Here is a 72089-nt window from a genome sequence, read left to right as displayed (position 1 = left end):
CAATGCAAGGACTAGAATTTTGTCAACAGAATTAGCTTGAGGAATTTTAGCATGTTATGGTAACACATAATTTCACCGTGAAAAAATCCCAAATGCTGTTTGTTGGTCTTCCAGGTTGTTAGAATGCAGTAACAACCAGTATGTAATGCACGCTGCAATATTACCCACATGGGGGTTGGATGTTTCACAGAAACCTGCCATTATTGATCATTATGATAATTATAATCGATAATTTTTAAAAAATGCTCTCATTTTGCTAAGTTGCAATTTCTTACCTAATTGGATTATATCCTCTCTTTCTTTCTCAATACACTGCAAATGATTTGTAATTATCGCAAATCATAATTTTAAAATTCTATGGGAGACTGTATTTTCAAAAGCCTGCTGCAAGAATATCTGCCATCCAACATACTCTTTTGTAATGTGACTTGCCAGTAACCCTGGAAAGATGCAGTCTGCCTCTGCACTACCTCGCATCTGTGTGGAGTCTGTGACTGCAATGATGCAGCAGACGTGCTCTCGTGTGACTTCTGAGGATACATCTTAAGGAGTCAAATCCTCGTATCTTCTCTCTGGACTGCTCACCCTGGGGAAACTCTGCTTGGAACATGGTGCCTTTGCCACGAGAGGCCCAACCCACATGGAGAAGTCATCTGTAGGTACTCTAGTCCACGCCCCCAGGAGAGTTCTGCAATGTCAGCCAGTGCCAACTACCCGTGGTGTGAGCGCACCTGCTTGGACTGAGGCAGGCTTTGGATAACTAAGTCTTGGCCGACCTCCATCTGCACCTTCATTTGAAACCTCAAATGAGAACTGCAGCCAACCCAGATAACTATGAGAGATGATAATAAATTGTTCAAGTTAAACAAAAGTCGGGATGGTTTGTTAGCCACAACAGATAGCTGAAACAGATGCTTACCATGGCTTCGAAGTCAGTCCGGGAGCATGCATAGTTGACTCACCCTTTCCAGTGTCACCTTCTCCCTCTCCCCAGTCCCACTCCCTGAACATGGCGTTGCCCCTGAAGAAGTGGATTGAACAATTTCAGGTAATTTCTTGTGTATCAACTTTTTTTCATTTCACGTCCTCTGTCAGTATTATTGGAATGAATGATTTTATTTCTAACTTGAGAATACATAGGGGTCAAGTGTATAAGCACTCCATTGTTTCCTGACTCCCCGTTCTCCACCATAGCAGTAACACCCAGAGGAAGGCAGGCTTGGTCTTCCTAGGAACAGGATCATGCTGCTCTACTTAGCTGTGTTTCTAGCTTGGATTAGGAAAAATAAACACACATAAAACACCTGGGGGTCAGTGGGCGATCCAGAGAATACTTTTCTGACATTGCTCTCCCTGTCTTGAAACTAGAAGACATACAAATTAACTTTTTCTTCTGTAGATTCTCCAAAGAACGTTTGGCAGCCATTTTGCTGTGGGAAGAGTAAATGTGGAAAATCTTTTCATTGCACACAAGCTTTAGAGCTTATTGGAAAGTTGCTACCTTAATAGCCTGTCCTTTTCTACTAGAAGTTCTTTCAATGTAGCATGATTGTAAATTAGAAAAGTGAAGTGGAATAATTCATATATCCATTTTATCACAATATAGGAAAGCTGAACATATACAATATCCTCAAGCAAAATGATAAATAAAAATATATGCTTATCTGAATTATTTATTTGTTAAAATTGAAAGCTTTTAAATATGTTTTGTTTTCATGAATAGTCAATAGTAGCTTGTGTATACTGCTCAGTAATAATATGGGCAAGATTCATGGAATGATCTTAAGAAGGAATCCAGGATTCGACAGCAATAACAAACCGACTGGTGACTTTGGGAGTATGTGGATTCTTCGTGGATATTGAATGAGTAACTGACATTTTGAAAGACTAGTGTTAAATTAAAATATATTTAATACATTTAATTCTGATTTAATAAAACCACGGGATGCTTTGTAATAATTTACACTCACTTTTGAATAGAGAAAAATCCTTTTCAGACTCTCACATGTTTTCTTTCATCTTTTTTTTTTTTTAGACAGAGAATCGCTCTGTCACGCAGGCTGGAGGGCAGTGGTGTGATCTTGGTCACTGCAACCTCCACCTCCTGGGTTCAAGCGGTTCTCCTGCCTCAGCCCCCCGAGTAACTGGGACTACAGGCCCACCACCATGCCCAGCTAAAATTTTTGTATTTTCAGTGGAGACTGGGTTTCACCATGTTGGCCAAGCTAGTCTTGAATTCCTGACTTCAAATGATCCACCCACCTTGACCTCCCAAAGTGCTGGGATTGCAGGTGTGGGCCACTGTGCCTGGCCAGACTCTCACTTTTGACAGTGTTGATGATCTCATCTGCACAATTACTGCTGACAAATGCTGGATTCCTTTTTCCCTTGAGGGAAACATCTTTTTTCTTTTTTTCTTTTTCTTTGGTTTTAGACAGAGTCTCCTTGTGATGCCTAGGCTGGAGTGCAGTGGCACAATCTCGGTTCACTGCAACCTCTGCCACCTGGGATCAAGCGATTCTCATGCCTCAGCCTCCCAAGTAGCTGGGATTATAGGCATGCACCACTACGCCCGGGTAATTTTTTGTACTTTTAGTAGAAACAGGGTTTTGCTATGTTAGCCAGGCTGGTCTTGAAGGCCTGGGATTACACGTGTAAACCACCACACCCAGCCGGAAGCAAACATCTTAAGAAACCACTTAAAACTATTTCCTGGGATCTAGAAAGCACTGTGAAATATTATCCCCATTTTCACAACAACAAAGGGAACAATAAACACAATGAGCTGAGTATCATCACTATTATCAGTGAAAAAAAAAAATAAGACCAAATCCATCACAAGGGAATAAAAATATTTGTCAATGTGAGAGGATCCTAAGGGTTTTCTTTTTTCTGCCTCAAGTGTTCAAATTATTTTATTTTGCTATATAAAATAATTCAAAGGTTTCATGGTCATTTGATTGACATACATAAAAGATTATTCCATCAGGCAATCTAATTATTCTTAGGAGAATGTGCTCTTAGAAATCTATTCTCCTATACTGCACTGTAAAAGACAAACTGGATTGACAATAAGATTATGTGCATGTCAAATTTGGTTCATTACCTGACAGAAACATGTTGGCTGACAAAAGTATCAAAAGTCTTACTCAAAATCCCATTTTAAAAAATTGTGAAGACCAAAGTCGAAGGATATGTCTCATATTAATTTAAATTTTCCCTTTTGTAAAGATTTTGTAATAAAATATAAAATTAAGCTGAATTGACATACCCTTCTTCAGAAGACATTTGGCATCAATGGAAATAATTATTGTTCTCTTTTCTAGAATGTCTGGATAAGCTGTGAGTTGAGCATAGTTTATCAGAACGTTATTTTCCTTCAAGAAACGAAACAAGGAAACACTGCACTGCACTCACCTTCCATGATGCTATTTGCTTCAGACACTTTCCCACACTATGAGCTCCTACAGGAAAATCACTATCTTTCTTATCAGGAAACAATGAGGCAAGTCACCGTATCATTACCTATATTTCAAAAAGGTAAATGATTAAAAATGTCTGCCCTGGGAGATCACCGTATTGGCATGTCTGTGCTTTCACAAGCACTATTACCCTAAGCTATATTTCATTTTGAAATGCCAAAATGAGGTAGAGTAATGTTTACCAGATTTAACCTTGTTCACTTTAGTGGTTGAAATGAGTCCTTGCATATGGGTAAAAGAGACGAAAGCAGAAAAGTAACAAAATTAGCAGACCCCATCTAGAGATTTGTGTGTACATTCGATTGTGCTTACTAGCATAACTTTGAGAGGCTAAAATGTTATGCTTATTTATAAGAAGCACTGGATGCACAAACAATAGCCGCAGTATATGTATAATGATGACAAATTAGCACAAGGTACATTTGAATTTGAGAGTTAATTCATATTGATGTAGTGGAGTTTGGAGGAAAGCACAGTGAGTTCCAACAGTGTTGTGGCACTGACCTGAGATAACTTACCAGCACATGGGCAATCTTACTGCCTCAGCCTCCCAAAGCACTGGGGTTATAGGCATGAGCTACTGTACTGGGCACATCTCTCAGTTTAAATCAAAAGCCAGAAATAACAAAGCTCAGTGAGGAATGCATGTGGAAAGCGGAGATAGGCTGAAAGCTAGTCTTCTTTCACCAAGCAGCTCAGTTGTGAATTTTGAAAGGAAAAGTTTTGGGCTTGGTGTGGTGGCTCATGCCTGAAATCCCAGTACGCTGGGAGGCTCAGGCAGGTGAATCACTTGAGGTCAGGAGTTGGAGACCAGCCTGGCCACCATGTTGAAACCCTGTCTCTACCAAAAATACAAAAATTAGTTGAGCATGGTGGTGCATGCCTGTAATCCCAGCTACTCAGGAGGCTGAGGCAGGAGACTTGCTTGTACCTAGGAGGTGGGGGTTGCAGTGAGCTTAGATTGCACCACTGCACTCCAGCCTGGGTGACAGAGTAAGTACGACTCTGTCTCAAAAAAAAAAAAAAAAAAGAAAGTTCTGGAAGGAATTAAAAGTGAGACTCTAATGAGCACACCAATGATAAGAAAACCAAACAGCCTGATATGGAGAAAGTTTTAGTGTCTGGATAGAAGATCAAATCTGCCAGAATATGCCTTTAAACTGAAGATTAATCTGGAGCAAGGTCTTAATTCTTTTCAGTTCCCTGAAGGCTGAGAGAGGTGAGGAAACTGCAAAAGAAAAGCTGCAAGCTAGCAGAAGTTAGTTGCTAAGGCTTAAAGAAAGAAGCAGTCTTCATTCATTAAAAAAAGTGGAAAATGAAGCAGTAATTGCTGATATATAAGCTGTAACAAGTTATCCAGAACATCTAGCTAAGACTATTGATGAAGGTCACTACCTGAAACAACTGATTTTCAGTGTAGATGAAACAGCCTTCTATTGGAAAAACATACCATCTAGGGCTTTCATAGCTAGAGAGGAGAAGTCAATGCTTGGTTTCAAACTTCAGAGGACGGGTTGACTCTCCCACTAAGGGATAATGCAGCTGGTGACTGTAAGTTGAAGACAATGCTTATTTACCACTCCAAAAATCCTAGGTCCCTTAAGGATTATGCTAAATCTCTGCCCATGCTCATGCTCTATAAATGGAAGAACAAAGCCTACATGACAACACATTACAGCATGCTTTACTCAATATTTTAAGCCCACTGTTGAGATCTACTGCTCAATAAAAAGATTCATTTCAAAATATTACTGCTTCCTGACAATACCAAGAGCTCTAATGGAGAAGTACAAGGAAATTAATTTTGTTTTCATGCCAGCTAACACATGGTCATTTCATGGCCCATGGATAAAGAAGTAATTTCAAATTTCAAGTCTTGTTATTTAAGCAATACATTTCATATGGCTATCACTTTCATAGGTAATGATTCCTCTGAGGCATCTAGGCAAGGTAAATTGAAAAACTTTTGCAAAAGATTTACCATTACAGATGCCATTAAATACATTTGTATTTCATGAGAGGTGTTCAAAATATCAATGTTAACAGGAGTTTGGAAGAAGCTGATTTTAACCTTCATGGATTACTTTGAAGGATTCAAGTAATCCATGAAGAGCACCTCCTTCTTGTGCTTCTTGAGCACCTCCCTCAAGAAGAGGAGCCAGATACTTGAAACTGACTGCACTGTCCCTTTCTAACATTCACAGTACATTTACACATTCTGAACAGGGGTTCTTCAGTGGAAGAAGTTATTGCAGATGTGGTAGAAACAGCAAGGGAGCTGAAATTAGAGATGAAGCCTGAAGATGTGACTGAATTGCTACAATCACATGATAGAACTTGAATGGATGATGACTTGCTTCTTATGGATGAACAATAAAAGCAGTATCTTATGATGGAATCTACTCCTATGAATATGCTGTGAACACTGTTGAAATGGCAACAAAGGATTTATAATATTCTATAACTTAGTTGAAAAAGTAGTGGCAGGGTTTGAGAGGATTGATTTCAATTTTGAAAGAAGGCCTACCATGCTACCTTGGGCAGAATGTAATCAAACAGAATTGGATGTTACAGTGAAATCTTGTGAAATGGACAATCAATGGATGTGGTAAACTTCATTGTTGTCTTATTTTAAGAAATTGGCACAGGAACTCCAGCCTTCAGCAACTACCGTCTTGATCAGTTGCAGCCATCTACACTGAAACTAATTCCTCCACCAGCAAAAAGACTATGACTCCCTGAAGTCTCAGGTGATCATTACCACTTTTTAACGATAAAGTAATTTTTAATTTATGTACATTTTTAAGACATAATGCTCTTGCAAACTTAATAGAATATACTGTAGTGTAAACATAACTTTTGTATGCACTGGGAAATTCAAAAATTTGTGTGACTCACTTGATGGTAAGATTCACTTTATTTTGGTGGCCTAAAACCAAGCCTGCAGTGTCTCTGAGGTATGAGTATGGCTGTACTTATCATCTCAGCCTGGGAGCATGAATGCTGTGCTTTACTACCCGGATCTCTATTTTGGGATGGAGGTATGTTTCCTCCCAGCAATTCAGGTTTTCCAGCAACTGATCTCAGTGGCTGCTCTTTTCCTGGAATTTCCATCATCTGAAGATAGTTGCCTTGCCCAAGAACACATTCTTCCCCAAAGATAGGCCACCACAGAGGCAGGAACCAAAATGTCTGCTAGGACCCTTTGGGTTTTGAGATGGATGTATTTTGTAACTGGGAATAGTGATCCAGTCACATAGCAGGTGATATAAATGCTGTCATCATTAGGTGGAGCCTAGAGCAGGGAAGGTCCAGGTTAAGATGTAAGTGTCCCTGTATCTTGGGTTATACGACCTTTTTATTCTGTCCATCAGCAGTGGGAAAAGATGCTCTGTGATGTTTCTGATAAGGCCCAATGAGAGAATCACAAGGCAGACCCCTAGGCTTCTGGAGCAAGGTCATGCCTTCTTCAGGAGAGTATTCTAAACCGACTGAAAAAGGAAGTAGCTGAAGCCTAGTTCAGGTGTGTTGGCTCAGTGTAGCTCTGCTTGTGAGTGTCTTGAAAGAGAATGAGGAGAGTAAACTCTGTAGTTCAGCAGAATTTTGGGTGCTATATCAGTTACTTTGTGTAGAAAAAGTAGTGTCCTTTGGTTAGGATAGGCACTGACACATGTGTACTGGTGGGAGGTCAGGATATTCAACTGGAGGCAGGATGGATGGCTAGGGAATGCGCAGTTGATGGACTTACGGAAGTGGGCACTGACTGACGGCAGGATGGATGGCTAGGGAATGCTCAGTTGATGGACTTACGGAAGTGGGCACTGACTGACGGCAGGATGGATGGCTAGGGAATGCTCAGTTGATGGACTTACGGAAGTGGGCACTGACTGACGGCAGGATGGATGGCTAGGGAATGCTCAGTTGATGGACTTACGGAAGTGGGCACTGACTGACGGCAGGATGGATGGCTAGGGAATGCTCAGTTGATGGACTTACGGAAGTGGGCACTGACTGACGGCAGGATGGATGGCTAGGGAATGCTCAGTTGATGGACTTACGGAAGTGGGCACTGACTGACGGCAGGATGGATGGCTAGGGAATGCTCAGTTGATGGACTTACGGAAGTGGGCACTGACTGACGGCAGGATGGATGGCTAGGGAATGCTCAGTTGATGGACTTACGGAAGTGGGCACTGACTGACGGCAGGATGGATGGCTAGGGAATGCTCAGTTGATGGACTTACGGAAGTGGGCACTGACTGACGGCAGGATGGATGGCTAGGGAATGCTCAGTTGATGGACTTACGGAAGTGGGCACTGACTGACGGCAGGATGGATGGCTAGGGAATGCTCAGTTGATGGACTTACGGAAGTGGGCACTGACTGACGGCAGGATGGATGGCTAGGGAATGCTCAGTTGATGGACTTACGGAAGTGGGCACTGACTGACGGCAGGATGGATGGCTAGGGAATGCTCAGTTGATGGACTTACGGAAGTGGGCACTGACTGACGGCAGGATGGATGGCTAGGGAATGCTCAGTTGATGGACTTACGGAAGTGGGCACTGACTGACGGCAGGATGGATGGCTAGGGAATGCTCAGTTGATGGACTTACGGAAGTGGGCACTGACTGACGGCAGGATGGATGGCTAGGGAATGCTCAGTTGATGGACTTACGGAAGTGGGCACTGACTGACGGCAGGATGGATGGCTAGGGAATGCTCAGTTGATGGACTTACGGAAGTGGGCACTGACTGACGGCAGGATGGATGGCTAGGGAATGCTCAGTTGATGGACTTACGGAAGTGGGCACTGACTGACGGCAGGATGGATGGCTAGGGAATGCTCAGTTGATGGACTTACGGAAGTGGGCACTGACTGACGGCAGGATGGATGGCTAGGGAATGCTCAGTTGATGGACTTACGGAAGTGGGCACTGACTGACGGCAGGATGGATGGCTAGGGAATGCTCAGTTGATGGACTTACGGAAGTGGGCACTGACTGACGGCAGGATGGATGGCTAGGGAATGCTCAGTTGATGGACTTACGGAAGTGGGCACTGACTGACGGCAGGATGGATGGCTAGGGAATGCTCAGTTGATGGACTTACGGAAGTGGGCACTGACTGACGGCAGGATGGATGGCTAGGGAATGCTCAGTTGATGGACTTACGGAAGTGGGCACTGACTGACGGCAGGATGGATGGCTAGGGAATGCTCAGTTGATGGACTTACGGAAGTGGGCACTGACTGACGGCAGGATGGATGGCTAGGGAATGCTCAGTTGATGGACTTACGGAAGTGGGCACTGACTGACGGCAGGATGGATGGCTAGGGAATGCTCAGTTGATGGACTTACGGAAGTGGGCACTGACTGACGGCAGGATGGATGGCTAGGGAATGCTCAGTTGATGGACTTACGGAAGTGGGCACTGACTGACGGCAGGATGGATGGCTAGGGAATGCTCAGTTGATGGACTTACGGAAGTGGGCACTGACTGACGGCAGGATGGATGGCTAGGGAATGCTCAGTTGATGGACTTACGGAAGTGGGCACTGACTGACGGCAGGATGGATGGCTAGGGAATGCTCAGTTGATGGACTTACGGAAGTGGGCACTGACTGACGGCAGGATGGATGGCTAGGGAATGCTCAGTTGATGGACTTACGGAAGTGGGCACTGACTGACGGCAGGATGGATGGCTAGGGAATGCTCAGTTGATGGACTTACGGAAGTGGGCACTGACTGACGGCAGGATGGATGGCTAGGGAATGCTCAGTTGATGGACTTACGGAAGTGGGCACTGACTGACGGCAGGATGGATGGCTAGGGAATGGTCAGTTGATGGACTTACGGAAGTAGGCACTGACTGACTGCTATTGTCCTTTCATGGATTTCCCAACAGAAAGGAGCATCACTAAACAACCTAGACAGAGTTTCAAGGACAGTTGATGTATGCCAGCTTTGTCATTCCCCACTCCAGTGCCAACGTAGGGCACAAGTATGGAGTTGGTGGGGAGCAGCAATGGAGGCTGTGTGTGGGCCTGCAGGAGAGGCTCCTTCTCATTAAGCCTGATCTATCTACTGCTGCTGATGAATGTCCCCTGTGTCAGCAGGAAGTTAACCCTGAGCTTCCAAAAGAGCACCTCCCTCAAGAAGAGGAGCCAGATACTTGAAACTGACTACACTGTCCCTTTCTAACATTCACAGTAATTTACACATTCTGAACAGGGGTTCTTCTTCCTTCACACCTGGGCTTCAGTCAACACTATTACTTAAGGCGTTCAATAGTTTCTGATTCAAAAATAATGAATCTACATGACATCAATCCAAAGAACCCACTTTGTAACAAAGGAAATACAGCAATGGTTAAAGGATGGGATGTATGGGACCTAACATGGACTGCACCATCCAGAAACTGCTGACCTAATAGAGTGATAGAAGAGCTACTGAAAGTTCAGCAAATGCATAAGGGAGCACTGTCCTTGAGGTAAATATACTTGATATGGTTTGGTTGTGTCCCCACCCAAATCTCATCTTCAATAACCATGTGTTGTGGAGGGACCCGGTGGGAGGTAATTGAATCATGGAAGTAGGTCTTTCCTGTGCTGTTCCTGTGATAGTGAGTAAGTCTCACGAGATCTGATCATTATTATAATGGGGAGTTTTCCTGCACAAGCTCTCTCTTTGCCTGCTGCCATCCACGTAAGACCTGACTTGCTCCTAATCACCTTCCACCGTGACTGTGAGGCCTCCCCAGCCATGTGGAACTGTAAGTCCTATTAAACCTCGTTCTTTTGTAAGTTGCCCAGTCTCAGATATGTCTTTATCAGCAGCATGAAAATGCACTAATACAGTAAATTGATACCAGTAGAGTGAGGTGTTGCTGAAAAGATAACAAAAAATGTGGAAGTGACTTTGGAACTGGGTAACAGGCAGACGTTGTAACAGTTTGGAGAGCTCAGAAGAAGACAGGAAAATGTGAGAAAGTTTGGAACTTCCTAGAGACTCGTTGAATGGTTTTGACAAAAAGCCTGATAGCGATATGGACAATAAAGTCCAGGCTGAGGTGGTCTCAGATGGAGAGGAGGAACCTGTTGGAAACTGCAGCAAAGGTGACTTTTGTTATGTTTTAGCAAAGAGACTGGCAGCATTTGCCCCTGCCCTAGAGATTTGTGGAACTTTTAACTTGGGAGAGATGATTGAGGGTATCTGGTGGAAGAAATTTCTAAGCAGCAAAGCATTCAAGATGTGACTTGGGTGCTGTTAAAGGCATTTGGTTTTATAAGGGAAGCAGAGCATAAAAATTTGGAAAATTTGCAGCCTGACAATGTGATAGAAAAGAAAAACCCACTTTCTGAGGAGAAATTGAGGCTGGCTGCAGAAATTTGCATAAGTAATGAGGACCTGAATGTTAATCCCCAAGACAATGGGGAAAATGTCTCCAGAGCATGTCAGAGGTCTTAACGGCAGTCCCTACCGTCATAGGCCTGNGCATTCAGTTTTATAAGGGAAGCAGAGCATAAAATTTGGAAAATTTGCAGCCTGACAATGTGATAGAAAAGAAAACCCACTTTCTGAGGAGAAATTGAGGCTGGCTGCAGAAATTTGCATAAGTAATGAGGACCTGAATGTTAATCCCCAAGACAATGGGGAAAATGTCTCCAGAGCATGTCAGAGGTCTTAACGGCAGTCCCTACCGTCATAGGCCTGAAGGCCTAGAAGAAAATGGTTTTGTGGGCCAGGCCCAGGGTCCCTGTGCTTTGTGCAGTTTAGAAGCTTGGTGCCTAGCCACTCCAGATGTGACTAAAAGGGGCCAAGGTGCAGCTCAGGCTGTTGCTTCAGAGGGTGCAAGCCCCAAGCCTTGGCAGCTTCCATGTGGTGTTGAGCCTGTGGGTTCACAGAAGTCAAGAATTAAGGTTTGGGAACTTCCACCTAGATTTCAGAAAACGTATGGAAATGCCTGGATGCCCAGGCAAAAGTTTGCTGCAGGGGTGGGGCCCTCATGGAGAACCTCTGCTAGGGCAGTGCAGAAGGGAAATGTGAGATCAGAGCCCCCACATAGATTCCCTACTAGGGCACCAGCTAGTGGAGCTGTGAAAAGAGGGCCACTGTCCTCCAGACCCCAGAATGGTAGATCCACTGACAGCTTGCACTATGCACTGGGAAAAGCCACAGACACTCAACACCAGACCATGAAAGCAGCCAGGAGGGAGGCTGTACCCTGCAAAGCCACAGGGGCAAATCTGGCCAAGACCACAGGAACCCATCTCTTGCATCAGTGTGACTTGGATGTGAGACATGGTGTCAAAAGACATTATTTTGAAGCTTTAAGATTTGACTGCCCCACTGGATTTCAGACTTGCACGGGGCCTGTAACGCCTTTGTTTGGGCCAATGTCTCTCATTTGGAATGGCTGTATTTATCCAATGCCTGTACTGCCAATGTATGTAGGAAGTAACTAACTTGCTTTTGATTTTACAGGCTCATAGGTGGAAGGGACTTGCCATTCTTGGATGAGATTTTGGACTGTGGATTTTTGAGTTAATACTGAAATGAGTTAAGACTTTGGAGGACTGTTGGGAAGGCATGATTGAGTTTGAAATGTGAGGACATGAGATTTGGGAGGGGCCAGAGTTGGAATTATATGGTTTGGCTGTGTCCCCACCCAAATCTCATCTTGAATTCCCACGTGTCATGGGAGAGACCCGCTGGGAGGTAAATGAGTCATGGGGGCAGGTCTTTCCCATGCTGTTCTCATGATAGTGAGTAAGTCTCATGAGATTTGATGGTTTTTATAACGGGGAGTTTCCCTGCACACGCTCTCGCTTTGCCTGCTGCCATCCATGAAAGACATGACTTGCGCCTCTTTGCCTTCCACCATGATTGTGAAGCTTCCTCAACCATGTGGAGCTGTAAGTCCAATTAAACCTCTTGCTTTTGTAAATTGCCAGTAAATTGGGTGTATCTTTATCAGCAGAGTGAAAATGACTAATACAATACTCATTAAACACAAATCAAAACATGAACTGGGTTTTTGTTGGAATTGAGGTGTTGATATTTGAAACCATAAAAGTTATGGTAATTCGTTCTGGTTTATTATCAGAATGATTTCTTTAAAAATAGATGTGTCCAAGACATTCAATGCCAAACTTTTTACTTAAAAGTAGAAACACAAAAACAAAGTGCAGTTTGTGGCACATTTTAAATTCCCTATATGCAATTTCGATTGCACCTTCTCTGTGAACGTAATCTGGTCCATTCGGAAATAAATCCTCCACGAAATTTCCTATGTATTTATGAAGGTCAATGATCTAACAGTCAGGATTTGGGGTTTTCAGTCTAAACATTTCTAACCCTACTTTCTATAATCTACTCAAATCATGATTAGGCCAGTAGGTGATTTGTAAAAATAACAAGAGATACTCAATTTTCTCTTCGATAGGTGAAATTTAAGAATATACCAAATTGAGCAAATAAAACAGTCTATCAAGAAAGGACCAGACTAATTAATTTAAATAACTCAAGAAATATTTGTCAGAAATTTAAAACCAACGGAAACAGCAGTTCATGATGAATAGCTCCAGGAAAAAAAAGTGAAAAATAAAAATAACAAAATGGAAACAAATATAGAATATTAATGATAGAAGGTTTGGTTTTGAACAACTGTCTGCACTATACCATGCTAACTTTGCTCTTTGTAACTTCATCAGTCCTCTATTTATTCAAACCTAAAATGGTGCTAATGGGTCCACAAACTAACTAGATTTGGCCCTGAGCGAGTTTTGAATTTTCTCATGTGTAAAATAGAAATATTGAATAAATGATTTTAGTCCAGTGTCGTAGAAATCCAACATTTGTCTTTCCTAACTTACAGTCTTGGTTTAAAATTACATGAATAATAGATATAAAATTATTTAGAAATAGTAAATACTACACAAAGTAAGTTATTGAAATATGTGTAAACTGTTCTTTTAATCTACAAATAAATGATTGGATAAAATAAGGCAATAAAAGCATGATAATCCAGTCCTATAAAAAATAACTGTTAAGTAAAAATCTATTACCATTCTTAAAAAAACACTCCATGACAACATAAAACATAACTACCACACGAGAAACAAAAATAGAAATTAAATAAACAGGACCTACTAACTGTACCTTTCTTGTAATAACACAGAGAACAATTGTTCACATGAAGTTGACTTCAGGCTGGGAAGCAGATAACACAGGTAAGATATTTTTTAAAGGCCTGGGCCTGGTGCAGTGGCTCACACCTGTAATCCTAGCACTTTGGGGGGCCAAGGTGGGTGGATCACCAGAGGTCAGGAGTTGGAGACCAGCTTGACCAACATGGTGAAACCCCGTCTCTACTGAAAAAAAAAAAGTTAGCCAGGCGTGGTGGTGTCTGCCTGCAGTCCCAGCTATGTGGGAGGCTAAGGCAGAAGAATCGCTTGAACCCGGGAGGCAGAGGTTGCAGTGAGCCTAGACTGAGCCATTGCACTCCAGCCTGGGCAACAAGAGCGAAACTCTGTCTCAAAAAAAAAAAAAAAAAAAATCGAATCCACAGAGACTTATCCCCAATAATTTATATGGAGAGAGTGAAGAACTCACTAGGAAATTCTGCTTTACATTCTTTCTTCAGCTTTTTTCACCTTATTCACTACTATCTACATAAATTATTTTTAAAAATCTACTTTATGTTGGCAGGGCACGGTGACTCAAGCCTGTAATCCCAGCACTTTGGGAGGCCGAGGCGGGCGGATCATGAGGTCAGGAGATCGAGACCATCCTGGCTAACACGGTGAAACCCCGTCTCTACTAAAAATACAAAAAATTAGCTGGGTGTGGTGGTGGCGCCTGTGGTCCCAGCTACTCGGGAGAAAGAGGCAGGAGAATGGCGGGAACCCGGGAGGCAGAGCTTGCAGTGAGCCGAGATCACGCCACTCACTCCAGCCTGGGCCACAGAGTGAGACTCCGTCTAAAAAAAAAAAAAAAAATCTACTTTATGTCATTTATAAGGTCAACTCTGTTTCATGGAGATGATCTCTAAATATGCAGTTTTTGGGGTTTTTTTCTTCCTCAACTCGTATTTATTCCTTAAAAATACCTTCATTTTAGGCCGGGCGTGGTGGCTTATGCCTGTAATCCCACTTTGGGAGGCCGAGATGGGTAGACCATATGAGGTCAGGAGTTCGAGACCAGCCTGGCCAACATGGTGAAACCTCATCTCTACTAAAAATACAAAAATTAGCCAGGAGTGGTGGTGGGTGCCTGTAATCCAGCTACTTAGGAGGCTGAGGCAGGAGAATTGCTTCAACCCGAGAGGCAGAGGTTGCAGTGAGCTGAGATCGTGCCACTGCACTCCAGCCTGGGCAACAAGAGGAAAACTTGTCTCAAACAAAACAAAAACAAGAACAAAAAAACCTACATCTTGCGCAATTTCTACTAAGAATTCCTTAATTGAAAACTAGTATGCTCACTTCATTTCTTTCCTTAAGTAGTATGAATCTTAGTTCTACTTGAGAATATTAAACAAAACTGATTTACATGAGCAATTTTATTCTCAAGTAGAAGCCTGCACATGAAGAAGGGAGAAATCCATCTAGGCATTTTCTTCTTATTTTCAGCTTCCCATAATTTATTTCAGCACTGTTGGTCGGTATTCCATTTTGACATACTTTGCTAGCTACTATTCTGATTTCTTCTACAAGGAGACAAAGAGAATTTGTAAAATCCTACATTGATGTAGCGAGCAACTTCCTCTTAGGAATAACTATCTCAAAGAGAATAAGATAAAGGCAACCTTAATCCCCAAAATAGTGTCCGCTGCTGACACGGCAGCCATCAGTGGATAATGGGGCCTCTGGTCCTCCTCTGAGCCTGCATACCGATCAGCAGGGCAGGAAATTGCTGGAGGCTGACCACATGCTTGGAAGAAGAAACCAGGAGGATTCAAACTGGTGACAATGAAAAAGGATGTGATTCTATTGGAACAAAGCCCAGATGGAATGCTATTGTAAGTGTCAAGTTTACTGACGTCCCAAATATAAAGTTTTCCTCCCTTATTCTTCTAAGTGCACAAGGAATTTATTTTAGAAGGAAAGCAATATATTTTCATAAAAAATGAATTATACTAAAGTGAACAAATATTTTCAAATGTTAAGTACTAAGCCTAAGATATTTAAAATCCTTCTGTCATATATTAGTGGATAATTTTTGGGAATCTAAGCTAAGGTTTATATCTTTAAATTTCCTGTAACTTGTCATCATTTCAGTAATTTTCAAAATCTTATACCCTAGAACTAGCAGAAATCAATCATATAAATAATTTCTCGTCGTTCTGAAATAGTATCCCTGCAGATGTGAGGCTGCAGAGGTGCTGTATTTTGAATAACATGTTAGACAGGAATCCTGTTTCTTAGTTGTAAATCATTTCAGCATCATGTGTAATACAAGGAAAACAAAGATATATATTATCTCTATCAGTAGCATCCATTGATATAATTGATTCTTTAAAAATTTGAGTTCAGCAGGAGATAAAGGATGTAGTGTAAAAAGTGTACCAAATTCAAAACTAATACATAATGCTGGGAATTACAAAAAGCGGCTCCCATGAAAGGATGACTTAAAAGAAGGGAAAAAACTGACTCCTCAAAAAAAGCAGACAAAGAAATAAAGAAACTCCCTTGGACTAGGGTAAAATAAGGTCCCCTTGAATATTTATAAAAAATGTGACTTTCAGGTAGGTTTGGCTACAATTCACAATTTATCCCCTTCCCACAAAAAAAAAAAAAAAGTAAGATGATAATTAAATTTAAACCTGCCTTGTGTGGGTAATGCAAAATACTACTTTTGTAGTACCAAAAAACCACAAAGATTCTGTAGACTGGAAGAATCCATTTTAAACTATATTTCATAAGAGGTGAGTTTGCAATGGGAATTATGCAGCACTTAGAGAAATAAGTCAACATAGTAAAGGCAAAAGAAAAGATGCAGCAAGTGTGGCTACTGAAGTGATATTAATAAAAATATGAAATGAGTATTTTTAGAAAGCTTAATAAAACAGAAGAGGGTATTCAAAGTATAATGAGGTAAGAAACTACGAAACTATATTAGGTAGGTATATAGAGAACCCCTGACATAACTGACTCTATCTCAGAAAATGACTCTCTTTTATATTTCACAGGGTAATCTGTCAACAAGGATAAGATGTTTTGTATAATAAACACATACAACAAATAAAGACTGCTTCCACCCAAGTAAGGACACAAACAAGCACCCTCTTCCATTGTCAGTTCTCACCACAGGACTGACTATCAAAACGAGGTCTTCAGCCCCTCGAAATGGCCATCTTAACTGACACTGTCTTGCAGTTACTTGTCATAAAAACTTGGCATCTGCCACTGAGGGCCCTGCCTCCTCAAAGACTTCCTTGGAAGGCCCAGACCAGGACACCTTTTGTCTTCTTCACTTCCGCTGGGCTGCTTGGTTAACCCACTCTGCTATCTCTTTTTCCTCTTGATGTTAAACATTATTTGTTGTGAAAAGTTTAACCCACACCATTGCTATACTGATTAAGTATACTATTATGTTTGGTTTGCGTATTGACTGGCCTGTGGAGTGGCTTGAGCCTGTGTGTTCCTGGCTTTGCCTAGTGAGTGACGGGGAAATGGGAAGGAGAATTCCTTCCTTGGGAACTCCATGGAGTGAGTGGCTTGTGACTGAAATGGCATCAATAAAAGCCTGACATGGTGAAAGCGACAGATATGTATGGACCTGGTTATTTCTAACCTGGCTCTGTTCGTGACAGTAAGAAACAATAAAACTTGTGTATGAGAAACTAATAGAAAATAATTTAAAAACCCATCTAAAATAGAAAAATATAATTATTGACAAAAGACATTCTATGAATTTATTACACAGCAGGTTGATTAAAAATGAATGAGGTAGAAAGATATATATCTGAGGAAGCAACAGGGTGCAGCATAGAAAGATGATTAGGTGAAAAATATGGATGAAGCATGATAACCTCGGGAAGTAGAGAATAAAGTCTAATGTAAGTTACAGGAAATATTTGAAGAGATATTAGCTTGGATGTTTGAAAACTGAAACATACACACACACACACACACACTGATAGATCTAGGAAGATCAAAAATCCAAAGTGAGATCAGTGGAAGAAAATGAGCACTTGGTTGCACCATAGTTAAGATGTAGAACACAAAACACCGAGGAAAGGTCTTATGATACATCAAAAAGAAAGTTTACCAACACAAAATGACATTTAGGCAAACAGCTTATTCCTCAGGAGCAACAGTTAAACCGTTAAGCAAGCAGCAGGCTATCTTCAACTGCTTAGACAAAAATAATGATCAACTTCATATTATACAGCCAGCTGAACTCTCTTTCAATAGCAAGGAAAACTTTAAAAGATATTAAGATAAGACCAAAACATTTACAAATAACTTATAAAAGATAAGTTTCAGGAAGAAAAAATCAGCTGGTATGAAAGGTGGAAAAGGAAATTAGAAGCAGACAATAAAGAAAATGATAAATATGTGGGTAAACCCAGACAAAAATTGATCGTATCCAGTAATTGTGATAATGGGGTATCTATATTTTTTACCATGCATTAGAGACGTAAAGTATTATTAACTACTAGAGATAAGAAACAGCACTAACTATTAGTAAATTTTCAAGTCACCAGGAAAATATAGCAATTCTAAAATTGCATTCATCTATTTGAATAATTTCTAAATGGAAAAATATCACCACCTAAAGGAGAAACCTTAGCCCATAGTTTGCAGTAATTAAAGATGAAGTCGAAAAAAAAGTATTAATCAAGAAACGAGTTATTTTTGAGGAACATCTGTTAGAGTATATGAAACACTGCAAGCAGATATTGAAGAATACACATTGCTTTCGTGTGCACATTTAAAAAATAAGGAGGTCACGGTGGCTCTCACCTGTAACACCAGCACTTTGAGAGGCCGAGGCGGACAGATCACGAGGTCAGGAGATCAAGACCACCCTGGCTAACACGTGAAACCCTGTCTCTACTAAAAATAAAAAATAAAAAATTAGCCGGGCATGGTGGCGGGCACCTGTAGTCTCAGCTACTTGGGAGGCTGAGGCAGGAGAATGGCATGAACCTGAGAGGTGGAGCTTGCAGTGAGCGGAGATCACACCACTGCACTCCAGCCTGGGCAACAGACGAGACTTCATCTCAAAATAAAAAAGAAATAAAGAAAAAGAAAATAAAACAAGGAGGTCACAACTCCTATCTCAGTAAATATTAAATAATTAATATCATACAGAAAATGTTTCATAATGCAAATGAAATTAGGTAAAAACATGAATAACAAAAATACAGCAATATATGTATTTTAAAAGTCATTTAGAATATTACCAAAGAAGAAGCAACTTTGACATCATTTCTGAGAGAATATAATGCTAGAAATATGAAAATACCAAATTAATTATTATTTGAACAGAATAATAATGAAAATGCTAAGATAAAATTAATACATGGAATGCAGTGAATGTTGCATTTAGGGGGAAATAAGTAACAAAGTATTATATTAGAAAATAAATTCATCAAAATACAAAAATGTAATAAACCCAATAGAAAAAAGAACAAAAAAAAAGAAGAGAAAATCTCAGAAAAGATTAAAAAATGGCTGATAAACGTAAGAAAATATGTACACTCTCAATATTAAAATCATAATAAAACGACCATTTTATACCAAAAGTTAAGTTTGGATTCAATCTTATCTCAAGGATTTAAGTTTTAAAATTTGGACCAGATCTATCTTAGAGGAAATTACCAGGATTTATTGGAAGACTTTTAAATTTCTGAATAAATGGAGAGACAATATCATTGTTTCGTAATACGAAATGCTGGCACGCATAGGGAATGTGAACAGATCTACACAATTCCTGCAAGAGTGTAAGTTGCTGTCATTCCTGTGATCCTCTGATTTGCCCCTCTGTATGCACTGTGCATTCTTGTCCATCCTTCTCTGAATGCAGCAGAGCTGACTTTAATGTCCTATATTGTGAGTCTCCCTTGCCCTCTGGTATCCAGCTGGGTTTGCTAGTGGGAGACCAACAGAAGATCAGAAGTTGGGAGCAAAATGGAATCAGATATGTATTTCCCTGGCCCCCTTTCTGCTAGGCATTGGAGTTTGATCATTTCCCTCTCCGTAAGGCCAGGTAGTTCAATGTTCTAGCTACTTTCTCTAAGGTTTTGCAACTGCTCTCTCCTCCCTTGTCCCTACCCTACAGACCTAGGCTGAATAACAGCTCCCAGAGGCTCCTAGCCTTTCTTTTCTCTGCCTACAACTTTGTAAATATGCATGTATTGATTGTCTTCAATTATCACTATTTAACGCTAACATCTGTTTCCTGCTGCTACTTTGATGAAACAATTTACAAAAACTGTCATTACGCAGAAATTAAGGTATTTACTCCTGCAAGTTCACATTTCGTCTGCTAGTATCATCTGAGGCACACTGATAAACCACGAGTAGGTTCAGGCTGTACCTCAGAACTTCTACACAATGGTCCTCGGAAATGAAGGGCAGGACCTGGGGCAGTCACAGCCCATGGGTTTGCCACCACTTACCGTGAGCAGCTCCAACTACTTATGCCAAAAAATGCACAATTATGTGTGTTTTAATGCATGGAGACATCGGGGAACCATTCCCGAGTAACTCCTTTCACCTTGGGTCAATGCTACCCCCACTGTGCCCCTGATCAGTAGGAAGAAATAAGCGTGGTCTTTGCCCTTTTTCCGTCTTCATTAGCCAACACCTTAAGACTAAGGTGATATGAAACCCAAGGGGAGGGATTGAAAATGCCATTGCAAAATTGTAACTGAGACAGTGAGAAAGATCTGATCTATCCAACTCCATCCTGCTTCTAGCCTCCAAGCTGTCCTTACTCATTCCTGAGTGTGGGCTACACTAACTTCAGGAGGAACTCAGTTTATAGTGCATAGTTTAAAACAAAGTTGGTAACAGGCCTTTCCCACAACAAATCCCCTTGTTGCCTGGGGCCTAGACTGCCTTCGTAGGACCAACAAATTAGCCACAAGATTAGAAATTATGGGTTAGGAGTCATTTAGCTGGAGCCTACAAGATTCTGACCTCCCTAAACTGCTTCTAAGATCAGTGCTTGAGATATTTTGCAGACCTTGCACTGGATGAATCAACTGGCCCCACCCAGACATATCAACTGTCTCATCGGATCTTGTGGCCCTCACCCAGGAACTGACTCAGCACAAGAAGCCAGCTTCAGATGCCTGTGATTTCATCTCTGACCTGACCAATTAGAACTCCTGGCCCACTGGCTTCCCCCAAACCACCCAGCTGTCCTTAAAAAATAGGATCCCCAAATGCTTCGGGAGACCGATTTGAGTAATAACAAAACTCTGGTCTCCTGCCAAAAAAGAAAAGAAAAGAAAAGAAAAGATAAACTCAAACCATAAGAAAAATGAAATCTGCTATCATGTCTTTCTTTAGCTACTATCCTGCCCTGAAGGAGAAAGAAGGCTGGATGATGTGTTTATAAAAGTTAAGCCCTCAGGTCAAGCAGATCCGCTGCTTTTTCAGAGCTATTCTTTCTGAGTCCAGGCACAGAAAATGCTTTCATTGTACCATATGTTAATGGACTTCACCCTGAAGTCAGTAATCTGCTTAAGAAACAAGTTAAATTGAAATGACTGTCTACTGAACTAAGTCGGTTTCCAAAATACACATTTTTGGCATTTAGCTGGCTATTTTGTATCTCTCTTATAAAAAAAATTACACATGTAGGTAAAAATAATTAGAAATTCCTACAATATAAGAGAGTATTGACTGGGTGCGGTGGCTCACGCCTGTAATCCCAGCACTTTGGGAGGCTGAGGCGGGCAGATCACGAGGTCAGGAGATGGAGACCATCCTGGCTAACACGGTGAAACTCTGTCTCTACTAAAAATACAAAAAATTAGCCTGTGCATGGTGGCGGGCACCTGTAGTCCCAGCTACTTGGGAGGCTGAGGCAGGAGAATGGCGTGAACCTGGACGGTGGAGCTTGCAATGAACTGAGATCGTGCCACTGCACTCCAGCCTGGGTGACAGGGGAGACTCCGTCCCAAGAAAAAAAAAAAAAAGAGAGAGAGAGAGAGAGTATTAGTCTAAACATGTCTCGCCTGTGACCATTTTGTCTTAACTGGGCTTCCTACCTCCACCCTCTTTTCTAGGAAAATTGTGGCATTTAGGCCTGAAATCTAAATTCTGGGCTGGTGATATGTAATTTTTTTACAGAAGAGGCATTTCTTTCAAAATGCAAATTTACGATAGAACAATTTTAGATGGTTATTTAAAAGGAGATAAATAAAGCAGTCAGTGATGGGGTTAAAACAAAGATTAAATCTTCTAAATGTTGGATAAACCAGAGAAGTCCTCTGCTGACCTCCCAATACTACAGAGCGTCACAATTCACCTACTTTGATGAAATATGGTGAAGTAATGAAGAAGAAATAGGCTCAGAGTAAACAGTTTTTGGAAAGGATGAATGAGCTCTTAGAAGAATAGATTATAATTTGTGACAAGGTCTTTGTAGGTGACATGAAGTCTTCTCTACTGTGATAAAAGCTGATCTTCCCTTTCTCTGATTGCTGAAACTCTCTGGGGAAAGGATTAACAACTGTATTCCTTTTGGAAGATTAGTATTTAGGCAGACAAGATGAATTCAGAAAGTCCTGCCTTGTTTGTCTGTCTTTTAATAAAAAAAAAATCTTAAAAATATTTTTTGTAGAGATGTGGGTCTTACTATGTTGCCCAGTCTGGATTTGAACTCCTAGTCTCAATGGATCCTCCCTCCTTAAACCACCCAAAGTACAAGGATTACAGACATGAGCCGCTGTGCCCAAGCCATGCCTTGTATTTTGCTATTTTTAAGTGCCTTTGAGCTAAAGCTCAAAGTAGTTATTTTGGGGTGAAAGCAAGTTATTTTGGGGTGAAAGTTCCTGAATTACTTTAATGGCTAGCTTTATTTAAAAAGCAATGAATAAATTAGGTGAATGTAAATAGCATAAAAGTTGATAAACTTCTTATAGTTTCAAATATCTTTTTCAGTGGCTTGAGATTTAAAGTTATGTTAAATTAAACAACATATGAAACATCTTGAGTCATTTCTAAGTAAATTAGAATACTGAAACATTAACTGCTAAACATAAATTTAAGGAATATATACATGTTTGGCATCTTGTTTTGTATTGTATAAAAGCTGTATATATTTGAGTCTATTAATAGACATAAAAAGTTGAGAAAACACAGTTCTAGAAATTATGAACTGGTGAATGCTCATATAGGATGGTCCACAACGTTTCCTGGGTTTTCACTAGAAGACAAGATAACTAAAAGTTAAGAATTCTAATTATCATATTGTAATTGAAAATAGAACTAAGGGAAAAAACTCTTTTTCAGAGAAGACAAGACATGTTTTTGGTATGTAAAACTTATATGAAGGATGTGTTTTTCTTAAAAGACTCTAATTTGTGTTCTAAAGTACAATGAATAGTTGTTCCAATATAGGAAAAAGGAAAAGTGACAAACAACTGCAGATATATGAGAAGGTTCTAGAAGTTTTGTGGAAGACGAACCTTTTGAAAGGAATTGTGTGTACAATTGGGTAAGATAAAAAGAGAATTGTGGGTTTTTTTTTTTTAATTAAGCATTAATGTCAAAAGTGCACTGAGGCAAAACTATAATCTGATGCAAAATTTGTTAAGACAAGTTTTTCTTATTTACTGCTCTTGTTAGAAAATAGTAAGGTTTTTTAAATTTTTATTTTTTTTTTACCTTTTAGATAATTGGACTAGAAAACCAAGATTCTGTGTTTTATTGAGATGATTTCCTGTGCTTCGTGTTGTCTTTATTCGTCTTTGATTACTTAGGAAAACTGAGTCATCTCCATTGAACCATTGGGGTTTCTTGTACATCACTTTCTCTCTTTGTCTTCTGAATTTTTTCAAACTGAAGTTTTAAACCAGAATGATTTCTGGTTAAATTAATAAATATTACTCCACTGTGACCTGTGATCCTATTTTGATTAGGTGTCTTAAACCTTTGATACTTTTGACAAACTTCCCAAAATCAAATTCGAAGTTAAGTCTTTCTTTCTTTGAACTAACTTTGGGACAATTCGGAAGGACTTTGAATGTCTGAAGAAGACATTTTAAACCAATTAAGCTTATTTGATGTGTTCAATTACAGGACAGGCATCGTCAAATAAGAAATGCTGTTTGAGTTATATGTATATGGATTTGCTGTTAACAATGGGTTCCAAAAAGTGTATGAAATTCCTGGAAACATAATATGTTAGCAACCATAATTTCTGTTATTTTGTTAAAATGTTGTATGCCACTGAAATAAAGAAATTTCCATTTCAGTTATAACATTATTATAATGAACTCTCATCAGATCTCTAACTATGGCCATTTTAAGTCTTGTCCTCCACAGACCATGAGTTGCTTTAATCCGATGCTTTTCTGAAAGCTTTTTTTTCTGGCGACTACAATTCTACAGTGATCCATTTTCAAGGGAATTTACGTAAAAGACTTTGACAAACACAAGTTTTGGTAACTTTAAGATCATACTATTAGACAGAGTAAGAATTTTTAGAGCTTCAGTAAAGAAACTGATGGGTTTGTGAAATTGTTAACCAAAATCAGGTAGAACAAGAATTAATTACATGGTACTGAGATAATGAAGAATTATAGGCTTTCATGACTTTTTTGAAATTTGAAACATTGCTGGTTCGTTTAATGTTTTGTTTTCCGAATTTTAGAAAACGTCTTAAAAGCTTTTATAGTTACTGAAAATTTGATAAAGTATATTTTGTAAAATTGAAATATTCACTTTTCTTCCTACCTGGTCCCTCTAGAATATGGCAACTTGTGAGTATTCTTATTTTCATGGGAATGTAGTTATTTGCATAAGTCCAATAAGAAGCTCCCCTTTTTATAATAGGATGCAGTTGGAAATACTGGTTATATTACTAAGGCTTTACTGGGATGTAATATTTGAACATGCACATAGATGTATCTACAGGTACTGCAGATGAAGTCTGAGGTCTGCTGAAGATTGACTTCCTGGTCACGAGGGTTCGAAAAGTCTAATCTGAGATTCCTAATCAAAAGTTCTAGCAAAAGCAAACTTCACAAAGTCCCTATGTGGTCAATCACAATTCTTGCTGCACTCACATATCAGGCGAAGTTTAACAAGACTAGACGTGGTTTGCAAACAAATTTGTCTTACTCTGATTATTTTGGGTAGAAATGGGTACAACTGTAAAAAGAAGAATGTTTCAAAGAAAACTATAGTGCACCTCGTGTTATATTTTAGCCCTATTCAATGTTTTTAGCTTTTTATTGTCTACTGGTAGACTGGACTGGATTCTGAATTCTAGTTTCCTCCAACATCTGGCTACAACTCTCCAAGTAAGAGTAAGATTGCTTTGTTCCTGAAGCCCTGTAAGCTGGAGCGGGACAACTTGATATAAATTTTTTGGAACAAATCCCAAGCCTGATGTGTGGGCTACACAGAGAGTTCACCAAATTGCCCCATGCCATTGCCAAGGACCCTCAAACTGAAAACCAGGAGAAGCAGCTGACAACTTCATGCTGTGGCAGCTTCCCCGGGACCCAGGAGAAAGTCTCCCAGTCACAGTGGGAGCCATACTGATGCAGAGCTTAGTTTCTCTTAGTTTCTCCTTACTGATGCAGAGCTTTTTTCCTGGGCAGGATAATGCTGTAGGTAGAAATGCACGATCAGGAACTTCTGCTGGTGACTTGATGAAATACTGGATCTGTCAAACCAAACCCAAATCTTTACATGACTTAAGGGGTCCTTTAGTCCACCCAGCGGGTAACATTAGCAACATCCATAATACAACTGTGTTTCAATTCTCACTGTGTTCAAAAACGGTCCCTTTTATAGAGTAAGATTTCTAGATCAAATTGTTCACACTCTCTACTTTAATTTAACTGAGTCATGGGATACCAGATGATTGAACTGCTACCGAACAGCTGAGCCAGGAGGACGAATCTGTGCAATTGTGGACACTTCTTGTTGCACATAGATAAATACATTGCGTATCACAGAGACTGCACTGCAAAAATGAATGAACAAGCTCCTTGGTTAAAATGAGTAGATTTGCCATCTGGCTTATTCTTTGGCTTAATTGATTTCAGTTGGTTGGGTTCATGGGAACCCCGACTAAGGGACATACTCCAAAATTTTAATTTTACCTTCTGAGAGTCATAATGGTAGTCTCCCTGGTATTCTGTATTCACTTAAAAAGTCTTGAAGGTCTACATGCAGCCACCTGCTAAATGCCAAGTGGTCTCTCTCTGGCTGAAATGATGAAACTTCCAAAACTGCATGATAACAAGGACACCAGAACTTATGAATCATGTGTTGACACTAAAAACCAAAACTGGTGGTGACTGAGAGTAGCACTGATGCCCTAAGTTTCAGTCACACTCTCAGTGAGAGCCGTTTGGGCTAAACTTCTGCTCTAGTCCCAACAAACCAAACCAGAACGGAGTTACTCATACCGACATTGCAGCATCAACAAGCCGACCCTAAGCTGTTTCTCTGACCTTCCAAGAAAGCAGGAGAGAGATCATTCGAGACAGGCCAATTTTAGCAAGTCCCCTTAGCTTTAACTTTGACAATGAAGGTAGCTTTGAAATGACAAATCCACATTTTGTGTTTTGTTTCTGCTTTCATCAGCCCTTTCCTGTCTGTGAGGCCAAATTCCTCACCCAGCTGATCAGAACACTCACTGTATTTTGTACAATGAGGTATTGCCTGATTCCAGAACTGCACATAAAAGCCAGTTAAAACCTTTAAACTAAACCTGTTGTAATTTTCTCTTTTGACCAGTGGGTACACAGTTCACGACCAGGATGTGGCTATTTCTAGGTCGCTGTAGAAGAATACAATGTGGTAGAGGCCTAAGGGGACTCCAAGGCTTGTAATGCTCTGATGCGAAAGCTGGATTGTGGATGTGGAAGTATCTATTTTATGCTACATCAAGCTCAATATGTACATTAAAAATGACCTTATTTTACATATGATTTATCTTATTATAAAGCCTATTTGTGTTGTTATTTAAACTGTGATCACTATCATATGTTTTTAACATAAATGATTCTGTTAAGTGCTTCATGGGCCTGCTTCTGATGTATTCAATATATGTGGCTAGAAAACAAATTATAGGTAATTTTATAGATACTTTGTTTTGAGCAGAAATAACCCTAAAGGGATATAAAATTCTGGACAAAATAAAGTACTGAAATTATATACTGATTCATATTTTACCCTTTGCATATTCTAGTACTATTCAAAATTTAATTGGCATAATTAATGAATAGTCTGATAGAAGCAGTATCAGCAGTAAAAGGAAATGGTTGCATGTACTCCCTTAAAGCTCTGGAAACTCTGTGAAAGTGCTGCTTGCAGAAAGGAGAGATGAATGACCTCTGGCCTTACCTAATGTTTGCACTTGATTGCTTTATAAAACTTATGCCTTTGAGAAAGGCTTAAGGTAGTCATAAAATTGTAACCAATCCCAAAAAATTCAAAAATTACAACATAATCCACTCCAGAAGCATAATTAAATTAGCAATAAACCACAGTTATGTAAATCTCTACAGGAAGTGGCTTCTGAAGGCCGAATAAAAGAAATCCCGCTGATAAGTATGCTCTCCTACTTCACAATTTTACTAGTATAGGTTTCTTCACTTCACCACTGCAGAAAACAATTTGATTCATGTTAAGGTGAGGAAGTGCTCCACTAGTTAAGGTCTGCCCCTTGGAGATGGGGACTCTGGGGAGAAGGGGTGTGTATACAGAAAAAGTAAATGGTGGTAAGTTGCAGCTACCATATCTTCAAAAAGGAAACTGAAGGAAATCATAGCTGTTCATCTGCAATTGGCATACATTTTCTGAGCTAAAAGCGAATTATGTCTTCCCCTCTACTCTTATGGAAGTCAAAATTTTTATTATTACAGCTCACTGCAGCCTCAAACCCCTGGGTTCAAGCAATCCTCCCACCTCAGCCTCTCAAGAGGGTGGGACTAAAGGCACATGCCACTGCACCTGGTTGACTTTTGTATTTTTTGTAGAGACAGGTTTCACCATGCTGCCCAGGCTGGTCTTGAACTCCTAAGCTCAAATGATCTACCCGCCTTGGCCTCCTAAAGTGCTAGGATTACAGGCGTGAGCCATCGTGCCCAGCCAAAAGTCAACTTTTTTTAAAAAAGCATCATTATCAGTGGATAGCATTATCAATGCTCATTTCTTTTGAAAAATCATGGTTCCCAATACTACTATTATTTTATCTTGTGTCTTGGTTGTGCCTTTTCCTAGCTGTGGAACTTTTGGCTACATACTTAACCTCTCTAAATTTGTTTCTTCATCAGACAAATATTAATAATGTCTAATTTACAAGAATTGTATGGTTGCAACATACAGGAAGCCATCTGATGCTTCTCAAGTCACACCTGTGGGCAAATTGAGGGAGCTGAGAGTTGAGGTGTTATTACAAATATATGCATCTCACGTGATTCACTAAATGTTTGAAAGTATTGAGTGGTAGTACACCAAGTAGCTCCGGGGACATGTACAGTCAGAGTTAATGTATCTTAACTCTCTCTCCCTTGAGTGTGACTCAGCTGGTTTCCATGTCTTTGTGCACTCATTCTGACTGACTCAGACTCTCAGAGATCCAATTCGTAATTCCTAGAAGCTGAGTCTAATTGGAACAGCTTAGTCATAAAAACCAGCAGCATGGGATCATTTATATAAGCTTAAGTTCCAGATGTTTGAACCTAAGGGTGGGAAGGAAAATGGAAGTGGGATTATGGGCTGAGTACTAAACAGTTACTGTAAAGTACGTAGCAGTTGCTCAGAAAATATTTGTTGCTCTCTCACACTTGTTATAATTCACTTAGTGAGTTTCTCAGTTTGCACTATAGATATCTATTGCTTTCTGCATTCAATAGAAATTGGAAGGAGTTTACTGAAGTTCCAAATCGTATTGGGTCCTTTTACCTAATACCTTGATATTGGGCTAATCTATTGTAGGGTAATATTGTTACTTTCTTGCTAATACTTAGATAACAAGAAGCTCCCTCATATAGCATTGTGATGTAAAATGCTTTTTAAAAATATAAAGCAATATTCAAGGTTAGAAGTTACTGTTGTTAGTAATAGATGCTATGGAAAATGTAAAATATAGAAAGGAACATCTCTGATCTATAGGAAGTAAGTAATGAAGTTAAACGAGAATATCCAGGAGTTTAGACTTTCTGTCCAGTGATTTCTCCTAAACGACACTTTCTCAAAATAACTAAAAACTATTAAAATCATTAAACAAGATTTGCCACGTGATATGCAGGGAAGAAAATATGACTTTCATTTTTAGTTCCTAAATGTCTTCTAATTAAATAATGTATGGATTAGACATTGAAAACTGCTAAAAAATTGAGTCATTGAGTAATAACACAGAAAGTAAAGCAGTGTAGTGATACCTAATGCTTCTGATTATTATTGTCTTCAAGTAAATATTTTCAAGTTTTACTAATAGTTTTCTAAACAATCATTGCCCTGTTTTTGTCTATGATATGACTATATCAAGAATATCTAATGGTTTAATAAGATAAAGATTGTCATGACTGGCGGTTATATGGTTTGGCTCTATGTCCCCACCCAAATCTCCTGTCAAATTGTAATCCCCTTGTGTTAGGGGAGGGGCCTGGAGGGAGGTGATTGGATCAAGGGGATAGATTCCCCCTTTGCTGTTCTGGTGATGGTGAGCAAGTTCTCTTGAGAGCTGATATTTTGAAAGTGTGTGATACCTCCTCTTCTCTCTCTCTCTCTCTGGCTCTGCCATGGTAAGATGTGCTTGCTTCCCCTTCCATCATGATTGTAACTTTCCTGAGGCCTCCCAGCCATGCTTCTATACAGCCTGTGGAACTGTGAGTCAATTAAGCCTCTTTTCTTCATAAATTACCCAGTCTCATGTAGTTCTTTATAGCAGTATGAGAGTGGACTAATATAGAAGGGCTCTTAATTTATGGTGAGCAGAATCATAAAATTTAACATCAATTATATAGATTTTCTAAAACTCTGATACCTATGGATATAATTATATACATATTTTAAAATGGAACATGAAAAACTTTATCCAGTAAACTGGTATTGCAATGGCTCAACAATAAAAACAAGTGCTTTCTTATCACTTTAAAAAATCAAGTTTCAGATGTTAGGATGAAAACAAACCAAAGGAAAAAGACGATAGGAACACACTCAGGTAAACCAGTAAAATCAGTTACAAGAATCAGCAACATGTTTTAAGTTAAATAGATGTTTTCATTCAGCATTTAACCAAGGAAACAAAAGAGAAATCAACTATGTATTTATCTGTTTTTGATTCAGTTATGATCACCTCTGTGTTAAGTGCTGTATCTGATGTTGGCGATGCAAAAATAGAGGCAAACGTTGCGCCTTCTTCCATTATGATAGAAAAGGAAAAGGGAGGAATGAGAATTGGCTCTAGTTTATCATCTCCTGCTAAGAAGTTGAATGGTTCAATTTCCGAACTTATTACTTTGTCTAAAATGTTCACTACAATGTAACAGAAGTGGTGAAAGGAGATATTCTTTCATTGCTCCTGCCCTCAGGGGAATAAAGCTTCACTCTTGAATTATTAATACATATCTTTTAGCCATTCTCTTCTGCTCTTAACATAGATACATGTTTTATCATAAATAGATGTTTTATCATAAATAGATGTTTTATCATAAATTTTTATCATAAGAGATGTTTTACCATAAGTAGATGTTCAATTTTATTCAATGCTTTATTGTTATCTATTGAAAGAATCTCAAGATCATATATTCATATGTGTATTGATATGGCGGGTTACACTGATTGATTTTTTTATGTTAGATCAACTTTCATTCATGGATAAACCCTACTGGAATATACTATACTGTAATTTCCATATATTGCTGGATTTGATTTGCTAACATTTCTTAAGGATTTTTCTTTGTATCTTCACAAGAGATATTGGTCTGTAGTTTTCTGTTTTGTAATGCCTTTTCTGACTTTGTATAAGAGTGATACTGACCTTTTAAAATGACTTGGAGAGAGTTTCTATATCCCTTACTTTCTGAAAAAGATTGTGCAAATACTATTTATTTCAGAGCTTTCCAGAAAAGTCTGGACCCAGACTTTAATGTGTGGAGAAGTTTTGAACTAAGAATTTAATTATTTCAATGGATTTATGGTTATTCAAGTTATCTATTATTTTTAAACTTTGGTTGTTTATATATTATCTTTTAAAAAGCCTGTTATTTTCATCTAAGTTATCAACTTTAGTAGCATATAGTTGTTTTCCTAATATTCCCTTATTGTTTTCTAATGTCTATTGGATATGTAGTAATACACGCTGTCTCATTCCCGTTGAAAGCAATGTGCACCTTCTCTCTTTTATTCTTGTTCAATCTAGCTGGAGATTTCTAATTTTATTGATCTTTTCAAGTAACTAGGTTTTGATTTTGTTGACGTTCTCTATTGTACTATTGTTTTCTTATTTAAAAATTTTATTGATTTCTGCTCTTATTATTATATTTTATTATTGCTGCTTATTTAATTTAATTTGGTCTTTCAAATTTCTTGTCATGAATGATTGGATCATTAGTTTGAGTCCTTTCTTCTTTATTAATATACATATTTCATGCTAAAATTACTAAGTATTGTTTTATTTAACTGAGGCCCACAAAGTTTGATATGTTTAAGTTATATTCAATTCAAAATACTTTCCAATTTTCTTTCTGATTTCTTTTTATCAACAGATCATTTAAATTAGTTTCAAATATTTGCTGTATTCCAAATACCTTTCTGCTACTGATTTCTAGTTTTAGTTCCATTTGGTTTGAAATCATACCTTGTGTGAGATTTAATTATTTTAACTGTATTAAAATTTAACTTATAAAACCATAATGATCTATTTTGGATAATTTTCTATGTGCGCTTTAAAAGAATCTGCATTGTCTTACTGTAAAATTGATCACACAATTGGAAGTAAAACACTCCTCAGCAAATACAAAGGAACAGAAATTATACAGTCTCTCAGACCACAGGGCAATCACATTAGACTTCAAGATTAAGAAACTCACTCAAAACCACACAACTACACAGAAATTAAAAACCTGCTCCTGAATGACTTCTGGGTAAATGATGAAATTAAGGCAGAAATCTTTAAGTTCTTTGAAATCAATGAGAACAAAAAGACAACGTACTAGAATCTCTGGGGTGCAGCTAAAGCAGTGTTAAGAGGGAAAGTTATAGCATAAATGCCCACATCAAAAAGCTAGAAAGATCTCAAATTATCACCCTAACATTACAACTAAAAGAACTAGAGAACCAACAGCAATTAAACTCCAAAGCTAGCAGAAGACAAGAAATAACCAAGCTCAGAGCAGAACTGAAGAGAGATAGAGGCATGAAAAACCCTTCAAAAAATCAACAAATCCAGCAGGTGGTTTTATGGAAAAAAAATCAATAAAATAGACCTCTAGCTAGACTAATAAAAAAGTAAAGATAAAAGATTCAAATAAACACAATCAGAAATGATAAGGAGGATACCACCACTGACCCTGCAGAAATACAACCAACCATCAGACAATACTATAAACACCTCTATACAAATAAGCTGGAAAATCTAGAAGAAATGGATAATTTTCTGGAAACATACACACTCTCAAGACTGAACCAGGAAGAAGTTGAATCCCTGAATAGACAAATAACAAGTTCTAAAATTGAGGCCGTAATAAAAATAGCCTACCAACCAAAACAAGCCCAGGTTGAGCTGGATTTACAGCTGAATTCTACCTGAGACAATTTCAGTCCAATATCCCTGATAAACATCAAAACAAAAATCCTTAATAAAATACTGTCAGACAATCCAGCAGCACCTGCCAAACTGAATCCAGCAGCACATCAAAAAGCTCATAGATTATCATCAAGTTGGTTTCATCCCCAGGATGGAAGGCTGGTTCAACACACACGAATTAGTAAATGTAATTCATCACACAAACAGAACTAAAGATAAAAACCACATGTTTGTCTCAAAAGATGCAGAAAAGGCCTTTTATAAGATTCAACATCCCTTCATATTAAAATCTCTCAATAAACTGGGTATTGAAAGAACATAACTCAAAATAATAAGAGCCATTTACAACAAACCCACAGCCAGCATCATACAGAATGGGCAAAAGCTGGAAGCATTCCCCTTGAAAACAGGCACAAGACAAGGATGCCCTCTCTCATGACTCTTATTCAATATAGTATTGGAATTTCTGACCAGGGCAATCAGCAAGAGAAAGAAATAAAGGATACTCGAATAGGAAGAGAGGAAGTCAAATTGTCTTCGTTTGCAGATGACATGATCCTGTATCTAGAAAACCCCATTGATTCAGCCGAAAAGCTTCTTAAGCTGATAAGTAACTTCAGCAAAGTCTCAGGATACAAGATCAGGCTTATGCTGCCTCCCAGGCTGGAGTGCAGTGGCATGATCTCGGCTCATAGCCTTGACCTCCCTCCTCTCCTTGACAATGAGAACACAGGGAGGGGAACAACACACACTGGGGCCTGTTGGGGGAGGGTGGTGGGGAGGAAGAGCATTAGGGGAAAGAGCTAATGCCTACTGGGCTTAATATCTAGGTGATGGGTTTACAGATGCAGCAAACCATCACGGCACACGTTTACCTATGTAACAAACCTGCACATGTACCCCAGAACTTAAAAAAATTAAAAATAATAAAAAAGAATGTTTATTGTGCTCTTGGTTGTATTGGTCCATAAGGTGGTTCTCGTCTTCTCTTTATTTGTTATTTTTTTTCTACCTGTTCTATCAATAGCCAAGAGAGTACTGTTGGTGGATCTAATGATACTGGTGGATTTGCCTATTTCTCCGTTCATTTCTTTTAGGATTTTAAGAACTGCATTTTTGAAGCTCTGTAATTAAGTTCACCAATTCCTAAGGTTATTAAATCTTATTGGTGAACCAGCCGCTTTTTAGTTATATAAAGCCCATCTTTTTTCTTGAAAAGCATATTTGTTCTAAGATTACTTTGTTTTGTATAAATATAAATAATAATATTTTTTGATTAAAGATTATATTGTTCATTTTTTCCAACCTTTATTTTTCATGTCTATGTGTCTTTGTATCAAAATCAGCTTCTCATAAACAGGATATTTGCTTTTATGCAGTCTGATAATACCGACACTAAATGGTTGTTTTTAGATTATTTATACTTAACGTAATTATTGACATTATTGGCTATCGGTAAATCTACCATCTCATTCTTTTCCACCCACTTCATGCATTTTTTGTTTCCATTTCCCTCTTCTCTGTCCTTTGGAAGTGAGCATTTTTCATTCTCCATTTTATCTTACTGTTCGCTTATTAGTTTCACTTCAGTTGTTGCATTAGTGTTTATAATATGCAGCTTTGATTTATCACACTGCACCGTCAACAAACGTTACACTGCTTCACATGTAGCCTAAGAATATTACAGCAACACAGTTCAATTTCCAATCATCCGTTCTGGTCTTTTTGTCATGTATTTTATGTCTACCTGTTACATATTCCCAAAACCTTGTTTTTCTTTCTGTTATTCATAGTCAATTATCTTTTACATTTACTCTCAATTTTCTATTTCTTGTGTTCTTCATGTCAATCTAAATTTGTATCATATATCATATTCCTTCTGTCTAAAGAACGTCCTTTAAAAATATTGTATTTTCCTTTTTGAGATGGATTCTCACTCTGTCACCCAGGCTGGAGTGCAGTGGCGTGATCTCTGCTCGCTGCAACATCCTCCTCCTGGGTTCCAGTGGTTCTCCTGCCTCAGCCTCCCGAGTAGAGGTCCACCTGCCTCCACATCCCAAAGTGCTGGGATTACAGGCGTGAGCCACCGCGCCCGGCCTGTCCTTTAAATCTCTTGTCTTCAGGGCTACAGCAGTGAGTTCTGACAGCCTGTGTTTGTCTAAAAATGCCTTATCTCACTTTCATTTTTGAAAGGCCCTCTCAGTGGATAAGGAGTTCTTGATTTATATTTGTTTTTCTCTCAATACTTTACAGATATCACTATAGTTTTCTAACATGCAGTTTCTGACAAGAAAGTCTTTGTTCTTTTCGAATATGTCTTCTGCCCAATTCTTTAAGAATTTATGAGAATTGAAATTTTTCTTTTTAGTCTACTTCAATGGTGGCTGCCCGTTCCTCCTATAGTCCGCCAAATGTGAACCAGTTCGCATTTCCCATCTCTTCTTAAACAAACTTGTCACTCTTCAGAATTAAGTTCAGCTGATTATCTTGTGAACTTTGCTATCTAATATGTTCAACAAAAAGTTCTAATTTTGTAGATTATCTAGTATTCTGTCATTGTTAGGGTGGAAAAAAATGTTCCTTGCAGCTTCTTACTTCCCTACTATAAGGAAAACTTCAGTTCCTGTCTGATGGCCTTTTAAATCTGCACAATCGTAAGTCCAGGATATTGACTATGAGTGAGGAGGTTTCTGACCGCATAAAACATTTTAAGAGTTTGAAAAAGCTTGTACATTGCTATTGTAGATAAAGGAAGAAAAAGCCTAGAGAAATATGAAAATCTCTCAAACTAGAGCAATGTGCTTGGTGTGAATATTAGAAATTTACCATGACATTGATCTATATCATTTTGAAATTTTCTCCACATCACTCTGTTTTAAAGAGGAAGTAGGAAGAATTAAAGTAGTGGGGAGCAAAGGGTTAATTCAGGTGTGAAGTTGTTTGAGTCCAGTTTTTAGAACAATCAGGTAAAAAAATTTGAGTATACTGATTGAATTAATGTAATAAAGTATAAACATGCTAAAAAAGGAATTGAAGACAGAAGATAGCTGATGGTTTGGAGGAAAATATAGCAGTCAAAGAATCAGTGGCAGAAATAAAATATCCCAAGATCATTAGAGTTTGGAGGACAAATACCTACGGCACTAACATTAGATGAGCTGCCTGTGTGGCTATGTCTGCCAGCCAGAATAGGATACAAGAGGCATACTCCTCAGTAAATGAGAACATATGACAAGGGAGTGCACTCAGAATAGTATCTTCATGGGGATGGAAAAGTGGTGGCCTGGTAGTGGCTCAGAATGCATGAATGCATGTTGGCTGTGCACTTTCTGAGTTGTGTGCAGAGTGGCAGAATTCGGTGCATACATTTGGCTCTCAGTGCAAAGAGGTGGAGGAAACATTCAGTAAGGACACTGAGAGTTCCAGAGTGCTACAAACAAAGTCATTAGCCACGTAAAGCAGCAACCCTGGCTAGTTGATGATCAGGTATCGCCATGTGTGAAAAGCGGCACCAGCATCTTGTGCTTGTGTGGAAATTTCACTTCACTCGAAGGCAATTGGCTTTTCATATAATATTCAAGTGGCAGATAACAGTGACATTTTCCTGGTCTAGGAGCTATCTTTTTTTTCTTAAATTGACTTTCCATATTTCAGATATAATTTTAGAATGTTCTGATAACAAACATTAACTATCAAAGCACTATATTATTTCTGCTTTTCAAAGGCATCCCATACTTGTTTTTACCTTACTGCAATCCCTAATCTAGGTAATTTTCAAAGATTACTTCTTTCTTTATTATGAGAAAAACTCTTCAATTGACATAGTTCGTCATATTTTCACTAATTCAATCAAGTATTACCTCATATATTTCATATTACATTCAATATAATATGTGATGTAATCAGATTTCTGGGACCCTGGATAATTTTCAGAGCCACGTGTGCCTACCGCCAAGAGCACTTCCACGGCTGCCAAATGCTAGCGTGTCCCTGATGAGAGTGAGCACAGTTCCGGAGCAAAAAGGGTTTAATATTTTGTTGTTGTTGTTGTTGCTTTAGTTTGTTTGGTTGGTTGGTTCTTGGTTATTGCTATTATTATTATTATTATTATTATGAGATAGGCTTATTCTACCTTCTGGGTTGGAGTGCAGTGGCATGATCTTGGCTCACTTGTATTTTTTATTTATATTTTATTGTGGCCTTGACCTCCCAGGCTCAAGCAATCCTCCCTCCTTAGCCTCCCAAGTAGCTGGGCTGGGACTACACGTATGCACCACCACACCTGGCAAAATTTTTTATCTTTTTGTAGAGATGAGATTTCGCCACGTTGCACAGGCTGGTCTCAAACTCTTGGGCTCAAATGCTTCGCCTGCCTTGGCCTCCCAAAGTATTGGTATTACAGACTTGAGCCATGGTGCCTGGTTAAAAGGAGGGTTTCATATGCTTAGAAATACTCTGCATTAAAGCCACTGACAGTGGCAATGTGTATCTTTCAGAACGGTGTGTTAGCCTTACATGGAATAAGGATGCAGCACAACAATTAATCAGCTTCTCAGATCTGGCAGCATTCCACCTCACAGACATAATGTCACTGCCATTATATCCTGGGGACCAGGTGTCAACTCTCCTAGATGCCTTTTATGATTCAATAAAATCTTAATCAAAATCTACAGGACCTCTAGAGGAAGAAAAGATAATCTAAAGTTTGTGGAAAATCAATGAAAGAATAGAGGAAAAGGACTTACTCTATCCAATACCGAGACTAGGTTATAAGGCTGCCTTAAAAATAGTCTGCAGAGACAAATAGACCAATGACCTAGAACAGACAATCTGGAAATATACCTGTACATAAGTGGACATTTGATATATGACAAAAGTGAAATGGCAGAGCAATGGAAATAGCAAGAACATTACAATAAATTGTTTCATATCAATTGGATACACCTATTTAAAAAAAACTCCTACTTCATAACATGTAGAAAAATCAAGTCCAGATTGAATGTAGTTTAAGTGTTTTATAATAAAACATTTACAAAACAAACATAGAAAATATCTTCATAACTTCAGGTTGGAACATTTTCTTATTCAAAATATATGTGTTAGCCATGAATAAAGTGTTATAATTTGAGCTTTATTATACTCAAGAAACTCTGCATATCCAAAGCACCCTGTTTGTTGAAAATCCTCTTGAAGAAAATCATAGCATAGCCGTTAATATATGATCATTTTATTAAAAAGTGTCATTATTTATAAGCCTGAAAGCAAAGAGAACTGAGAAAGGCCGGCCATAGACATGGACCTGGACAAGACATTTCAACACATACAATTTTCAAAGAGTGCATTCAAAAATAAAATACCTTCCACACAAATATGTAAATAAATTTGAATGTATCTAACAGTTGTTTATACTCAAAAGTAAAAAGAACACTGAAAGCCTGATGGAAATATGTGAATAGATTTACATTAAGTGCTTCCCAATGAATATATTCAAAAGGGCAATAAACATGGAAAGTGGTCAAGTCCATCAGTAATTACAGAAATGAAAATTAAAACCAAATGAGTACTTCTATACAGATACCAAAATGATTGTAATTTTAAAAGTTAAAACCAAGTATTGGTAAAATATTAATTAAGGGTGTGAGCATAAATTTATAAATCCACTTTAGAAAATGAAAGTACAAAACATTCATATCCTATGACCTTGGAATGTCACCCCAAATGTCTGTCCAGTAGAAATATGTATACATGGCACAAAGGACAGATACAGCACTGTTTTTAATTACAAACATTATATCAAACTTTCCCAATTGGAAACAATGTACTGTCTCTTAATCAGCATTGATAAATAATTTTATATTTATGCAACATTATATCATTCAGCAATGACAATGAATAAGCTTCCACAACAGGCAGTAACAGAAATATATCTCACACACGTGACAATGGGCAAAAGATGACAACCAAAGAGCCCCCAAAAAAGAAAGAAAATAAAAGAAGGAAGGAGGAATGAACGAAAGGTGAAAAAAGAATGGAAGAAAGGAAGGCAAAAAATACATACTGTATGATTCTACCTACGAAAAACTCAAGACAAGTAAAACAAGTCTACCCTAGTAGTTATCTGTAGTTAGGAGAGAGGTGAGGAAAAATGAAGAAAGCTTTGGGCTTGCAGGTAATGTTTTATTTCTTGACCTGGGTGGAGATTAAACAGGTGCATTTAGAATAGAATATGATAACTTATTCAGCTGTACACTTATGAGTTGCAAGCATTTCTTGGTTTTATATATCAATAAAATTTTACCTTAAAATAGGATGCATTTCAGAATCATGTACTAAACTCAAATATGTGAAAGTCAGGGTTCACTTTCTGGAGAGCTATATACTACCTAACCCCTAATTACCTACTTCCTTTAGACATAGGTCAGGTGGTTTACTTCTGAGCTTTCATCAATGGTTTTAATTTTGTTCTTTTCTTTCCTGATTGAACGTGGCATCAACTGGCTTCAATCCAATGAGCAACCCGCTAAGTCTAAAGAGTCTCTGTTCTCAGCATACCTGCTGATTTACAGCTCCTCTTATGTTTTTTGAAGTTTGTGATACTTTAGCTTTTTCCAAGTATCAGCATTTTTATTAATTTTTACCTAATTATAAAAGTACAGTATAATATTCTAACCCTTGTGCTTCTATTATTTGTGTAGATAATGCCAGCAACAAATCTGTAACTGGTCATTAGCAACTATAATGTCATTAGCATGTAACAACACCAAGTGGTTGTGTCTCAGCTGTTGCATACACTTTTGCATATAAACTTTTCCATAACTTATTACAGTGTGAGTTATTCAAAAGCAGGAGATGTTAGAATTATGGGCATCTGGTATATCCTAAATTATTTTGTAATACATTTTATTTCAAATATCTACATGTCTTAGCTTAATGAGATTCCTGAACCAATGCTTGGTCTATGTATAACTGTTTGTATATTTTGTTCAATTGATTTTTTAAAAATAGTTTTCTTTGGTCATGATAAATAGGTGCTATTCATGAAGTATAAAGAAAATAGGGTTGTTTTTATTTATATTCCCCTCCCTTTCCTCAGATTACAACACCTTAACACTTTTTTTTCTACTTTTAGAGTACCACGTCCGCTTAAAGAAAACTAGACATGTCACCACGTCTCTCAGCACTTTAATCTTCAAGTAGGAGGAACAAGTTAATAAACTGTTTCAAATAATGTCTGATATGTAGCATTACCCTGTGAGTATTTGTCCAAATAAATTAAAACAATAAAAAATAAGATAAAATAAAACAACCTGATGTAGTAACATCACGAGTTGGTTTTGGGCTCCCTGAGTCTGGAAAATGTTAAAAGTATTAAATGAATGAGTTTCTCATTAATTTTGTTAATGCTCTTTTGACTAATAAGACTTTTCTAGAGTTACATATTTTCATCTGTTTGATTTTATTTTTTCTTTCAGTTTTATATTTTAAAAGCCATTATATCCCTCCCACTGGTAACATACACATACACAGACACACATCTATTTCAAATAAATATTTACTACTTTATCATTTTTGGTCTTAATTGTACTGTTTATTTTTTTTGTTGGGGTCTGTGATGACCTAGACCAGTGTTTTTTTAACCCCCTTACCCCACAAACTGTTTCAGCAGCAAAGTTTGTGTGTCTTCCTTCTGGCTTTAACTTGAAATGTCATGTTCAGGCAACACAGATTCTTCTTTCTGTTTCTAGGATTTTGGATCTATTTTCACCAACCTTTTATTTGTGGTCAAGTACTCTACTAATTTTAGTAATTTTTGCTTTGAAATCTACCATAATATTACATTTTGTCTTTACAAAATGTGAGGCCTTCTGAATTAGTTTCTTCCGCCATTACTTAAATGAGCATTAGAATAATCTGATGTGAGCCTTGTAGGATGAATAGGAGCAAAAAGCTGAAGACTGCAGAGTTTCTGCAGGCACAGTGAGCCACAGGTGCAAAGACACCAAAGAGAATAGAAAAGAACCTTCTGTAAGTCAGAAACAGTACGGTGCGATCGAACTGGATTGTTTAACAAGGTGAGTGGCGCAAGGTGGTACTGGGTAGGTGGCAAGGAGCATGTCACATGAAATTTTCAGGGATGTTATTCTAATGGTAATAAGGGTTTTAAGCCAGGAAGATACACTGACAGATTCATGTTTTGGGGACCCTCACCTTCATATAGCAGCAGGTGAATCAAGAGGACAGAGACTGAGATGCCCCTGTAATCAACATGGAATGGTTAAGGCCTGAACTGGGGCAGTAGGGGTTGAGAGAAGCATCTCGATGATTTAAGATTGGGCAAGAAGGCCCAGAGGGTACAAAGGACATGATTTTTTAAATTTATCTTTTTAAACAAATAGTTTAAGTATTTTATTTGTTTGCAACTGAGCTTGTTAACACTATATAATGAAAACGTACAAATAATTATGTTGCAGTTTGGGGTTAGATTTAAGTCAAAGACATTCATTAATAAGGAGTCTTCAAACATGAATATTCCAGAAACTTCTCTGTGCCATCTGATCTTAACAACTGTCTCTGAATATTACCTTACTTTGGAAGATATTGGCATATATTGGAATTAAACCCAGGATTTTTCAAAATGAGTAATTTAAAACAACTATTTTGTATTCAAACCAAAACATTATTAATACGATGTTGCTTTCCAGAAAGGAAACAAGGTGTATTAGTCTGTTCTCACACTGCTATAAAGAACTACCTGAGACTGGGTCATTTATGAAGAAGAGTTTTAATTGACTTCTGAGTTCCACAGACTGCACAGTTCCACAGACCGTACAGGAAGCATGGCTGAGAGGCCTCGGGAAACTTAGAATCATGGTAAACAGGAAGGGGAAGCAAACCCGTGTTACCACAGTGGAGGAGAAGAGAGAGCAAGGGGGGAATGCTACACAGGTTCGAACAACCAGATCTCATGAGAACTCACTCATTAAAGGAGAACAGCAAGGGGGACATCCCCGCCTCGATCCCATCCCCTCCCACCAGGCCCCTCCCCCAGCGTTGCAAATTGCAATTCAGTAGCAGATTTGGGTGAGGTCGTAGAACCAAACCACGTCACAGGGCATTTTGCAAAATGTAGTTCTGAACAAGTCACAGGAAAAAATAAATGTGTTCTCAACGTGCACCTCCTCAGAACTAGGCTGCTGTCTGTTCCTCAGCTGGGAGGTAAAAGGAAACCTAGCCTGTAAGCAACCTCGGGCAGGGGCTGCCGACACCAAGCTCCGGAAGTGAACACGGACGCCTCAAAACAATTTGGGGAACCTGATCAAAAGATCCAAGTACTGTGTGTGATAATGAATACGGACATTGAAGCGGGTTCTGCTGTGCAGCTGCCGAGGCCGGCCCAGCCCTGCCCAGGCTCTCCTACCTTAGCCTCCTGGCAAACCCTGGAGTTCTTCCTCCAGGGAGACCTTTTCTCGTCAGCAGCTCAATGTCAAGGGAGCTCTTTGTGCGAATGAGGTGAGTGCCAACAACGCCATGTGGCTATTTTAAGCCTTGGTTTGAAAGTATTTTTCTAGGCCGGGCGCGGTGGCTCACGCCTGTAATCCCAGCACTTTGGGAGGCCGAGACGGGCGGATCACGAGGTCAGGAGATCGAGACCATCCTGGCTAACACGGTGAAACCCCGTCTGTACTAAAAATACAAAAAACTAGCCGGGCGAGGTGGCGGCGCCTGTGGTCCCAGCTACTCCAGAGGCTGGGGCAGGAGAATGGCGGGAACCCGGGAGGCGGAGCTTGCAGTGAGCCGAGATCCGGCCACTGCACTCCAGCCCGGGCGACAGAGCCAGACTCTTGTCTCAAAAAAAAAAAAAAAAAAAAAAAAAAAAAAAAAAAGAAAGTATTTTTCTAACACAGCCAGGCAAGTCCATGTATCAATGGTCTGTCTCCATGGTCTGTCTCCAGGTTGTTCTAATTTCTCACCGTGCATCTATAGACCTAGGATCACAGACCTTTAGAATATCATCATAATCACATCTCATGCCTACCCTAATTTATGATTCATATTCAGTGCCTGGAAACAGTCCCTGTATTTAATAATAATAATACCTAGACCTAAAATCATCCACTGTTAATAACTTATATGGTTACAAAACATTAATGATTTCCTGTAGACCAAGCAAATATTTTAACTACACTTGGCAAAGGACATGACTTTGCTAAGTCATATGCAAGATAATCATATGCATTGCTAATCCTATGCAAGAAGGGCAAAGAACAGAAGAGTCAAGAATTTCTTCCAAGTTTCCATCTTGAGACAGTGGGGAGACATGTAGCTATTCACCTAAATTAGAGACGGTCAATAGAGAAACATATTTAAGGGGATTTTGAATTCAAATTATCCGAAGGGATACGTCTAATGGGTAGTTGTGAATTTGAGTCCAAGTTTCTGTCTTGAGACAATGGGGGGATGTGTAGCTATTAACCTAAATTAGAGATGGTCAATAGAGAAACATATAGAAGGGGATTTTGAATTCAGTTTACCTGATGGGATACGTCCAATCCTATAAATGCATATAGGGTGTTCCTCAGAACTATCGAGAGTAATGATCTTCATTTAGAGATTAGCCTGTGTAAACTGAGGTCATGGGATTAGCACAGATTACCCAGAGAAATTAGGGAAACGTGACTAGAAACCTGAGGATGAAATCACAGGATTACCGACACAATTGCAACAGTTGAAGAGCAATTGGCAGAAAAATCATGACTAAAGGGAAAAAGGAGTAAATAAAGGGAGTGAGTACCCAGGAAGAATAGCAGGAAAAACAGCGGCCTGAGTTTCCAGCAGGAGAAACAGACATTCACACTTTCAAATGCTGCAGAGTACAGAGAGATGAGAAAAGCAACACAGCCATTGGACAGTACTTTGGGGACTTCGTTGACCCCTTTTACATACGACCTCATCTGTTGAATTTTCACAGAAGTGAGAGAAAAGGGGAAGCCACAGGGATGTGGAGGGAATTGGTAATAAATTCCAATCAACCTTTCGCTCCTTCCTTTGCCTTTTTTTTTTTTTTTTTTTGAGGGCTGCTGTGAGCCAAATGCTGTGCTGGGCATGGTCCTACAGCAGTGAACTAATCAAACAAATTCACTGCCCTAATAGAGTCCAGCCACTGATGCGGAACGAGAGAAAACATAAACATATTTATGTACGGGAGAACAGAGAAGGCTTTACGTGGAGCTTTTGAGGAGGGCCCTGAACTCAGTGAGGGAGAAAGCACTGCAGGCAGATGAGGCAGTGCAGGCTCTCAGCTGGGCCCGTGTGGAGTGGGACTGGGGAACAGTAAAGGGCCGGAGTAAAGGGGGGCGGGCGGGAAGATGCGGTATGAGGGGCGGAAAACAGCGGGAGCATGTAGGGCTGCGAACGGCACCGGGTAGGGAACTCGGAAGCATTCTCAGTATGTTGGAGAGACTTTGGAGGGTTTTGAACAGTGGCGTGCACTGATCTGAGATTGACTCTTTGGAGAATATACAGTAAAGTGTTGGAAGGGAGCAAATGTGAAATTCTTACTCAAACAGGTTGGTAGAAGGAAGGAAACAGATGAACATGATCACCAGACTGCAGTGAAGGGAACGGGAGAATTTTCAGCAGGACAGAGGAGGATGTTCTGAGTTGTAGAGAAGGAGGGACCCACGGCGAGAGGGCAAGGTGCAGCCGGGAGAGTGGGGTTGAGGCAGAAAGGTTTAAGGTAAAGAAGGATCAGATTTCGGCGAGAAAAAGAATAGCTCTTCCACATTCAATCAGAGAAAAAGGAAAAGAAGGAAGCCAACCTAGAGAATTTTATAGTGAACTGGAGATGTTCAAAAGATCTTCACGAATGTCCTCTATTTTTTCCATAACACAGATACCAAGGTCCAGGAAGAACAAGAAAAAAGGCAGGAGTCGTTTGTGGAAAATGGAAAAGTCAAGAAGAATAGAGACACATGGAATGGTTGCCCTTAATTACTCAGGCCCGGCTCAGAAGGGAGGCAATGAATTTGTAATGGCAGAAGGAAAACCTTCCCACTTTGTATAACTATTTATTCCAAGTGTGTCTATTCTTATACTGGTCTTTAAACTATTTTCCTAGTAAACATGTTTGGCAGTCATGCCCACAAAACCCTGGGCATAGGTCATGCTACCATTTTCAGTTAATTGTCTGCCTTAAAACTGATATGTTTAAAAGATTATTTTAATGAGACAATGCTAAAAGTTATTATTAGAACAGTGTTTCACTTCTGCCACGGGAAAAATATTATTGATAGAGAAAGATAAATGCCCCATCAGTAGATTGCATGTTGAATCTCTTGCTAGAAAATATGTTTATAAATAGTCTCATGATATGTAACCTATAGCTAATAAATTACTATGGATGACTGAACTATACAGTACACAAGATATTTAAGGACTAATACAAATGTTTTATTGCAAGTGAGAGAATTAAGGTTACACACTGAATGAGTGATTAATATAGTCAGAAATTATCCCAAGATAGCTATAGTACAAGGGGCCAACATAAACATATTGGGTAGTGTTTTCATTGAAAAAAACAAAAACATTTATCCTATTACGTTCGGTTTTGCCCATAAAAATAGGTATTGCATTGTAACATTTAATGAAATAATGGCCTTTCGTTGAAACACATTTTATTGTGGGACTATTTTAGACTTGTAATATATTTTTATTTCTAAGAGTTTAGGAAGCAAGAGTATGTGAAAAGGTCTAGCCTAATAATTTTTACATGTATAATTCCTTTTGCAATATCCTCTGAATTAGCTTAGTGTGGACATTATTTCTGATTGGATACCTGGCTGTGCGTCACTCAACCTTAGGGATGTTTTTTCCAAGATACTCATCCCCCAAACAACTGCCATTGGCGTGACGATTTCCAGAGCTTTCTCATTCCCAGATTGTTTGATATGTTTCACCGGTATGCCCTTGAGCTTCTGTGTAAAGCGAGGGTAGTGGGCTCATCCTTGGAGGAATATAATAACCCATGATAAGGAGATAGCACAAGAGCAGTGTTTCATTTCATAAAAATATCAATGCAGACAGGTCCCCAGGCTTATAGATGTGCTCCAGAATACACTGTGTAACTAAGGTTTGGACTTTGCAGTTTGCTCTACCTATTACCCCACGGTCCTCAGCCACCCGTCCTGCTGCTGGTTTGGCAGCATGTGAAAAAGTGTGGCCACCCAAATGCTAGTTAGGACCACCCAGATGGCCAGGCTGAGCGCGCACTTTCCATATGCTCAAGACTAGAATTAATTGTGAATGTAATGAGTAGAAAGAGATGCCTCAAGCACCCTCGAGAAGACAGATTTACTCCCTCAGAATCCAGGGAATGATAGATGAAAGGAAGACCCGGCTCTGGGTAGGAGATGGAGGGGGCCTCACAAAATATTACTTCACACTGATTAGCTTCAGTGGTTTCCCTGTGACAGTGTTAGTAAGTGTGTTCCACCTGAGGACCTTCTGCAAATGCTGTTATCTTCCCCAAACACCTAACCCACCAACGTGTGTATGCGAGTAAAGGCTGCAGACTCCGGTTTCTGCACACACGTTGATCTGCAGGGAGCTGGGGGCTGTAAGCCTGCATGCAGTCTTCAACTGATTCCTGCAACACCCTGGATGCTCTAATTCCACCCAGGTTTTTGGCATACCTATTTTCGAACCTAAATTATCCCCTCTTCCCACAAAGTGAACATTTGCAGCTACCTGCTAGTATTCTGATTAAGAAGAGTATAAATAGGCTTCTCAGTTTTCAGAAATTCTTCTATTGAACGTGATGGGAATCCAAAGAATCTTTGCAGCTCTATTTTACTTACATTGCCTCCTCTGCCCAGAGGAAAGAGGCGACTGGGCAGTGCTGGCTTTCATTTCCCTGTACTTGCCCCCAGACCCGGCAAGCACAGCAATCAGAAAACCTCAGTGCCGCATCTATCTCTGTTACTTACGGAGATATCTTAACATGTTCATTCAAACTTTACCACTTAACTACAGCAATCAAAGGGTACAAAGGGAATAGAAGAATAACACCTATTTTTATCACTTTTCCATTTTCAAGTAAAGAGTTATATTTCCTTAACATGTAGTTCCTAAACTTCTGCAAATGGAGCAATAAATCTGAAATACTTGTTTTAAAATAATCAGCTTGTCTCATACTGAAAGACAAAATATGCTTTAGAAGATTTCCTTCCTTTCTTCTTTCTTCTCTGTTCCTCCTTCCTTTTTTTATTCCCTCTTCTCTTTCTTTTTACTTTCCATCCTTCAATTATTTCTCCTTTCCTCCCTTCTTTTCTGCCTGTCTTTCCTTTCTTCCTCCCACTTTTCATTCCTTTCTTTATTCATCCTTTCTACTGCAGTACACAGTTACTGAAAAGATGAAGTAACTTTTCAGACATAACATTTTCCCACCAAACCCCCGTAATACTGAGAAACCCCAGTCAATAGCCTAGCTCACAACGCACAGGATATCATCATTCTCTCTACTTGGAAATGCTAAAAAGGAATGCATACACCCGCTGAATAAACACGCAAGTCGTTTAAAAACGGACACAGGAAATGGTCAGAAAAGTCTACTTTCTCTTGTCAAATGCAGGATTGGGTTCCACATTGTAGATGCTCCCAATTCTGGCATTGACACCTCCCATTGTGATCCAATCTGAAAATAATGCTAAACTATAAAATAAGAGGAGAAAAGCTGTGATATTGTGATTTCTAATAGGAAACATATATTTTGATCTCTATCCTCAATTCCAGGCACAGACCTCTAAAAACTCCTGTTATTTCCTGAGTGATAAGGGTGCTAGGTGCATCTTTGTTCTCGTATTTGGTCTTTGACCCTGGCTCAGGACACAGAGTTCCTAATCCCTTGGAATTTCCTGGATGATAGGAGTGTCTTTTGTTCTAATGAGATGTCCCTTGGTGCTCCTGGATGGGGGCTGGTCACCAGAAAGCCACGATTAGAAAGATGGAACTTTCAGTCTTATGCCTCCATCCTCTGGAAAGGGGAGAGGGACTGGTGTCTGAGCTGACAATCAATCATGCCTACATGATAGTCCCCATTAACATCCCTCAACTCTGGGATTCAAAGAACTTCCAGGTGAGCAAACATCCACATGCCAAGAGGGTCGCACACCCCAATGTCACAGGGACAGAAGATCCTGTGTTTGAGGAACTTTCCAGAATTCATCCTGCATATCTCTTCATCTGGCTGTTCAGATGAATCCTTTGCAAATGAGCTAGTAAATGTAAGTAAATTATTTTCCTGAGTTCTATGAACTGCTCTAGCAAATTAATTGAACAGAGTAGCTAGTTCATTGGTCAGAAATTCTGGAGGTCCAGACTTGTGATTGGCAACTGAAGCCGGGGGCAGCCTTGTGAGACTGAGCCCTTAGTTCGTGGGATTTGACTCTTACTCCAGGTAGACAGTGTCAGGCTTGCTCTGAATTATAGAACACCTAATTGGTATCTGCTAGAGAAAAGTATCTGTGCTGTGTTGAGTGTAAGAATAGGAAGGCCGGGCGTGGTGGCTCACGCCTGTAATCCCAGCACTTTGGGAGGTCGAGGCAGGTGGATCACAAGGTCAGGAGATCGAGACCATCCTGGCTAACATGGTGAGACCCCGTCTCTACTAAAAATACAAAAGATTAGCCAGGTGTGGTGGCGGGCGCCTGTAATCCCAGCTACTTGGGAGGCTGAGGCAGGAGAATGGCATGAACCTAGGAGGCGGAGCTTGCAGTGAGCAGAGATTGCACCACTGCACTCCAGCTGGGCAAGAGAGCAAGATGCCATCTCAAAAAAAAAAAAAAAAAAAGAAGAAAAAAACCTTAGATTTTTCCTGTCTTATGTGGTAGCCAACCAGGTTCAGATTTGTCTCATGATGACTATGTTGATGTTCTTTGTAGTTTAGATATAGAAGTTCCTTCAAAAAGATTCTGTTTTTTTTTTTTTTTTTTTTTTTTTTTTTTTTTTTTTTGTGATGGTTATTCTTGCACTGCAGGTGCTCAAAGCGTCTGTCTGGTCACTTAACCCTGCCACTTAACATTACAGGTCACTGGAGGAGGAGTTGGTTTATACATATGATTCCAGCCTCTTCCCAGTTAAGCCCCTTCTTCGGTGCTCAGCATTATTTTGCAGGGGTTGATGGCACACCTGTAGACTAGTCAGTGCATGTTTATTAAGCATGCCATAAGGGAAACACATTGGGGGATGAAAAAAGGCAAAATCAATTTTTTCCTGATGTTTTAAAAATTTAGTTGCCGCAATGAAGGAGCATAAGGAAAAGAAACATATTGCTAACAATTCAAGTGCTAATATACCAGGAGAAAAATGGGTGGTTTAGGTGATAACGGCTACAGGATATAAAAGGAGGCTAGAACTTATTCTGAATTCTGCTTGTTATAGAGAAATTCAGACTTGATTCATCTTGAAAGGAAATCAAGATATTATCTAGGCAAAGAAAAAATGGTCAAATGTTCATGGTATGAGTGAAAAAAATATATACATCATATTTGAGGGCTGGTGAGTCAGATTAGCTGAAGTGAATGTTTTTAACAGGTAGGTAGTTGGGGATACATTTATTGGGTAGGTTAGCTCACAATTGTAAAGGTCCTCAAAAACACCACCAAGGAATCTGGAATAAATGAGGAATCCCCGCAGTCTTGACCAAGAGCATGGCAGGATTGAAGTCGTGTTTCCAGATTGACCTGGAGGCGACATGCAGCATGTACCGGAGTTGGGAACCAGGTTATTGTACCACCCTTATTATTTAGCATTCTCTACACTGTCAAGCTTTGGAGCAAGTTGAAAGTTCCCCTTAGATCCTGCTTGGTAGCCTGAGAGCTCCCTATCGCCTGTAGGAGGCGCCATACTGCTCAGCAGCAGGGACTTCCGGCAGCGGACGTCAGTCACGATGCTTTCCTCAAAGCTCTTCCGCATGGCACAACTCACCCATCTACGGATGCACAGTCACACCCGGAAGACTAGACAAGTTGCCCAACCAAGAGTGGAGCCTGGCAATTCCAAGCTGCTGTCATTCGGAACTCTGGAGGTGTATGAAGATGTCCTTGATTTATATGAAGGTTTCCTACTATGATCGGCTCCTATCTGAGGTCAGTAGAAGGCCCAGGGTTTATTTTACCCAACGTCCTCAAAAGGCATTGCTTTTCACTATGTGTTATGATAAAAGTCAGTCATTTTAAAAGTTTCTCAAATTGATACAACTTGGCTTCATAAATATCAATCAGTTATATGTATCTGTAATAGATAAAGAACAGTTAAAACCATTATTCTCCTCCCAATTAGGTGGTCTATAATTTTAGGAAGATTCCTGCCTTCTAAGAGCTCATGAACTCAGTGAATTGTGCTACCTATTGTAGGAGATGTTAACTCCTATTTTTAGGGACACAGCTCCACTTATTTTCAAGTCTGCTTTGAAAATAGATGTGGTCATGTAACCAAGTTCAAACTAAAAGAATGATCAGAAGTAAGAAGTGCCATCTGGGTCTAGTCCTTAAACTGCACGATGTGACTTCATGTCCTTCACCCTTTGTGGCAAGCTGCAATGGAGATAATCCCTAGGTTGACTTTAGAAGCCATACATGGTAGATGACAAATATTTATGAACATAAATCCCTAAATGACTGTGAGGAGATGGATCACCCACTGATGTATCCAACTACTAACTAATGTTACCTGAGTAAGACGTCAACTTTTATTGTGCTTGAACCATTATAAATTCTGGAAACTTCTGTTATATAGCAGTTAGTTTACCATGGGTCATATAGACAGTCAACATTTGGTTTATTCTACCAAGATTAGCCAATAAAAAGGGTTTTAAAAGGAAGTAAATTCATGGAAAGGAAATAAATTTTAAATAATGAATTTTGAGGTCAACAAAGCTTTATAAATATAGAAATTGAAGAAAATTCAGGTTATGTCATGTTTATAAACATTTGGTGTATACACAAAATAATTAGGCATATGTAGATGATTAATCACTCTCAAGGATTCTTAATTAGTTGTGTGTTTTGTTGAAAAATAATATCTACAAAGTTCAATTTTTAGATTTCTTATCCTTATATTTTTTGAAACCTATAGAAACTCTGTGTGTAAAGAAATTCTTACCATGGTTACAGCAAAAAATATTTTTAAGAAACCTTCTAAATTATGTCTTTCAAATATATTTTCATGATATGAACTGTAGTTCTCACCTTCTTAGGAAGTTAGCTATTTTGTTTAGTTGACCAGGATTGCTTCAAACATATACAAGAAATACACTGTGTGAACCACATCGTTTATTAATTAGTCAAAGCTTTTCCAAATTTGTTAAAAAGAAAAAAATTGTCCAGCATGTTGTAGGAAGAGTTAGAACTAGGGTAGATCTCAAAACTACCTCTCCCTCTTTGATATGGTTTGGCTCTGTGTCCCACCCAGATCTCATCTTGTAGCTTCCATAATTTCCACGTGTTGTGGGAGGGACCTGGTGGGAGATGATTGAATCATGGGGGCAGGTCTTTCCTGTGCTGTTCTCATCATAGTGAATGGGTCTCTTGAGATCTGATGGTTTTGTTTGTTTCTTTGTTTTGAGATGGAGTCTCGCTCTGCTGCCCAGGCTGGAGTGCAGTGGCGTGATCTCGGCTCACTGAAGCTCCACCTCCCAGGTTCACACCATTCTCCTGCCTCAGCCTCCCAAGTAGCTGGGACTACGGGACTACAGGCACCTAACACCACACCCGGCTAATTTTTTGTATTTTTAGTAGAGATGGGGTTTCACCATGTTAGCCAAGATGGTCTCGATCTCCTGACTTCGTGATCTGCCCGCATGGGCCTCCCAAAGTGCTAGGATTACAGGCGTGATGGTTTTAAAAACGGGAGTTTCCCTGCACAAGCTCTCTCTTTGGCTGCTGCCATCCATGTAAAATGTGATTTGCTCCTTCTTGCCTTCTGCCATGATTGTGAGGCTTCCCCAGGCACATGGAACTGTGAGTTCTCCATGAAACCTCTTTCCTTTGTAAATTGCCCAGCCTGAGGTATGTCTTTATCAGCAGCATGAAAACAGACTAACACACCCTTTAAATATTAAGCTAAATAATTAAAGAGCATTACAACAAAATATTAAGTTCTCATGCACAATTTCAGCTAATAAAATTTTGTCGGGCATCTATTTTTTAACTATCATATGGCTCCCTATTTTCATTTCATAGTGTTTTTGTGGTTTGTAAAATGTATACACAAATGTGTACATATTCTTCTTACCCTTGTCTTTTTCTGTGTGCAGATGATGAACTTGGGGTAGAATGGACCTTTTGTTCAGAGAGACATTTGGTTTTCATAGCCTCTTTGACATTGGAGTCTAATAATATCTTTCCTAAGGCATTTTGTTACCCTGAAGGGAATTTTAGTGACAATTCACTTAAAGCAGCTTTTTGATGTTGCAAGTGTTTCTATTTTTTTGTTGTTGTTTGGTTTGGTTCAGAAGTAGAGATCACAGATGATGAATGCAATGATCTGCAATATTTTAAGGTCCTTACTTTGCAAAATAGGTCAGAAATATAAAATTGTATGTGGAAATAGTAGCCAATAAAAATGTTGACATTCATTAGGGGTGCAATAATAGTCTCAACATATGCCTCATTCTAAGATCTTAATGATAAACTCTCCTGGAAGTTTGATTGACTGTTTATCTGGTTGTTTCACCGTTATCTCAACAATTTTACCATGGCTTCCCTGACATTTATTTCATCTTGTGTGAAGAATATTTCACATGATTTCCTGGGAAATTTTTCCTTTTCTTGTTATTATATCTTCTTTGTATTAACATTGACTATACAGATGATTGAGTTAAATTTAATGAATAATTCTTCCCTGGTTTCTTACATATTGGTGAAGACACATCTGTAATGCATTGTTCCAAATACATTGTAGACTCTTAAAGGTGAAGGCATCTTACATGTATCATGTGATACTCTTATCCATGTCACTTGCTATTCATCCTGATGGACTCTTTTATGCAGTATCATCAGTATCAAATCAAAACCACTAGTTGATGGCAGATTCTAAAGCAGAAAAAAAATATGTGAACACAGCTAAGCAATGAATCATTCAATCATTACTGTGATTTCAGCATTCAGTACCTAACAACAGAAATGTAGTTGTTCTTCCTCAGTCGGTATTCCTGATAAAAAAAATGAATTCCATATTTCATTCCTTCTTTTTCTTTCAATGTGAAACATTGTTCAGTATTGTCATTAAAAAAAGAAATGCAAAAACTTTGGAATTCTCTGTTGAAGTTTTGTGTTAAGAGAGATTGTAAATGACAGGTTGGAATAAAATCATCTTGGAAGAATGTAAAATATTTCTGCAACCAAATAAAAGCATTATTTTGATCATTATAATTTCTACTAATAGTATACAATGTAGATTATGTACTGTAAAGCATTTAACCAATAATATGTTTTCATTTTTATTTTGGATTTCTAAATGTAAAATTACTATATGGAATTTATGAGATGTCAGATTTTAAGTTCTTCTGTGTGCATTAGGTATCTTAATTTTTTTGCATCCTTGCAACAGCCTTCTCAGATACATGGTATGATTATCTCCATGTTAATGTGAGGAACCTGAGGCACTTTGTAGATAGCGTGTTTGAGGTCACACAGCCATTAGACTGCTGAGCTGGGACTGAGACACAGTTTGAGCAAACTTCAGGTTTTATGCTGTGTGCTGTGCTGACTCTTCACATGTTAAAATTGTAATTCTGCCTTAATTATAAATAAATAATCACTATCATCAGCTTTGGTTTCCCTCTCTTTTTCTTTTTTCTTTTTTCTTTTTTTTTTTTTCAAACTGACAGCTTTGTTCCTATTACTTCTTTAAAACAAAAGCAAGAAAATCAAAGAAACTTGTCCTTTCGCTTTTCACAGTCAGACCTGAATTTTCCCTTGGAGTTATTTTGTTTGTTTTTTGTTGCTGTTGTTGCTGCTGTTTGTTTTTATGCTTGTTTTTTGTTTTCTTTTTAACTTGCGATCAAGCTCCCATAACCTAAAGTTTACCATCTCACCCATCTTCACGTGCACATTTCAGTAGTGTTAAGTACATTCTTATTGGGAAACTAATCTCCAGAACTCTTTTCTTTTTGCAAAACTAAAATTCTGTATGCATTAAATTCTATACGCGTTAAGCAGCTGCCTAGTGTCCTCTCCCCACAGCCCCTGACAACCACCATTCTAGTTTCTGTAGATGAATATGAATACTCTAGGCACTTCATATAAAATTGAAAACAGACTGGGTGTGATGGCTCACGCTTATAATCCCAGCACTTTGGGAGACCAAGGGGGGCGGATCACCTGAGGTCAGGAGTTTGAGACCAGTCTGGAAAACATGGTGAAACCCTGTCTTTACTAAAAATACAAAAATTAGCTGGGCCTGGTGGCGGGTGCCTGTAATCCCAGTTACTCAGGAGGCTGGGGCAGGAGAATCACTTGTACCTGGGAGGTGGAAGTTGCAGTGAGCCAAGATCACGCCATTGCACTCCAGCCTGGATGACAGAGAGAGACTCTGTCTCAAAAAAAAAAAAAAAAAAGAAAGAAAGAAAAAAAAGAAAAAGGAAGTGGAAACACAGTGTTTGCCTTTTTATAACTGGCTTATTCCACTTAGCACAATGTCTTCAAGGCTCACCCATGATGTAGTGCATCAGAATTTACTCCTTTTTAAGGCGGGATAATATCCATTGTATACATTACATTTTGTTTATCCATTCATCCACGGATGGACACTTACGTTTTTTTCTGTTTACTTGTTTTTTAAAAATGTTTTATTTACATTTCATTTGTCTCAGTTGACACATGAAAAGCTGCCAGAACATAAAATGTTACCACCAATTATATGCCCCCAATTTGGAGTCCCACACCTCAGTGGATAATCCGGGATGCTTGAGAATTGAGATTTCTATAATTTACGAACTCTTAACAATGTATGCTTTAATTTAAGATTTGAAAAAGTCAAGAAAACCATGTCGCCTTTAGGATAGGTCAACAATAATGGTTTGATTATAATTGTTCTTCCCAGTTAAACAATCACAAAAGCAACCCAGGTAAACCGTAAGTAGATTTCCTAGGAGTGGAACCGGACAGAGTGAAAAGAGCTTAGGTTCTCTTCCATAAACTCCCAAGCTAAATGAGTTAGAATAAATATCTAAACCTCTGTTTCCCCACTTGTGAAAGAAGGAGGTTGGACTAAAGGCTCATTTAGTTTCTCTCACTTCCTCAGTATCTTTGGCCCTTGTCACAGGCCATTTCTTTGCTCAAAACAAATATAAGTGAAGTTTTGCAGTGTTTCTCACAAGTGCTCAAACTCACCTAACATCTATCCTACTGGAGAACAAATACATCGATTTGGCAAAACAAAGTTATAAATCAAAAAGAACTTCTGCAATAGAAATTTGCATTTAGAAAAGAAATATATGTGAGCAGGAACTATGAGGCAAGGATTAGGAAGTAAGCCGCTTTAACGCACCTCAGTGTTAAAGGGTATATTCACCAATTTGAAAGAAAAACATATGTTCAAGTGCAGCCCACAGTTCACTACTTCCACTTTCTGTCAGCAGTCCTTTCCCAGCTTTATGCACTCTTCAAAGGCCACATATATGTGTTTTGGACACAGGCACTGGGTCATAATTTGCTCTGTAATTCTAGATTTTATTTTCAAAATGGGAATTTTCAAGGGAGCAACTTGCATGCAGTATGCTTTTGGAGAGTTCTAAAGGTTAAGTACAGTATCCAGGAATTTTAAAGCCAAGGGACCTCTGAGTTGTCCCAAAGTATCTATTCATCACGAGCCTATCATTTCACCCCAGGGCTTCAGCTAAATATATTGCATATAAAAAGTAATTTCTTTTTCTAGCTCTGTCCTCCTAGGACCTAGTCAAAAATCTGCATGGTATTTCCAAGGAACATACTTCCTTCTCTTATGCCATCCAGTTTCAGATTTTTATTTATGTTACTCCTCGCAGTACGGAGACAATAGCTTCAAAATTGGAATCTCACAAAGCGTTTCTTCTAAAATCCCTCCTTCTTTAGTCCACTTTACACAGAGCTTATGAGAGCAGCTCAGCCAGCAAGCATTCCATGTATGGTCAGCATTATTTCCAGCCCACTTGGTTAACCCAGTTAGATCAAATCTGAAGGAATGTCAAGTTGCCTCAGAAGCGAACAAATAGGTGTAGCTGATCCCACATCCCTGTGAATCGGACGGCTTCTTTTCTACCTGCCAATCTCGACCAAACAATTCCTGGGCATTTAGTGACTAGGTTTGTGTTTTCAAATCAATTTATATGGCTAAATGTACTGTTGAAAAGAAAATATTATTATGCAATATTTTAGTATTGTAGAATGAGAGTTTCGTATCTCGAAGGATAGATTTAATCTCACCAAACCTGACTTTCCTTTGTGCTGCTGCTTCTCTTCTGAATGACTCTTATTTTTTCTTCCTGGTTCTGTGTGGCCCTCTCAGTTTCATAAAATCACCCTTATAAATTGGAAACAATTTTAAATGCATTCCAGGCCCTCATATGCCTGTAATCACGCCGTTTTCCTGGATGATTGGCATCATTAAATTAGAGTCCCCTTTTTCACTGTCTTCTGCCTGGTCAGTTGTCATGTAAGTTACAATGAAATTGTAGCACTGCTTTTATTGGAAGTCAGTATTCCCTCAGCCCACTTTCCTTATGATCCAGCATCTACAATATAATAGACTCTCAAGAAAACATCGTCATAACCAACAAGGCAGAATACTTAAGTCATTTTTGCCCAAACCAGCATTTCCTAAGTAGAGCCTGATTTCAACACCATGTCCATGCATGGATATGTGTAGACACCAACCAGGCTACGGAATGTTTGAATGGATAACTTCCAAGTTCACTAAGTGTTTGTCTTTCTGGTGTAATAATGAGGAAATTGGTCTTAGCTTGACTCTCCAGATAAAGGATTTTCTGAAGTCATTCTAGGTCTATTTCTGGTGTCTTTACAAATTAAGTCCTATTAAAGTAGTCCTGGGATGATGCAGTACAGATGCTCCTCAACTTACAATATGGTTATGGCCCTGACGAACCCATCATCCCTCGAAATTATCATCAGTCAAAAATGCATTTAATGCATTTAATACACCTAACCTACCGAATATCATAGCTTGGCGTAGCCTACCTTAAATGTGCTCTGAACACTCACATTAGTCTTCTCCTGGTCAAAATCACCTAACGCAAAGCTTATTTTGTAATAAAGTGTTGAATATCTTATGTAATGTCTTGAATACTGTACTGAAAGTGAAAAACAAAATGGTTGCAGGGGTGCTCGAAGCATGGTACACTGTATAAAGTCAAAAAATCTTAAGGCAAAGAATGAAAAAGTCTGTACTTAATTGAACTAAAGAAAGTTTCAGTCAATTAAAGATCTATGTCAGGAAGAGAGACCAAGTAAGACTTCCATAGAGAAAAAAAGGGGGCATTCAAAGAGCTGCAATGCTTACACACATTTTTAAATCATTGTAAAACAAAACAAGATAATTTCTGTGATTGGCCTGGAGGCTAATAAACTGTGTTGGTTTTGAGGCCTGCCTAGAGGTGGGAGTGTTGCTATCACATAATTCATCAGTAATGATTTGGCCTGTGCAGTATTAGAAATCACTTTGAATATACATTGAGTGGAGTAATGATTTGGCCTGTGCAGTATTAGAAATCACTTTGAGTATACATTGAGTGGAAGTGCCTTCTGCCTGTCATTGTCATCAGCAAACATTTCCTAAATGCTTACTGAGTGTGTGTGCAATACTGTCCTTGGCTTGCCACTAGCTGTTTCCACCTGCAGCCATTTCCAGGACAAATCCTCATTGACTGATGTACCCAGCAAGAAACAAACATTTTAGTTTCTCTTTTTTTTTGAGACAGAGTCTTGCTCTGTCGCCCAGGCTGGAGTGCAATGGCATGATGTCTGCTCACTGCAACCTCTGCCTCCCAGGTTCAAGCCATTCTCCTGCCTCAGCCTCCCAAGTAGCTGGGACTACAGGCACACACCACCATGCCCGGCTAATTTTTGTATTTTTACAGAGATGGTGTTTCACCATGTTAGCCAGGCTGGTCTCAAAATCCTGATCTCAGGTGATCTGCCCACCTTGACCTCCCAAAGTGCTGGGATGACAGGTGTGAGCCATCATGCCTGCCCTAGCTTTCGTTTAAATGGCACACTGGTACGGTTTGTCTGTGTCCCCACCCAAATCCCATCTTGAATTTCCATGTGTTGTGGGAGGGACCTGGTAGGAGGTGACTGAATCATGGGGGCAGGTCTTTCCTGTGCTGTTCTCTGATAGTGATTAAATCTCATGAGATCTGATGGTTTTTAAAAGGGGAGTTTCCCTGCACAAGCTCAGTCTCTCTTTGGCTGCTGCCATCCATGTAAGATGTGATTTGCTCCTTCTTGCCTTCTGCCATGATTGTGAGGCTTCCCCAGCCATGTGGAACTGTGAGTTCTCCATGAAACCTCTTTCCTTTGTAAATTGCCCAGTCTCAGGTCTGTCTCTATCAGCAGTGTGGAAACAGACTAATACCCAGACACTACGTTTCTGCATAGACCCCCAAGTGTCTTCGTTTTGCTCTAAGTATGACAAGCATTTTTTCCCTTCTGAGTAAATATTTAATTCCATTTATAAATGAACAAAAATGAGAGAAAGCTCACTAGCAAATATTATTTAAAATAACTTTTTTATACAAGGCACTTTCTATACAATTACAGTCATTGTAAAGAACACAGATTTAACCTTAATATATTCCTTTGTTTGGTGAGAACCAATTGAGAGCCAATGAAGTTTTAAATGCATAGGGGAAAAAAGAAACAATAGGAAACCAAGAGAGCAAATGCTGTTTCAAATTAAATGAGGGTAGAATTCAAGGAATTCTGATACCACAAATACACCTCTAAATTTGATTCCCATTGGTTTCAGTTACAACTCTTAATTCCTACTTCACCTCTTTTTATGTTGTGGGGAAAAAAATGATCAAGAGAGAAAAGAAATTGGTAATTTCAAAGCTTTTTTACAGAATACACCCTTGAAAGTTTATACAAAGTGCCAGCATCACTTGAACTTTTAAAGATCTAACTTTCTCTAGCAGTGAGTTGAACAGTATTACAGCAATAATCTATTACCCTTTAGTTAAGTTCTAAAGTCAGTACTTGACTGTAATCACAGCAGACTTTAGCAGCCCCCAACCACAGCTAAAAGTCCAGCCCATGCACCAGCACTTTCATATACTCGCTGGAATGGCCGGTAAGGGCTAATGGTGTTACCCGAGAGCCTACTTTACCTTCAGAATACCTTCACACTGTTGCAGTGAAATAAAAGACAGTGACGAATCTCTAAGCAAAAGGTTTTCCTTGAGAATATATATAAAAACAGAATTGCAGTCCAGGGTGTACGCACAGCCCACAGTGGTCTTGTATGCCCTAGGAAGAAAGGAAGAGGTTGGAGTTTTCTTGGGAAGGAGAAATGTGATGTAAATTGTTTTCAAAGTGAGTTCACTCTTGCTAGTGAAGACTGTCGGGAGCTGGCAAGTCCCACGGGGTGAGGAATGGTGGCAGGTACAGTTTCACCTGGACATTCTTAGAGTCAGGGCAAGTCATTTGGGCAGCGTCCGGGCAAAACTGGTCTTAAGGTTCTAACTGCTCTTTTGGTAGCTGGGCTTTCCAGACAGTTCCTGGAGTGGGCGCTCTGTGTCCTGCTTTTTACCAAAACCCCTTCACTCTGATTCTTCACGTGTGACAGGAATAACTCCAATTCGCATAATCACTTCTCAAGCACTAGCAGGGCCTGCAGTAATGTGGAGAGTCAGGCTCACAGCACTCCCTTAACATCAGTGGGCACGTATTTTGGTTTTAGATGAGGCATTGAGACACAAAAAGCGATTTTATTCTTAGATACATGGCAACTTTGATGGTACAGCCAATGGCTAAAATGAGGCTTACTATTGGATTTTAAAAGTAATATTTAGTAACTTTTGGGGTCCCTGTAGATTGACTTTCTTGTACAATTGTTGTTGTTATTGTTAGCGTTCTTTGCATTTCATGGCTTTAACACGGGTAGTTTATTACCATAATGAGAGATATCTTTATTTCTTTCTGCTATGTGACTTTAAAAAATCCTCGAGGACAGATTATTAAATTTAGCTGTTTTTCAGTGAATTTAAATATTGCTAAAGAAAATATTCTAATTTAACCCAAGTCACTGAAAATTAAGCAGTTAGAATTAAAATAAGAAGTCACCACTTCTTTGCTGGAATAATTTCTTTATTGAGGAAGTTAAGAACATGAAGGCATGAAGGCTGGTACTTGCCTTCCACCGACAAAATATAAGAAGGGCTTAGAGTCTGTGTACCTTTTCTTGGTGACATAAACAGAATGGTCTCAGTCATATTCGTTTCATGCCATTTCCCTCCTCATGTGCCCTTCTTACTTTGAAGTTTGGAATCACAGTAAGAATAATACTGGAAAGGATTCTAAATGTAGTTTTGTCTTTAGAAAAGCAAACTATGCTACCTCATTAATGTTTTACTCCAAAGGAGATTTTCAAAATATACTTGGCAGGGTTTAAAAACTGCTGGAGCTGCACTTTAGAAGTGTGGTTTTTGAAACCATAGCATAAATACAGATAAACTTTATATTCATCCTTTGGTGTTTACTAACCATACAGAAAAGGAATATTTAAAGCCCAGCAAGTCTCATATTGCAGTTTCGGATGCCACATTTCTCCAAGTGTAAACAGAAATAATTAAGGTAATTATTGCTCGAGTCCTCTGGCAGTAAAGTACGTTTATTTTAAGCAATAGATGTTCAAAAAGATGTTTGAAAATACATGGCTCTACCTGAACCACAATTGCATAAGGAAAGAGAAAAAAATATATCTGCAGCAAGATTTTTACAAGCCTGCTGCAGCCTTTCTTGCCCATGTAAGTAGTTTCACTGCTGAAAAGCTGAGTCATTGCTTTTTCCAACAATGGTTTCTCACTAAGTAAAAGAAAACAATCTTTCTCTCTTTTTTTTTTTTTCCCAGAAGCCAATACACAGAGGCTGTTAATTAGTGTGTCTATGGGTGGCATTTGAGACTCTACCAGGCCAAGCATTCTCCATTATGGCTAAAGTATCAAATTACCCCCAGCAAGAGGCCTCCTAAAGCCCCTAGCATGCCAGCAACACCCCCAGCCCATTTTGGATTTTGCAGAAAGAGGAATTTGAAGGACTATTAAACACTGTGTAAAATGCTGACAACAGATCAGCATAAAGCCACACAGTGCAGGTGTTTCTGTAACGGGAACAATGCTCTGTGTTCAGCGGCCCTCACACTCTCCCTCTTCTTCAGCCCTGCTTTGGGTTTTACAAAGTGGTTCAGGAAACCCAAGTGCTGACTGGACTTTTCTGAAAATTTAGGCCTCCACGTTTGGTATAAAGTCAAGAGGTGGGTTTTGTTTTTCCACCAACCTTTTCTTAAGGAGCTGGCATTTCCATCAGGAAGATGGGCATTTACAGTTCCTTGAATAAGGCTATTTGAAATCAAATATTCCAGATGCATGACAAGTTGACACATGAGGGATTAAAGAATATGTTGTATGCAGAACATATTGCAAATGGTACAAACCCCTTTATTTCTGGAACTACTTTACAAATTTGAGCTAACAATATTTGCAGATTAATCCTTAGATTAATCCAAATAACATGATTGCATGCTTTATCTGAATACTTACTGCTTCCACTCGAATGTCTTAGATGGCTAAACACTGCCCTTAATTTCTGTTATGTTTGCAGATAACATGCTGATAGAAATTGTAGAGAACCAATGAAGGAAGATGATCCTTTGGGTGTTTAGCAGGCAGAGTGCTTTCATTTTGCATATTCTCTCCTCAGCTGTGTAACACCTTTGTTCCGTGAGCCATGCTCTCTGATTGCTACAAGAAGCACCTTGTTTTTCATGCTGCCTTTAGCAAAGTCTGCAGTTTGCTACATTGCTAAAAGCTCCCTCTTTTCCACTTGCAGGTGATGAGTCTATGAAGCAAGGTGTTCTCTTTGTACAATTATCTGGACCCACTGGTGCATTTGAAGGCTGAATACCTTTGTTGTGGGGAAGAGCTGCTCGGACAGAGAAATGGCTTTCCTTGAGAAAATGGCTCACTGCTGAAGAATTCTCTATTATGAAGAGGCTTCTTGTTAAAATAATTATCTGCTTCAGTGCAGGTTGATGACAAATAATAATATAAGGTACAAATCAAAGAATCCAAATATTAGAACATGGGCTACAGAAGATCTATCTCCAAGCTGCCCAACTTTCTTTTCCAGAGATTAGGGAACAAGATAGAAGACCATGCCTATGACTCATCCCACTGATGGTCAAGTTGAAACAGTGGAGGAATTGGAAGTTAGTTTAGCTGAAAAGAAAACTAAAATGAAAATTTAAAAATTTACAAAGTATCAGTTATGAAAGTGACCTTTAAAAGAAGATTGAAAATTAGGCCATTTACACTCAGTATAACCAAAACTAGACAAGACCCCTTCATGAATTCCTAGAGTCATTTCCACAAATTATGATGTGTAATGAATATCGTCAACAGGACGATAATCTATTTGATGTTGATGTGGAGGCTTCTCACGGGAAAGGTCATCTACTTGCCTTTATGGTGTATTATGGTATGATCACAAGCTCTCCTTGTACTTCATATTTCATTAGTTGAGGTGGTGAAAATTAAATGTAAATGACTAAAATATTATTCAAAACTGATATCAGCCATTGGACACTTTATCTATCTTGCTCATTTTTATCATTTATGCATGACTTCATGTACTGGTTATTTTTTATTTTATATGTATATCATATAAATGTTTCCCATATAAAATTATCTTTCATGAAGACAGAAACTGCCAAATAGAATTATGACTTAATGGGGATATTTTTATAATATGCATGGCATGGTATGCAGGCCACTTGTCTAATAACTTCGGTCCTGATATATAGAAAGCATATTTACGAATATGCTGCACATCATTGAAGGACAAAAGATTCATTTCCTTGTTATAGATGCCATTAGTTTCATTTTATATGAGTGCATTTCATCAGCTTACTGCCATTTCCTTGAAATTAGCAAATGAATTTTCTTATTTTTAATTGATAAATTGCAGTTTATCTGAGTGTGCTTGCTGAGAGATGACTTAAAATGAATATGTGAGTGAGTCTGAGTTCAGATTATAGACATTTCACTGTGCATCAGAAAATGAAAAGCACCAATGATGATATAGCAGTTTTTGTTAAAATAAATCAACTTTGAAAGATAATAACATTCAAAACAATTGATCTTCTTAGAGTAACATTTTAAATCATAATTATGATATGATTTTTTTGAAGGAGAAATGAAAGGATTGGGGTTTTCTGACTTTATCCTTGCAAATACTTGTATGCTTCATTTGGCACAACAGATGAATTCTTGTATAGCTGTTTCTGTGTCTGTCCCAGTAATTTATTCCTAAGTTAAATACCTGAAGGAAGATTGCTAACTACAGGAATCTGATACTGAATTGTTTTCTTATTATAGAACATAACTAAAGCCTTCTTGTTAAATGTGGCTTTTTGCTTTAAAATTAATTTTAAGGTGGATTTGAATTGAGTACAATTTTTTAAGCATAATGTTGATGGTTTGCGTTAGTGGAAAACCTCAGCCAAATGATGGACAGGACATGGGACATGCAAAACCTCCAATAGTCACAATTGCCTGGAGTCCTTTATTTGCCTCCAGGAGCGGTATTGCACACTTTAAAAGCTTGCCCCGGGCCAGTGGCTAACATATTTCTATTTTACAAGCAGTTTTACCTAACTTCTAGTTACTGGTACTAAAAGCAACATTTAGAAAAATAAGCAGAAATTATAAGCTTTGCCAGTTTAAACACGCAAATGAAGAAGTTATAAATAAGTGAATGTTCCAGACAGGGAAGTGTACATAGGAGACTGCAGTAGGCCTTTTAACAGTGAAAGTGCTTCTTTTTTTTCAATTTCAAAACATTTATTCTATCATAAATATGTATACTCATAAGGAAAATATACAATATGAACCAAAATGTGTTACAAATTGGTTCTTTTATGTGTGATGATACACAAATGTATGTGTTTTTTGTAACTTGTCTACTTTCTTTACTTGTCTATTTTTATTGTGAGATGTTGAAATTTTATTGTAACTCTTGCATTATAATTTTTGAAATATACTGTAATCACACAGACACATAGATGCACATGAAGAAGTATCACTAACATATAACAGAATAAAGAGTATTAAACATGTGAATCTTCCAAAATAAGGCAGGAAAATGGAAGCAGAACAAAAAATAAATGGGACAAAAAGAAAACATCTTCTAAGGTGGTAAAACCTTAAACCAACACACATTAGTGCATTAACTAAAATACCCTGAGAACAGCATGTAAAAAGAATTTATTATTGTAAATGAAAATTAGTCCATGAATTGATTAATTGGAAAACAAACTGTACAGCAAGATGCTGTTTAAATAAACACACTTGAAATATTAAGAAAGAGACAAATGGAATGTGCATGAAAAGAAACCTGGAGACCAAGAAAGCACTCAGCATGAGGAAACTGGGGGGTCAGTATTATTATTTCAAAAAGGCAGACTTCAACACAATCAGTAAACCAAAAATAAAAAGTTGCATGATCATGTAAAGTACAATTAAATGGGAAGCAAAAATAATTTTAAATGTATCTAATAACAGTGTTTCAAAAACTTGTGAGGCCAAAACTGGCAGAAGTAAGGAGAGGAATAGGCAAATAGAGATTTTAATACCTCTCTTTTAGTAATTGATAGAAAAACAGAGAAAAAATAAGTAATAATATAGAAGATTTAATCAACCCTATCAATCAAACTGACCTAATCGACATTTCTAGAACATTTTGCCCTAACTTCAGTGTTGCGGGAAGTCAGGGACCCCGAACGGAGGGAGTGGCCAAAGCCATGGCAGCAGAACACAAACTGTGAAGATTTCATGGACATTCATCCCTTCCTATCAACGACAACGTGTGCACAGCGGGACATGGAAGTTCATTAGTGATTCTAGTTTTGCCCTGACCTCCTGCCTTGTGATCTTTTGTCACCCTTGAAGCATGTGATCTCTGTGACCCCCATCCTATTCGTACACTCCCTCCCCTTTGAAAATTGCTATAAAAACTTGCTGGTTTTACGGCCCAGGAGGCATCGCGGAACCTGCCAACATGTGATGTCACCCCGGACACCCAGCTCTAAAATTTCTCTCTTTTGTCCTCTTTCCCTTTATTTCTCAGACCAGCCAACATGTAGGGAAATAGAAAAGAACCCATGTGAATTATCAGGCGTGGGTTTTCCCTGATACTTCAGAACACACATTTTTCAAGGCACATGGAACTTCAATCAAGAGAGATGATAGGTTGATCAATAAATCAAATCTTAATAACCTTTATAGGATCAAAATCCTCTAAAAAGCCTTTGTTCTGATTCTCTTACTACAACAGTATGAAAATAGATAGCAAAAAATAGTGAAATAGCTAAAAATTCCCAAATACTTTGAAATTAACAAATTTCTGAATTACTTAGGTCAAGGAAGGAAAGCAAGGGAAATTAAAACATTTTATATCAAATTATCTTGAAACAAATATTAGAAGAGAAGTCTAAAATAATCATCTCAGCTTATGATTAAAAAGCTATGAAATTAAGAGCAAATTAAACACAGGAGGTAGAAGAAAGGATCCAATAAAAATGAAAGTAGAAATAAATAACATAAAAAAACTGACAGTGGAGAAAATCAGCAGAGACAAATCTAATGCTTTGAAAGAATTGATAAAACTGATGAACACTTAGCAAGATTGATAAAGAAAAAAAAAATTTGAGTATGAGGGATGAAGGGAGGGAGGTCACTATATACCCCTCAAATACCAAAATCCTTATGCCAATTAATTCAACTAATTAGATGAAATGGAAAAAAAAACTTTTTCAGAACACAAGTTACTGAAATAGACTCACCAAGATATAGAAAAAAAAGAAAATAGGTGTGTACATTGGATTCACAATATTAAAAAGGTATTAATGGCTCATTGGTAAATTCTATCAAATATTTTGTGAAGAAATAATATCAGTCTTACAAACTCAGAAAATAGTGAAGGAAGAAAAAATTCATAACTTGCCTAATAAAACCACCACGTAATTGATATTAAAATCTGGCCAAGATCTTAGAAAGGAAATTACAAATATTCTGTCATGAATATAGACTGAAAAGTCTTAAAAAAAAATGTGAGAAGCTAGAATCCAGCAATAGGTCCAAAGTGGGACTCCAGGATCTAAGACTGGTTAAACAACCAAAAATCTATCGGTTCTTCACCATATTAACATAATAAAGGAAAAAGCATATTATTTTTTCAAAAGATGCAGAAAATAAATTTTATAAAATTATTAGGTATTTAAGTTTTAAATGCCATGCAGAACATTAAGAATAAAAGGGAAATTTCTTTATGTGATAAAGGACATCTCACAAAACCCTAAAATTATCATACAAAATTATCATAGTAAAATCTGTACACTTAAAATGTATACGACTTACTGTATGTAAGTGAAACTCCAAAAATATGACAAGTTAAATGTTTACATGTTTTGTGTGTACTTTAGAATGAGTGTACTCATGAGTAGTGCAAGCTGTTTTATATGCCTGTTAGGTTAGGTTCATTAATGTGTCTCTGAAATCACACATATGTTTAATAATTTTTTGAGTGATAAATACATGATTTATCAGGAGATGTTTTATGTCTTCTAATTTTATTTTTTATTTTAGAATTTTCTGACTATGATTCTGCCAATATTTGCTTTATTTATTTATTTATTTAATTTTTAAATTTTTTTTTTGAGACAGAGTCTCGCTCTGTCACCCAGGCTGGAGTGCAGTGGTGCAATCTCAGCTCACTGCAACCTCCACCTCCTGGGTTCAAGCAGTTCTCCTGCCTCAGCCTCCCAAGTAGCTGGGATTACAGGCACGCACCATCACACCCAGTTAATTTTTCTGTCTTTAGTAGAGACAGGGTTTCACCTTGTTGACCAGGATGGTCTCAATCTCTTGACCTCGTGTTTTCTTTATTTTAAGGCTGAGTTATTAAATGCATTGAGGTTGATTATGAAAGTGGCCACGCAATTTTCCCCTCCCTAAATTCGCACCTTTCTGATATGCTGTGGCAGGTCCTTCCATCCTTGGATACTTGGAGTCTTGCTCTACCTCCTGAATTTAGCCTTGCGTGTCATTTTGACAGGTGGGATATTAGGAAAAGTGAGAACGGTGGAAACTTTAAAATCACAAGTGTTTTGGTTTTCCCATTTCTTGCAACTCTTGGGATTCCTGTTAACACTGTTATCGGGCAATTTCCTAATTATTTAATGACCTACCTTCATGCTACACTCATCCAATATTAATAGGGCTACCTTGCTGTATTTTGGTTAGTATTTGTGTGGTTCATCTTTCACCATAATTTTATTTTCAGTCTTTCTCTTTTTTCTTAGTGTGTTTCTTGTGAAAATAAGTAAATTTTTGATATTTTTGTTACATTTAATCACAGAAGATAACTTGAATCCTGTGAATTAGATGGTCATTGGCAATGACTGTGGTCTTCATTTTTTCTTTTGTGGCCATCTTTTGGTATTCCTTCTATTTGCCGTGTTTTCTATGTCATTTTTTGCTTCTCTGTATTTTTTCTTCGATTTCATTTTAAATTTAACTTGATTTAAAAGTCACATAGCAAAAATCTATTGTTTTATGTGCTTGAAAGTTTTATAAGTATCTTTCAAAATCCAAAATTATTGTTATCCTATATACATCCTCCTCCTGAAAATGTACACATTTTGGAATGCTTTTGGCTCTAATCACCCCCTCAAGCTTATGTTTTATGCTTATCCTGATTTTACATACTTATAGATTTTATTCTGTAAATTAAGTATTTTTGACATTATATGTGGAAAATATTCTTTTAGGTTTGCCCATTTTACACATTTCTTTGCCTGTTCCTTTGTGAATCTCAGGTATCACTTTTGAGTTTATTTTTCTTTTCTCGGAATATAAACTTGGAAGTTGCTTTACAATAAGTTCTGTTATAGTCAACTTTCTCAATTCTAATGTAGCTGATAATTTATTTTCCTCTTGCAGTTATGTTTTTTAAAGATAACTTGAATAAATACGCATGTCTAAGTTATAAGTTGTATATATATATTTTACTGCCTTCTAGCATAGGATATTTGCTATCAAAATTCTGTCAATTTGTCTTTTTTTTAAATAGGTGATTTATTTTCTTTCTGACTGTTTCTAATACTCTTTCTTTATTATTATTATTTTCTATTTAACAGAGTTAAATGTTGACATTTCCACAAAGCAAAAGCAATGGTAAGGAAAGCTTTTTTGCAACTTGGCACCGATCATAATATTTATACCAAACTGCACTAGTAGTCATTACATTATTTATCACTACACACAAGTAGTAATATATGAAATACAAGATGATTTTACTGGATGATATATTGATGAAACAGTGAAAGTTATTATACTGAATCTCAACCCTGAAGTGTATGACTTTTTTTAATAGAATTTCATTTTTACATGTAACAAGTTAAAATCTTATTTTACTCTTTAAATGCACTGGAATTCTCTTCAGTAATTTTTAAGAAAATAAATAAATCTTAACACCAATAAGTTTGAGAACTTCTTAGACGAATCTAAATTAGAAGCAATTTAGACAATTTTATTTTTATTCTGTTTTCATCTATTTACCTCCCTGTACTTAGGTCTGTATACTTTTCTCAAAAGGTTTTTAAGGATCACTAATTCTCTCTTTAGGTGTATCTAATTTTCTCCTTAATCTTTTCATCGAATTTTAAATGTCAATCACTTTTTCATACACAGGCATTTTAGATTCTGTGTCTGATATCTCCGTTGTATTTAGTATTATAAGTCTGATAGGCTGTAGTTCCTCATATATTATCATTATCATTATTTTTATTATTTTACTGTTAAATACTGTCTGTCCAAACTTAATTCCTAGGAACTCTGAGGAGCCTGGGTGAGGAATGGCATCCAATAAAGGTATTCCTTTATTCCTGACAGAAACCAAGAGGGGTTACCCACCTGGGAGCACTTTAAGGTAATGTTTGCAGATTTCCCTGATCGTGCATGCAATGTAAATTCAAACCCCAGACTATATGAGGAAAGGCCTGCCAATTTTCAGAGGAAAAATTAATGTTAGTTTTAGAAATCACATGGAATGTACCAAGAAAAAACGTTTTCTGGGTTCATGCCATTTTGAGCAGTGGTCCCCAACCGTTTTGGCAAAAGGAACCGGTTTTGTGGGAGACACCTTTTCAATGGGGGACGGTTTTCAGGACGAAACTGTCCCACCTCAGATCATCAGGCATGAATTAGATTTTCCTAAGGAGCACGCAACCCAGGTCTCTCATATGCACAGTTCACAACAGGGTTCGCGCTCCTGTGAGAATCTGATGCCGCCGCTGATCTGACCGGAGCTCAGGTCAGTAATGCTCCATTGCCGGACACTCACCTCCCGCTGTGCGCCCAGTGCCCAGCAGACCACACAGGGTACTGGTCAGCAGCCCAGGGGCCCGGGACCCCTGACTTAAATGACCATTTTCAGCCTATGAACTGTTACTGAGGTTAGGGCACCATTAGTTGTCCTGATTTATGCAGCAGTCAGAGATTGAGAGTCTCCTGTCTGCCAGGGCGAAGTTCCAGTGTCTCATTTCTATCAAAGGTCTCTGCTCCTGCCAAAGATACTTGCATCCAGGACAGCCCCAATCTCTGTATTTATTTACCACTCTGGGATCAGCTTCCTCTTTTGGGGGTGGGGGAAACAGAGTAGGAGGCCCTTAGGGATGTCCCTTACCTTTCTGTAAACTCAGCAGTGCATTTAAAATTTATGATTGTAATCATCCAGTGTCTATATGTCTTATGCCAGAAAGGGGTTTCAGAGTATCTACCTTGCCATTCTGATGGAAAAATAAATCTATATCCCAGGGCCCTCAAGTGCTTTCTGAAGTAATTTACACACGTACCTAGTTTTGTCCTTGTGTTCGTGCCCTTATATAATTTAATATAATTACATTTATATTAAATAATGTAAGGAATATTATTTCTTATATTAAATAATACAAACAATTAAGAAATGTTATATAAGGGCCTGAAAACAAGGATATTGCAAAGCATGTGTCTTTTGCTGCATTGAAAAATTTTAATCAAACAGTAACAGTTAACCAAGATTATCTCGTTTACAAAGTTACAAAGTTTACAAAGTTATTTCACTTGAGTTAGGCAAACTTGAAAGCTTCCTGGTTTCAGGCAACCAGAGAAGAGAAGAAAATTACTGTTTGAGGAATTTGGGCCCCAGGAAACATGATTCACTGTGTACCTGCTTTACAGAAAAAATAAATATATACAGCTGTGAACAAAACCACTATAATTTTCAAAACTCTCTCATTTTCTGAAGCGTTCCATTTCTAAGTCCGCTCTGAGTCATCTGGCTCATCAGAACAAAACAAACATTGAGGCTCTCCCCTACTGTATTTTAAACTAAGTGATAGGTTGGAAATTATAGTGCTGACAGGCCTGATGGGATTAGAATGCTGACACACAGATAATCCCACTGTTTCTTTTAGCTCATTCAGCCCATGTGGTTTGATGCAAACAGTGTAATATCACCTGCCTCCCTCTGCATGCTCATTAAAAAATGCAAATAAATCCCGGCTTACTTTGACTTTAATGGTTATGGTGTCTGCATTTTGTATTCTCTACTCTCAGAGCATTGGTCTAATTCCATTCAAAGTTTGGCCTTCTAAAAACTTTAACTTTCTAGAATGCAACTTTTTTTTTTTTTTTACATTGCACAACTGGGGTGTTTATCTGGCTTTTAGTCAATGACTATGGTCCATCTACTGCCTGCATTGATTACTTGATTTGTGGTGAAGGAATAATGAAGTAATCCAACATCAGAGTATTTCTTTTACAATACTGCTTGCGGAAGCAAACCCTGGAATTTTGGAGTTTCCTTTTTAATGTTACATTTCTGATGAAGTTTGATGAACCAGAAAAAATTGTACTTTTTTTTCAGATCTGAGGTCTTCCTTTGCCACCCAGTCTGGAGAACAGTGTGATCATAGCTCACTGCAACCTTGAAGTGCTGGGCTCAAGTGATCTTCCCACCCCAGCTGCCCAAGTAGCTATAGGACTACAGGTGTGCATCACACACCTGGGAACTTTGTTTGTTTGTTTTAGAGATGGGGTTTTGCTATGTTGCCCAGACTTGTCTCAAAATTCCTGGCCTCAAGCAATCCTCATGGCTGAGTCTTTGAAGGCACTGGGATTACAAGCCCGAACTACTATTCCTTGCCTTGAAGTTTTCTTTTTAATGTTATATTTCCAGAGAAATTTGGTGAGTCTGAAAAATTAGAATTTTTTTTTTTTTTTTTTTAATTTAGAGATGGGGTCTCACTCTGTTGCCCAGGCTGGAGTGCAGTGGCGCAGTCTTGGCTCATTACAATGTCTGCCTCATGGGTTCTAGCAATTCTCCCGGCTCAGCCTCCCAAGTAGCTGGGATTACAGGCACATACCACCATGCCCAGCTAATTTTTTGTATTTTGGTAGAGACAGGGTTTTACCATGTTGCCCAGGCTAGTCTCAAACTCCTGAGCTCAGGCAATCCACCTGCCTTGGCCTCCCAAAGTGCTAGAATTATAGGCGTGAGCCACTGTGCCTGGCCAAAAATTAGAACTTTTTAATAGTACAAACAACAGGATAAATGAAATAAACAGAATAATTTGGGCTACTGAAATAAAAAGATTCACTCCAATAGTTAAATATTTAGATTTTATATTTAACCTACTTTATAGACAGATCAAAGATGTTTTTCATAATAGAACACAATATGCCAAATTATGTAATTATTTGACTAGGAGGTTGGTTCTACTTAATGTCGTATATTTATGTTTGCATATGACAAGAGTCCTTGATTATAAGGATAAAATACCCCGGAAGCCACTTCTGCCCCTCCATGAGCAGAAATACCTCCCCTTCTTCTCCTCAGGACTCTGAGCTGGCTGGCATAGAGACCTTTTGGGAACTTCTGGCCCTTTCTTGTGGACTCAATAATGCATTTTGATGTTTACAGTTGTAATTTATTTGGCATCTGGGTGTTTTATGGCCGAATCTGTGTTTATTCCCATGGAAATGTAGCCTGGACCACACGATGTCTAGGTATTTTTCTGAAATCATTTCTAAATGTAATTTAAGGGCATTTATACACACAGCGATTAAATTATGCATGTTATTTTACCTGTTCTGAGGGCTTGGAGCTTGGTTCCTGGCATGATCAGACAAGCCATTACACAGAGCTCATGTACCCCAGAGAATGTTCTGATGATTCTGCAGTGCTGACTCAGGAAGGTGTGCCGTGTGCGACTGTGATGCCCTGAATTGTATCCCCTCCAATTCATACATTAAAGCCTGAATCCCCAACGT

The sequence above is a fragment of the Rhinopithecus bieti genome, unplaced genomic scaffold (genome assembly GCF_001698545.2).
Source record: "Rhinopithecus bieti isolate Rb0 unplaced genomic scaffold, ASM169854v2 scaffold_56174, whole genome shotgun sequence".
Taxonomy (NCBI): domain Eukaryota; kingdom Metazoa; phylum Chordata; class Mammalia; order Primates; family Cercopithecidae; genus Rhinopithecus; species Rhinopithecus bieti.
This window is presented reverse-complemented; position numbering follows the sequence as displayed.